Source organism: Sabethes cyaneus, chromosome 3 (assembly GCF_943734655.1).
Source record: "Sabethes cyaneus chromosome 3, idSabCyanKW18_F2, whole genome shotgun sequence".
NCBI lineage: Eukaryota > Metazoa > Arthropoda > Insecta > Diptera > Culicidae > Sabethes > Sabethes cyaneus.
The window spans coordinates 16,365,352-16,436,174 of NC_071355.1; the positions used below are offsets into that span (position 1 = coordinate 16,365,352).

General features: G+C 40.7%; 8 protein-coding genes across 11 annotated transcripts in view; 4 read left to right on the forward strand and 4 right to left on the reverse strand.

The window, feature by feature from the left end:
• The first annotated feature begins 4,640 nt into the window (after positions 1 to 4,640).
• LOC128742831 (zinc finger protein 853-like) lies at positions 4,641 to 27,696 on the forward strand. Its single transcript, XM_053839309.1, has 5 exons — positions 4,641 to 4,667; positions 4,915 to 5,025; positions 18,557 to 19,927; positions 26,092 to 26,412; positions 26,485 to 27,696. Exons 1-5 carry the CDS (start codon positions 4,641 to 4,643, stop codon positions 26,656 to 26,658), a joined length of 2,004 nt encoding a protein of 667 aa, XP_053695284.1. The 3' UTR covers positions 26,659 to 27,696.
• Positions 27,697 to 40,892: 13,196 nt separating this feature from the next.
• Positions 40,893 to 45,983, reverse strand: LOC128744641 (importin subunit alpha-3). Its single transcript, XM_053841796.1, has 5 exons — positions 45,559 to 45,983; positions 43,764 to 44,648; positions 43,374 to 43,700; positions 43,136 to 43,312; positions 40,893 to 43,073 (listed from the first exon to the last, which is right to left on the reverse strand). Exons 1-5 carry the CDS (start codon positions 45,625 to 45,627, stop codon positions 42,972 to 42,974), a joined length of 1,560 nt encoding a protein of 519 aa, XP_053697771.1. The 5' UTR covers positions 45,628 to 45,983; the 3' UTR covers positions 40,893 to 42,971.
• A 4,728-nt stretch (positions 45,984 to 50,711) lies between these two features.
• LOC128742282 (uncharacterized) lies at positions 50,712 to 51,339 on the forward strand. The gene has a single exon (XM_053838605.1). It carries the CDS (start codon positions 50,815 to 50,817, stop codon positions 51,262 to 51,264), a length of 450 nt encoding a protein of 149 aa, XP_053694580.1. The 5' UTR covers positions 50,712 to 50,814; the 3' UTR covers positions 51,265 to 51,339.
• Positions 51,340 to 51,433: 94 nt separating this feature from the next.
• LOC128744037 (uncharacterized) lies at positions 51,434 to 52,070 on the reverse strand. The gene is made up of 2 exons (XM_053840780.1): positions 51,802 to 52,070; positions 51,434 to 51,734 (listed from the first exon to the last, which is right to left on the reverse strand). The coding sequence occupies exons 1-2, from the start codon at positions 52,068 to 52,070 to the stop codon at positions 51,434 to 51,436; spliced, it is 570 nt and encodes a 189-aa protein (XP_053696755.1).
• Positions 52,071 to 52,509: 439 nt separating this feature from the next.
• LOC128743237 (probable asparagine--tRNA ligase, mitochondrial) lies at positions 52,510 to 54,039 on the reverse strand. Its single transcript, XM_053839780.1, has 2 exons — positions 53,864 to 54,039; positions 52,510 to 53,808 (listed from the first exon to the last, which is right to left on the reverse strand). Exons 1-2 carry the CDS (start codon positions 53,993 to 53,995, stop codon positions 52,510 to 52,512), a joined length of 1,431 nt encoding a protein of 476 aa, XP_053695755.1. The 5' UTR covers positions 53,996 to 54,039.
• Positions 54,040 to 54,215: 176 nt separating this feature from the next.
• Positions 54,216 to 54,818, forward strand: LOC128742690 (39S ribosomal protein L41, mitochondrial). Its single transcript, XM_053839129.1, has one exon. The coding sequence runs from the start codon at positions 54,291 to 54,293 to the stop codon at positions 54,765 to 54,767; it is 477 nt and encodes a 158-aa protein (XP_053695104.1). The 5' UTR covers positions 54,216 to 54,290; the 3' UTR covers positions 54,768 to 54,818.
• Positions 54,801 to 55,767, reverse strand: LOC128742689 (uncharacterized). The gene is made up of 2 exons (XM_053839128.1): positions 55,002 to 55,767; positions 54,801 to 54,928 (listed from the first exon to the last, which is right to left on the reverse strand). Exons 1-2 carry the CDS (start codon positions 55,698 to 55,700, stop codon positions 54,857 to 54,859), a joined length of 771 nt encoding a protein of 256 aa, XP_053695103.1. The 5' UTR covers positions 55,701 to 55,767; the 3' UTR covers positions 54,801 to 54,856.
• Positions 55,768 to 65,724: 9,957 nt separating this feature from the next.
• The window catches only part of LOC128744695 (uncharacterized), a 15,241-nt gene continuing 10,142 nt past the window's right edge, over positions 65,725 to 70,823 (forward strand). For all 4 annotated transcript variants that reach the window (XM_053841868.1, XM_053841870.1, XM_053841869.1 and 1 more), the window contains exons 1-2: positions 65,725 to 65,839; positions 66,472 to 66,883. In XM_053841868.1, the coding sequence (XP_053697843.1) occupies positions 66,695 to 66,883 (189 nt within the window). In that variant the 5' untranslated portion in view covers positions 65,725 to 65,839; positions 66,472 to 66,694. The remainder of the gene's footprint in view (positions 65,840 to 66,471; positions 66,884 to 70,823) is intronic.

A 70,823-nucleotide genomic window follows, 5' to 3' on the forward strand; every position in this document is an offset into this window, starting at 1 on the left:
TAAACTTTACTGTAAGTTTTACTGTATTTTGTCTCATACTGTTACAATAATTCTTATCTTCGATTTATGATAATTTTTTTCTGGGATGCTAGATATTATAAACGAAAGAGATAAATTAGATTATTTCATACCTGTCGCTCCTCCAGATAAATTATTTTCGGCTGAAAATCAATACTTGAGCATCTTTTGATTATTTTTGCATGAAAAATTATAATTAACTGTGCAACATTCAGGCATGTTTTAGAAAAACAGCTAAACTGCAACAAAATCAAAACAGCCGTTAATCAGTAGTTTAGTTATAGGTGGTTATAGTGTAACAGAGAAAATTATGCAACAACCTGAACATTATATTGAAAAAACAATAAGGGAAAAGCTAAGACAAAATATCCAATGTAAACAAAATTAGCAAAAGAATTAAGGCAAAATTGGGACACTATGAAAGGCAAATATAACGTTCAAGCAAAATTAATTCAAAAAACGTTTTGCAATAAATATGTCTGATCGTATTAAAATGGTTTTAAAACTAGAGCTGTCATGTTCTGTGTGCTCCAATTTTATATACAGAACTGTAGCATTTCAATCGAGTACTAAATGGGAATGTACCGGGAGTGCATCGTAAATACAAAATATAGATCAATACCTTTTTCACCAATATTGTAGATAATAATTTACTTTACAAGCGTTGAACTGTTGAAAACTTTGCTTAGCTGCAGCAGTACAGTCAATAAGTAATATCGGAGCACAAACAATACTGAAACGCCCCCGTTAACCCTAGGACGGGCGCGCTAGTGTAGTGAGTACACACGTTTTCGAAAAACGGGAAAAAATCATCGAAATTTTAATCAAATCACACCAGGTGTTGGTTGTATTCGAAGATCTACTCTTGCTCTTTCTAATACGCGACTTTCAACGAAGTTACTTATCTAGTTAAAACACATCTTGTGATATACAACAAAGTTCGGAACTGATTCGCTAGATGGCACTAATAATGAAGAAATCAAATTCATTTAGGGATATTTTAGAACCGTAATGAGCTACAAGGTTGCTATTTCCTACAAAGTTGTTTGTAAAGTCAAGACGCGTTTGGTCACGAACAGTGAAGTTTGGAACTAGTCCACTAGATGGAGCATACGGTGAAACTCGATTCATTTGGCGATATTTCCGAACCATGACGAGATAGAAGGTTGATGTTTTTGACAAAGTTGTTTATCAGGTCAAGATACTTCCGATGATGGTCAATAAAATTCGGAATTAAGTCAGTAGTTGGTGGAGATGACGAGAAAATCAAATCCTTTTCGGAATATTGCGGAACCATGATGCCATAGAACACTACTATCTACTACAAAGTGGTTTGTGTAGTCAAAACACGTTAGATAACGCATCCTTGTCATTTTCACCATTGATGGCGTTGTCAATTCCAGCCAATCAACAGCTATTTCTAGGGCTTTCTGACAGAAGCAATTGATACGTATTTCTTCAACTTTTATCAAAAGACGAGAAGAAGAGCACAGACTGATCAAAATTCTTTTGACGAAGCAATTTCGTCGTGTACATCGTCTAGCCAAAAGATCGCCAGAAAAAGATTCCTGGAAACCCATGCCGCGTTTCCATCACATTGTTCAAAAATATTTTAGAGCATCTTTGAGTCCCTATTCCTCCCTAGGTCGCTAATAGGTTTACTCGAAAATCTGGCAAACACGAATAAATGCCTGGCCAAAATCTGGCGATCAATTTGACCGATAGGGAGAACTTTTTCAGGAAACGTCTTGCCTGTTTTGTGCAACGCAGATACAAAATGTTGTCTGAAATTAGGAGTGATGACAGGACGGAGAAACAGAAATCTGGCAAAAATCTTGGACATTACCAAATATCTGGAAGATTTTGAGCTTTGTCGGACAGGCAATAAAAATCTGATTAATCCTAGATTTATCAGCAAAGCAAAATCATGGGTATAAACGTCCTTCAGAATTTGACCCTTTATCGATAGACTTCGCAGCCGTTTATTAGTTTAATTAGTTCAATATTAAACTATTTGTTTTGCTAACGCGACAACACGACTGAAGTGCACTGTCTTGATACTCATTTGTGTACAACTTGCTTTTTTCATTAGGCTCGAATACTTTACCCTTTCCTTGTATTACGTGTGTGTTATTTCCTGTATGTTATAAGTGACCGTAACAAGAATATTATAGGACTGCTAGGTATCATGTATCTCTAGGTGAGTGAATCTCAATGTATATTGTCTCTTAAATATGTGCACTATTCAGTTGTTGACAAACTCTGTTTTGGGAAAATCGCCAAGAGAATACTATTTGCAAACATTTTGGTGTTCTTTACCAGACCAGATAAGCCATTTTTTCACCTATTTGACATAAGCAGAGATATCGCAAAAAGAAATATGATTTTACCAACTGCGACATCTAACAGGACAGTTCCGAATTTAACCGATCATTTTCAAATTCGTCTTGTCTAGACACACAGCTTTGTCAAAAACCGCAACTTTTTATAGTATCATGGTCATGAGATATCATCATATGATTATAATTTGACCACTTGCGCGAGACAGTTTCAAACTTTGTTATGCATTACCAAAGGCGTCGTGTTCGAAGAAATAATTTTGTAGAACACAGTAACAGTCTATCTCGTCACAACTCTGAGATATTCCAAAAAAATTCAATATGCTCGTTATAAGCGCCATCTATCGTATCAGTTCCGAAATTTGTTGTCCGCAGCAGATTGATCTCGCCCAAATAAACAGCACAAGACAGCAACCTTCTATCTCTTCTCAGTTCCGGGATATTAGAGATTCTAGTATCGAGATTCTAGAATCATTTTATTTGGTCGCCATTTGCGCCATCTAGCGAACCAGTTCTCAAACTTTATTTTTCGTTTCTAGATGCGTCTTAACTAAATAAACAACTTTGTCGAAAACCGCAACCTTCTATCTCATGCCAGTCCTGAGATATAGACAGTATTATTCACCATGTACTCAGTACACGACGCGACCGCTTACGTAACTTTTTTTAGCACGACCGCTCTAGGATTAATTTTGAGATCCTATTGGGGGATCTGGCACGTGGGTCATCAAAGCCCCTAAAAACTAGGCTGGATAGTTGGGTCGATTTTAGTTTATAAAGTCCTCAAGACTGTATCGCATCGTACTGCCCGGAAATCCGCAAAAATATGATGTGATGGAATTTATTGGAGTGTGAAAATTTTATCTGTAGCCCGCATAAATCCCGGGCTGGTACTGCTCTGCGAAATATCTTGCTATCGCGGATAGACGACGTAACAGGATGCTGGAGAGCACCTCGTAGGTTGCGTTGATTAACTTAATGCCAAAAACATCCGATTCACACAAAGAATTACAAATTTGTTATGCAATAGAAACCAGTTAAACGAGCAGTTTAATTTAATCTAAATAATCTAAAAACAGCTTTGTTAAAAACGTGGATCAAAATATAGCATTACAAACATTTACATTGATGCAGAAAACTCCGAGCAAAGCGGTGTCAATCGCCTATAATACAAAATTGTATTTTATTATTGTATTCAGACTGCTGGATTTGCATTTTAAATTTTGAATGTCGGCTTTTACATAATATCCCAAGTAGCACACACTATCTTATTAAGTTACTGTAACCCATTTATCACCAATTTTAGTCATAAATACGTTGCAGAACCAAAATGTCACAAAAATGTGCTACTTGGGATGGAACTTTGAATTCTAGATTTTGAATTTCGAATTTTTAATTTCAGATTTTTAACTAATATAACCAATCTAAACAATAGAAAATTGGACTTCTGTACGAATATTGGATTAAACATATTCGAAGATATTTCTTAACTCATTAGGTGTTACATTTATACAACAAGTTAAAAATTATAACGTATTTTGCTTGGGAAATAACGAACAATTCAAACTATTCATTGTAATGAAAAACCGAATACAATAGTCATCGAACTATTTTTAAACTCCAATCTCCAAACTATTTTAAACTCCAATCACACCTGTTGCTGCATCTGCCAAGAAAGTCGTGCCCCATGCTTTGTAATAATTTAGTGAATAATAGGTAATTTAAAGGAAATTCACCGTCACCATTGTGCATGCAAACGACGAACCGTGATTCGAAGCAAGACAAATGAAACTAAACAAAAGTGATCACGATATGAAAGTTTTGGTCATGCGTTGAAAACGTTTTGAATCCCTAATTTGTTGGACTCTGTGCTAGTCAATCCCAGGTGTCGTGTCTCACTACCGAAAATGAAATTATCATTCAAAATGGGTTGATAAATTTACGTGATCAATTGCACGTGTGTGTCACTGGTTCACCTAGCAAACAGAAAACCGAGTGTTGGTTCCTCAACCAGTTATTGATTGTTGTTTGGTTCAATTGGTTTCGCCGAAGAACACAGAAGGAAGAAAGAAAAAAAAACAGTGCATAACGTCATGCATTAAAAGCATCATTATATTTACTCGCAACGACAGCCACGAAAGAGGAAGTTCTTTGGTGGCTGAAACAAGCTAATTTGAAACTAATACTCTACGAAGGATAGACAAATTAGAGACAGACAACAACTGCCGAGACGTCGGTTCAGCACGGCCGGTATAAGGAACAACAAACCGAACCGCCGCAAGAATGGACGACAATGAGAACTATTTGGAGGTAATTTGGCCGACATTAGACAGATGGTTGCACGTAGCATTAGGACCTACTTTGCGCGTCAAGTAGAATGGCGATTGTTTTTCGACTAGGTATTTGTTGCGCTCTGCAATGAATTTAAATTTGGCTTAAAAGTGACCCTAATCGTTTACGAAAGCTCTGGCGCGCGCGTCGCGTGAACTTGCAATGAAATGAAAACAATTGGACACGCTGGATGTTTCATGCTTTCTATATTTTACTTTCGTTTCAGTACTCCAAAATGAACTTCTCACAGTTCTCGTCACCGTTTGGCGGGGCACTAGCAGCGAATCAGTTTGCGGCAGCGAAATTTCCCCCGAATCTCGCCACAGCCAATGGGCAGGTAAATATAAAAGATTTTATTCAAAACTAAACTCAATGATCGATTTTATTGCACGCCACGATTGCATCTTTATAAAGCCTAACCGTAGATTTATTTAGCAGCATTCGAATACATTCATGAAGCATCATACAGCAGTTGCATGCCACCCGACATCTAGACAATCTGACTAGATTTGCGTGGCAGAACGAAACTAAGAGCACTAGCTAAGCATTGACTCGGGCGGGTAATTAACAAGTAACGAAAGAATGTATCTTTATCTCTTTCTGCCTTGTATTTATTTCTGATTCAGCATTGCACCTTGACTTGACTGGAAGTACAAGGTATCCCGAATGTAGGCCATGTATCAAAAAAAAACCTATCACACAGAGCTGTATGAGCTGAGGTGAAGGTCCACCACCAGCATCAAAACAACATCACAAACCAGCATTGCGCATCTCTTCAACTCTGGCTACGTCTGCTACCTGTAAATATATATACTAGTTTCAAGCTGCTTCTTAGTCTCGTTGCTCGCTTCGTGCATTGCTAATTGTGCATTAGAGCAACGATTTCACCGATCCCCAGTCGAAACTGTTCTTCAAAAGCCGATCAGCATCGCCGTTCAGTTAGACAGACAACCATCAGCTGAAAGTCGAGGTTGCAGTGTTCTTTGCATGCAGGTATAGTTATTGTTAGTTATTTGCTCGATTTTATCATCTCCGCTGGTGGATGGATGGATGCTGCAATGCACAATGAATGCACGTGTGCAACTTCTCCGATGAAGGCACAGGACAGAACTGGCACACATGTGTAACTTTAGGCGGCTTCCTGTTAACCAGCTTCAGTTCACACGGGCTGCGATTATAAGCTCGGCGAGGTTAGCTAATCCAACTGCGCCTGTGACTGATGAAACGAATTATTGTTCACGTCAGCTAGTACTTCATATTAACGAAGAGCTTGCTCTTGTCACTTTTGAATGGAATCGATAAATCATGCTGCAAAGTATGCTGAAAATAACATCTCAGTTCGATTGCAAATAAATCTATGTGGAAAACCTGACCAAATATTAATGAAACTCGTAATCATTGTACCTACATACAACATTCGAGTAAACATATATTATTTTCAATCAGTTATATTTTTAATCAAATAAAATCGGTAAAAGGAATCTTAGTGAAGCGGAGCAAAAAATTACAGTTGATTCAGAGAACACATCTTCTTCTTCTTCTTCTTCTTCTTCTTCTTCTTCAGCATAGAACCGGGATAGCTCGTGCTGTTACAAGCACTCGTCTCCATTCGCCTCGGTCTTGGGCCACTCGTCGCCAATTTCCTAGTCGTCTCAGAAGTCGCAAATCGCTTTCGACCTGGTCGAGCCATCGTGCACGTTGGGCCCCCCTATTCCTGCTGCCGGTGGGGTTGTTGAAGAGGACTATTTTCGTCACACTGTCGTCCGGCATCCTTACGACGTTTCCGGCCCACCGTAGCCTGCTAACTTTCGCTAGATGTACGAAGGGAGTCTCCCCAAGCAGTGCCTGTAGCTCGTGATTCATACGCCTCCAACACTCTCCGCTTTCAGTTTGTACGCCACCAAATATCGTACGCAGCAGTTTCCGCTCGAACACGGTAAGAGCGCGTATGTCCTCCGTGAGCAACGTCACGGCTTCAAATCCCTAAAGAACTACCGGTCTAATAAGGGTTTTGTACATTGTCAGCTTCGTGCGGCGATATACGCTTCCTGATCGTAGCGTTTTACAAAGGCCAAAGTAGGCCCGATTTCCTGCTTGGATGCGCCGCTGAATCTCCTTACTAGTGTTGTTGTCCGCGGTCACCAGCGATCCAATCTAGCTCTGATCAGTCGCGTCAGTTTGTCCGGAAAACCGTGTTCGTGCATTATCTGCCATAGCTTGTCTCGATCAACTGTATCGTATGCTGCTTTGAAATCAATAAAGATGTGATGCGTGGGCACGTTGTACTCCCGACATTTCTGCAAGAGCTGTCGGATAGTAAAAATTTGGTCCGTAGTTGCGCGAGCCCCCATGAAACCCGCCTGATAATTCCCTACGAAACCTTGTGCTATCGGTGACAACCGGCGTAACAGGATCTGGGAGAGTACCTTGTAGGCGGCGTTTACCAGCGTAATACCACGATAGTTGCAGCAGTCTAGCCGATCACCCTTTTTGTAGATGGGACAAACCACTCGTTCCATCCATTCCTCCGGTAGCTTTTCTGCCCATAAACGCATAACAGTCCCATATGACTTTTCACCATTTTTGAGATAAACCTGGCAATCGTCTTTAAATTACCTATTCTTTCAATATTTCGAACAAAAAAGCTATGTTTGTTCCCAAAATGTTGAAAAAAATATTAAACTATGTCAGTCCCATATTACAAATAAACGCATAACAGTCACAGTAGTGAAAATATATGAATAAGCATTTGATTTTGGAAATTCCTGAACCGATTTGACTGCAACAACTACCAAACGAAAGATTTTATGGCCTACAAGAACACTATTGAAGAAAATTTGGAGCGGATAGACGGTTCCGAAGCTATAGTCGGAACAAGTTCCGGAATATCTGGAACTTGAACCACCTTGAATCACAATAATTCCATTATACGACACCACTAAGTACTCGAATTTGCAAAACTAGACCATTGGTAGTTGTATAAAGTGTTCAAGATGTCATTGACCATATCTAACCACATATCCGGAAATGCTCCGGATACCCCTACGGGGATCAGTTTCTGAATAGAACTAAAATACAACATGTGACATCTCCAAGTACGCGAAAGTGCAAAACTAGTTCAGAATAGTTCATTTGTCATCATATAATATGCCCAGGATCACATTGGTCACACTCGGACACGTTCTTGGAGTGTTCCTGACACAGGAAAGCGACCAGTTTCTGAGTTGAACAAAACCCCTTATGCGACCCCACGATAACAAATTACAAATAAAGGCAGAAAATGCTAGGAACTGGAAGTTTATCTTCAGAGTTATCTTTACTCCCGTAAAATTTCAAATAGTTCAGTACAGACATTTGAAACAGATGAATTAGACGGGCACGTGAATTATCAAAATAACAAAGACACGTGGTCTTGAAAATACTCCACCGTCAGTCACCGGCTGACCGGCAACGCAAGGATCAAGGCATGCTGTGAGTGTGACTGTTATGCGTTTATTCTGGCTTATTCAAGCACAAATAAACGCATATCAGTAACTTCGGTAGTTTTTATAAGTTTTGGAACAAATTGTAGGTCACTTGTGAACAAATTGCTTGCAAAAGTATTCTATAATGTACATTCAAGTAATATTATGATGATTTGGACGATCTGTTTCCAAAATTTACTCAATATTAAAGAAAAAATGTAGCGGTTTCAAATGCGTTTTTCGCCGCTGCAAGTTTTTGCATATGTGACTGTCTTCCATTTATGGGCAGTTTTCCTCCTCCCAAATCCTCGAAATAACCCAGTGTAGAGCCTTTGCTAGCGTTTCTCTGTCATGTTTATGAAGCTCTGCCGGTAGGCGGTCCTTCCCAGCGGCTTTATTGGTCTTCAGCAGTCCGTTTCTCGTTTGACTTGGAGATCAGGTGCTAGGACATTACTATCTACCATGGGCGCTCCTAGGTTAATTTCCGTTCCGCCTCCTTCTATGACTTTGCCATTGAGGTGTTCATCGAAGAACTGCTTCCATCTGTCGACCACCTCGCGCTCGTTTGTGATTAGATTCCCTCCCTCGTCCCTACACATGTCAGATTTCGGTGTGTAGCCCTTGCGAGTTTGGTTCACCTTCTCGTAAAACTTGCGCATGTCATTAGCTCGGAATAGTTGTTCTAATTCTTCACGATCTCTGTCCTCCTTTAGGCGCTTTTTCCTCCTCAGGATTGTGGTCAACTGGTTCCTAGCTCGTCGGTATTTAGCCAGGTTCTCTCTCCGATGACCGAGCGTATTCTGCCCCAACCGCCTTAAAGGTTTGAAGCACCTAACTCCTCGGAAGAAGGCAGTGCCTCATTCAGTATACGCGCGTAGTTCTCGGCAGTTTGCGGGTTATCTATCTGCCTGATGTCCAACCGTGGAGGGCGGCTTTGACGTGTCCGGTATACGGTGGACAGCTTTGAGCGCACATGTACTGCTACTAGGTAAAGGTCAGAATCAATATCCGCACCCCGTCGGGAGGGTACGTTCGTGATGTTAGAAAAAAATCGGCCCTCTATGAGAACGTGGTCAATTTGGTTCATTGTACACTCAAATACTTTTGAGTGTTTTTTTTTTCGATTATAAAGTACAGGTTTGTTTTTTCACACACATACATACATACATTTGGGAGAGGCCCGACATTCATCACGTAGTTTGTAAATGGTCCCTCAGTTGTACCGTTCTTGAGTAATCGAAAAAAACAAACCGTGTAAAAAAAGACTTGAGTGTACGTTGGTCAGGTGATCTCCAGGTGGCTTTGTGGATGTCCTTGCGCGGGAAAAAGCTGCTTCGTATCACCAGGCCTCGGGAAGCTGCGAAGTTTATACATCGTTGGCCGTTATCGTTCATGTCGGTGTGCAGGCTATAGGGTCCTACCACCGGTCTATACATTGCTTCCCTACCGACCTTTGATATCCCGTGACGATCAGCTGTCGTACGTTGCCTCCAGCCTTGCGTAGAACGCTTCTTTCTCATTTCTCGGGTATACTTTCGTGCAGGCAGTGCACGTTAATGATGCTATAATTGAAGAAACGGTCCTTTATCCTCAATACACACATTCTCTCGTTGATCGCCTTCCAATCTATCACGCGATCCTGCATTCCGCCCAGCACTACAAAGCCCGTTCCCAGTTCGTTGGTAGTGCCACCGCTCTGGTAAAACTGGGCCTTTCTGCCACGGATCTTCCATCCCTTCTCTCCTTTGCGACAGATTTCCTGCAGTGCTACGATGTCGAGTTTGCGGAGCTCAAGCTGATCAATCAGCACCCGCTTACGACGTTCGGACTTATACTAATTTGATACCTGTGCTTGGGAAGTACGCCAGAAGAAATGATAAAGTTCTCTCGTCCGAACAAGTTTGGCTAGGAACGCTACACACCAGGTAGCGCTTTTTCTTCCGGTAGATTTGGTTTCGTTCCATTTTCTTCTGTTTTTTTCTTTCCGTGTTCCGACATCCGCCCTCCTACATTCATCGTAATACGATGAAATATCGCGCCTAGACCTCTTAAATCCCGAGATGTTCTCCGTCCCGTGTTTCATCATATCTTTTATGAAAACTACGAGCCGATACAAGCGATGAGTACAAGTTTGGCTAGAACTCTGTATGCCATTTGTTCGATTTTACGCTTTCCAACTCAAACAACGAATCCGCAACAGTGAAGTTTAAATTAAGTATTTGCGATACAGTACAGCGATAATCGGGAATGGAATATTTCGGCTTAGAAAGAGTTTCACACCGTGACTTAGAATAATTACTGCATTTAATTAAGTTCACGAATCGTAGCAATAGGACCGGCCCTTTCCGCTCTTACTCGAGAACTGCCTCTTCAAAGTTTAATTTAATTTCATTTAAGTTTAGAGAGACACAATATTAAAAAAGGGACGAGCGCAATGGATTAGTTCTACGGTTGATCAATCTTCACCCTGCGGCAGATCCTCCACGCATCACCTGTTCATTGATTTCAAAGCCACATATGATAGTGTAAACCGACAACAGCTATGAAAAAATCTCGCAAAGACTGCGTGCAGCGGGCTGAAATGTGCAGAGATAAAGATGGAGGCATTTTGAAGAAGACTGTGATAGTGGAGGAAGTGACTTCATCGTTGCAGCAAGCATCGAAGATGTGCCACCCCCATCGATAAGCGAGGTTAAACATTCCATCCAGCGGCTGAAGAACGACAAAGCATCAGGAAAGCATGGCATAGGAGCGGAAATTATAAAATGGACCCGGACAAGCTGAATTTGGGATACGAAACGAAAGACGGGGTTATTTCCTTATGTACAAGAAATGCGATAAGCTGGATTGCGAGAACTACCCACCGATCACTGTCCTGAATGCCGCCTACAAATTGCTTTCCCAAGTCATCATCTGTCGACTGTCGCTAACATCCAATGGATTCGTGGGAAGCTATCAGGTCAGCTTCATGGAGGGTCGGTCTACAACGGACCAAATTTTCGGATTTCAAATCCGTATATGATAGTGTAATCCGATGGAGCTATGGAAAATTCTGGACGAAAAAACAGCTTTTCAGCTAAGCTTATGAGACTTATCAGGGCTGCAATGGATGGGATCCAGTGCGGTGTGAAAATCTCGGGTGGATTGTGAAACCCATCCGAATCTCGCTACTTCGACAAGAAGGTGGTCTTTCCTGCCTGCTATTCATTATTGCACCGGAATATGTTATAAATAAGACGAGCGGCGATCGAAATACGGGCATGATTTTCAATCAATCCAGTAAATTTATTTGCTTTGCTGTGGATGTCGTCGGCAGAACATTTGCAGCAGTGGAAGGTCAGTACAGCTTAGCCTATCTTAGCTTAGGTAGACTGCTCGTAGTTGCACTCCTTGATTGGCCGAATCAGTAAGATTGCATGATTGTGAGGAACGTGCTGCTCGAGCCAAAGATGCTGAAGATTGCACAAAGAACCAACTGAATGGTGCTTGGGAGTAGCATGACATTCTCATTGTGCAACTTCTACTGAGTCAATACTTTGAAGATTGACCAATAACGACGCCGACCACGACCAAAAGGCTGTACTACATGGAAGGAAGGAATATTAGTCCGATACTTGCTATTGCTAGCGACCGCAGGTACCACTGCATCTCCACAAGTATCACAGGATAGGATTTGTGTTAGTAGAGGAAGGTAAAGATCAGGATTCATCTTGGTAGATGATATAATGCAACGAAACAACGCGCGCGTCAACGATTACATTTCATCCATTACAAAAACGAATCCGCGATCACCATTATCCCCTCTAAGGTCTACATCATTTTTAGCGCCGCAAAATTCACTAAAATGGCCATAACTTTTTTATTTTTCAATATTTTTTCACCAAATTCGGGAATTTTGCCGAAAATATTTTCTATTTTCATAATATCTATAGATAATGGCCATATGCCATATGGTCCCGGAGTTATTCCGGAGTTCCTTGGGGGACCGAGATATGGCTTTTTTAGATAAAGTTGCCAAATATCTAAAATTTGTTTGAAATCTGAAGATTTTTGAAAACATATCATCGACTGTGGACATATCAGTTACTTTGCCGCAGTTATGAACCATGGTGCGTGCCATCCGGATCCGGGGGGACGCTATAAATCCGAAACCGGTTCCCGTAACGGGGCATTTCAGCATCAGTAAAGCATGTCGTGTCGCATATCAAAAAACATCAGCATTCGATAAAATAGCGATTGGCGATCATCTCATGTCTTTCAGAGCCCATATGGCCGATTCCAGGTCCCGGACAAGTTCCTCCGAAATCCGTTCTGTGCTTGAATCAGAAAAGAAACCCTCCCCGGACCCGGAACCGGTCATACGGCCTCTGAGAGACATGAGATGATCACCAATCGCTATTTTGTCGAATGCTGATGTTTTTTGATATGCGACACGACTTGCTTTACTGACGCTGAAATGTCCCGTTACGGGAACCGGTTCCGGATTCATAGTGTCCCCCCGGATCCGGATGGCGCGCACCATGGCTCATAACTGCGGCAAAGAAGCTGATACGTCCACAGTTGATGATATATTTTCAAAAATCAACAGATTTCAAACAAATTTGAGATATTTGGCAACTTTATCTAAAAAAGCCATATCTCGGTCCCCCAAGGAACTTCGGAATAACTCCGGGACCATATAACATATGACCATTATCTATAGATATTATGAAAATAGAAAATATTTTCGGCAAAATTCCCAAATTTGGTGAAAAAATATTGAAAAATAAAAAAGTTATGGCCATTTTAGTGAATTTTGCGGCGCTAAAAATGATGTAGACCTTAGAGGGGTTATAGATTGTCGTTTAGAAAGCGCAAGCGGTGTATTTGTTCCTTAATTCGATTCGAAGATATGAATATTATGCTTGCAACATGTATTTCTGCAAGTAAAACAGACTAGTCCCACGCAAATCCACTGTATGGATGGAAAATATTATATCCGTCTTATTAGATGATGTTGACGATTTATTAAGAAAGTTTTGATTTGATTAAACATTTTCTAGCAAATTCAAGATAACGCTCTCGAAGAGGTCATCAAAATCACGCGAACCGTTACCGTTTCATTACAAAAATCATGCAAGTAACGACCAGGCAATCCTATATTCGGCTCTTCACCTATATCAAACTATTATTCAAAACTGCTGATTTAAATGTAAGCCAGCGTAATCGTTACGGCTTCAGAAAGATTTTGTTATCAAAGTTTTTTGCAACGAACCAGGCACGAAAGCAAGCGATGCTTGCCTTGCTATAAAATTGTACTCAGAACCTGAACACCTCACCACCTTTAACGAAAACTGAGAATAATATTTTTTTCATGAATGATTAGAACAAAATAAATTAAGAACATTGACGAACACAATGCGAAACTGTTTAAAATTCTTGACGATTTTCATGAAGATGTAGATAATCACACAATGCTAATTGATTCACCAAACCTGAGAGTAAAAATAAGGAACAGTGAAACCAATAAGGTATTTCTTGAAGCCAATAGTCCCTAAGTTGATAAGCATTTCCTCCTACCAACGCAAATATGTAGAGATATAGCTCCCTACACGCGTTCATTTTTTGTTGTTCCTGAGTTATGGCTGAAAAATTCGATTTTCCTGAATAGGTATTTTCTAATTCAAAAATACACATCTCCAGATGCATTACTGCCAGATCTAGAGGTAGTCCGTCTCCTGTTACTCTCCAGTAAAAGAAGCAAAAAAGAACAAATAATACAGAAAGAGAAAAAAACGGAAAAGAACACGAAGGAAAACGTGTCAAAAACTGGAAAAACAACTTAGAAAAAGATGAAAAACGCAAGCAGGAATGATTCTCTCTCAGAGTAAACAAAAAATGAGAAGGGGAACATTTGCACTCTGCTCAGTTTTAAATACGATACGTTGTTCTGTGCTTTGTTTTGTCTTCATTCGCTCTTAGTGCAGACGACTGATTGAGCAACCTTCACGTTGTTCAACCTGCTCAATCAGAAAAGTACTTTTCTTTGAGTTTGGATCCGTTTTGCTTATTATGATGAGGGTGAAAGTTGCGCTTTGTGCACAAAATTTATTTGCTTTGCTGTGGATGTTGCCAGCAGAACATTTGAAGCAGTGGAAGATCAGTACACAAGACTTAAAACGCGAAGCAGAGAAGATTGAGTTGAAGATAAATACAGTAAAACAGTACGATAAATATAGTACGTCTAAAAAGAAGTATATGCTGCCGACCAAGCGCGACAGGGCCCGCGTGGGCAGTATCGTGGTAATCGACAGGGATGAGTTTGAGATTTAACCGCTTAGTTGGTTTCGAGAAACGATGCTGGTCTAACAAGCCAGTCGTCGTATGTTCGAATCTCGGCGGTGCTGCTAGATAGAGTTAGTAGGATTGTTGCGCTAGCCCCGTAACTGTCCTGTACTCTAATAGCCGGTTGTGAAGTCTATCGATAAAGCAGGGTCAAGTCTTAGAAAGGCGTGTAGGCCCAAGGCTTTAGGAGTTTGAGGTAGTCGACGAATTCGTATACCTTGGCTCACTGGTAACAGAGGACAGCAATACCAACCGTGAGATAAAAAGACGTATTATCTGTGGTCTCCGTGCAAAAAGTCAAGTACACATTGTACAAAACGCTAATTAGACCGGTTGTCGTTTACGGGCATGAAACGTAGACACTGTTAGAAGAGGAGGACCTGCGAGCACTCGCAGTTTTCGAACAGCGGGTGCTAAGAACCCAAGAGAATGCACAGTGATCCAAAAGGGTGAAAAGCGGAACTTTTTTCCTAGTGTATTTTGCTTTCATTTTATCATTTATGGTCTTCAGCACTTTTATTAGTATGAATATCCCCCTTAATCTAAAACTGTCAAAAGTTCGTCATTGCTTACTATAATGAAAATAAAAAAACAACTTTTTTGTGTTAGGAAATATAGACACAGTTTCTTCAGCAAAGTTGTAAATATTGTAAAAACAAGTAACTTTGCTGAAGAAATCAAATTTCTATCTTTATCGAGTGCTGAACTATGGGACATATTCTTTAAAACTTCTTTAAAAATTGGTTTTTCATACTTAACTTTTGTTAGTTGCATTTTACAAGAACACAATGTTCTAGGCAATTACTGAAGCTCTCAAAATACACGTTTTTGCAGAAGACTGCAAATCTCTTGGACCTTTACTTGCTGAGTTATCGCGTATTCAAGCTTTAAATTTCCATAGCTTCACGAGCCAATGGGGTAAAATGGGGTAAGCGGATTTATGAAATCAGCACTTCATCTTAAAGCGTCCAGTACTATAAACTTGTACGAGTTCTGCTTGTCCCCAACCACCCAAATGAGAGTACGGCAAGCACATGTGTTATGTATTTCGCGTTCGTGAAAGGCTCGATACACGTCCATTTTTTTGTGTTCGTAGATACCCAAGTAACCAGTAAGCACTTAACACTAGTCCTTGGACAACATTATATAAGCATACAGAACTATGATTAAAAGCATATTTTTCTTTATATACTTCTGTAGAACTCACATAATGCTAAAAAGGCGAAATAGCGGGTTATTAAAATGCTACGCCACAAGCATCAAATAAACATTATCAGTGTTTGTTTGAGGCTTAATCGAAATGTCATTTTGTCTACATTATCGACGTATCGAAAAAGTATCGACGGCATATCGTTTGCTTGATATGGAAAATAAAAATAGATTCGGTCGGGATTTAAAAAACCGTTTCCTTGCACCTTTGCTATCTGAACCATAGCGGATGTGATTGAGTGAGTTGAAATTAGTCGTATTTAAATCTTGGTGATATTCCCTCTCATATCATAGTTACTTGTCCTGCATTACCAATAGGGTAGAAAAAGACGGCTTTCGTTGGGTGGAAGAGGACACGAATAGTGGCCGTAGAATAGCAAAATAAGAAGTCAAGTACAAGCCGTTTATCAACACTTACGGCTCATTTTAATGCAATTGACTAAATGCATTATATTGTTACGTTATATGCGCATATATTGCTTTCTTTAATGCTGATTTACGTTAATGCTTCTATGCATCAACAATGTTATTATAGGTTTTATAAGCATTAAGATTGCTAATATACAAAAGTTTGGCACTAGGGATGCGGAATTATTTTCAATATACGGTTTTAGATTAATGCTTTTGGCTCGTGAAGTTGAGGAAAAATAGAGGTTAAATAAGCGATAACTTTGTAAGGAGAGGTCCTAGAGATTTGCAACCTTCTGCAAAAACATGTGTTTTGAGTCTTTCAATAATCGCCCAGAACCATATACTCCTGTCAAATGCAGCCAACATACGCTAAATATAAAAAACTTATTTTTAAAGAATTTCCAAAGAAAATGCTCTACAGCTCTGCACTCGATAGAGATAGAAATGTCATTTGTTTAGCAAAATTGTTTATTTTTATATTTTTTCATAACTTTGCCGAAAAAATCATGTATCTATCTACGAACACAAAAAAATTGGAGGTGTATCGAGCCTTTCGCGAACGCGAAATACATAAAAAGTATGCTTGCCGTACTCTTATTTGGGTGGTTGGGGACAAGCGGAACGTGCTGATTTCATAAATCCGCTTGCCCTATTTTACCCCATGGGCTCGTGAAGCAATGGAAATTTAAAGCTTGAATATGCGATAACTCTGCAAGTACAGGTCCAAGAGATTTGCGGTCTTCTGCAAAAACGTGTGTTTTGAGAGCTTCAGTAATTGCCTAGAACATTGTATTCTTGTAAAATGCAGCTAAGAGGAGTTAAGTATGAAAAACCGATTTTTAAAGAAGTTTTAAAGAATATGTCCTATAGTTCAGCACTCGGTAAAGATAGAAATTTTATTTTTCTTCAGCAAAGTTGCTTGTTTTACAATATTTACAACTTTACCAAGTACCTACAAAAACATCGCAACGAATTTTTTGAAATAATTTTAAAAATGCTGTGTTATCCATTGTTTTTCTCGGTATTTGAAGTTAAAATAACTTCCAAGCTGGACGTTCAAAATAAAACAAAAAACAAGGGTTGGTAACAAATCTGAAATTATGTGCGATTTTCCAACAGTGTGAAAACATGTTTTTATGATGCTTTGAAGATATAGATATCATTCAACAGAAAGAAGTAAGCATTTTTGTTGAAACCAACTATCTCTATCGTCCGTATAGAAAGCATATACAACACTAGAGTAAATAACAACCATTGCAATGAGTTTTGATGTTGAATCAATATCTTTCCAAACTTGTTTGACCCGGAAAAGTGCGGCACAGAAAACAATATTTCATCATCTTCAGCAGCTTAGCACCATTTTTGCCATATTTACGCAGCAGATTAGCAACAAACCGCCGCGGCACACGGGCCAAAGTATCACGGAAATTCTATCAAGTTCGAATACCCATGCTAAACTAGTTATGGTCACAACAAGAAGCCGATTGAAGAAAATGAATGACCTTTCCTAGGCGGCTCGAACAGTTCAAATGCGTCACCACAACACGCCTCAAGCGTTCGGTTCGGTTCGATTCCGCACTCCAGCGCAGCGGCGACAGTACCGTCGCTTGCTTGCTTGCTTGCTTGCGCTTGGACAAGATATTTACACCTGGTGACGTTGCTCCGCGGTGATTCCTTTCGTTCACCTTCGACGACGCCATATAAAGTTTAAATAAGTTCAAGTAAAAGTGAAAGTTTTTGCTTCCACCGGCTCTCTACCGCAAATAACTTCGAACTACCACCGTTGTCGAATGTCCGCTATTACGATGCTTCTCTGCTCCTATCCGCCACCCGTTTTGCTATATTTGCTCTGTTGTAGCTATATTTATATTCCACATTGAAAACTGAGACAGTGGCAATATGTACCGACCGCGAGCAGCCGTTTAGTGCAGCCTACCCAATGCAATGTGGAATAAATGAAAATATGAGCGATCGTGATCGGTTTGCCAATAGGAAATGCGAGCAACGTGGTTGATTAGTGAGACACGATCGGGAGAAAACGACGTTCGTTCCTGATGCTTTGGTAACCATTTTATTTAACGGACACACCACGATGTACCTCTATGTATCGTGGTTTTCTGGGCTCGTACATGGCAGGCACTGCAGTAGGTTTTCCGCGGGCCGCTAGTCAAGCTAGCGTGAACAAGTTGGTCATGTTTTGATCGTATGGCTTTGGAATTTTTTTTTCTACTTACGAGTCCATCCGCGATGGTAACTAAACGATGAGGTAAGAGATGCGCATTCGTGGATGATGATTGCGCGTTGATTTAGCAACGGATCGTTACAATTCCTTGGCGTTTTGACTGTTGTTGCTAGTCTGCATGTTCAATTGAGTGAAAAATGCCTAATTTGATTGTTAACTTAAATGAATGCTGATGAAATTAACAGTAATACTTACCATCTTCAATGTCTCTTCTGCAGGTGCTCGGTTTGGTCTCGGGAGCCGATGGTGGCATGCAATTTCTTCGGCCAATGGACGGAAGTGCGATGGCGGCCGCGACTGCCTTCCAGCAGCAACAACAGGCCGCCGCAGCGGCAGCGGCCGCGGTTAACATGCAGCAAGCAACACCCGCCTACATCACGCTTCCCATAACGATGCCCGGTGCAAAACCAGGCGACGCACAACAAACGGTACAGATCCAGGTGCTAAATCCAAACCCGATGCCACAGCCGGCTCAGCAAGCTCCAAAGTTTCAAATGGGTCAGATGCAAATACCAATTCAAGGTTTCCAGCAGGGAACCACGGTTCTGACGGTAGCTTACGGACCACAGGACGAAGAGATGATGCACAACCATGGTCTTCCGGAGGGAATGACGATAGTGGCTGCATTACAACCCCAAGATCTGCAATTGCTAGCACAAGCTCAGAACGCTTCACTGCTCCAGCAGCAGCAGCAACAACAACAGCAGCACCATCAGCAGCAGCAACAAATTCAAAACAATGATCCACCCATTCATCCGAATATAAAAATAGAGAATGACCAACCTCCACCCATACGGCAGATCAAACAGGAAGCAGTATGGAATAGCATCCCCAATCTCACAGCAGCCCCAGCCTTCGGTGCCGACATTGCGGAGTTCCTGCAGCAGCGCGGTCAAAGCTTGAACCTGCAGCCGTTCCTTAAAATCAACAATAACAACAACAACGAGACGAATGTACCTTTAGCCCATGGCGACCATCTGATAGGAGGGTCCATACCGAACACGCCCGGTACCACTACCTTCATCAAGCGGGAAATCATCGAAGAAAATTCCAATGACAACACGCAATTCGGAGCGGACAGCAGTCAGGCGGACAGTAGCTTCAAAGATACCAGCAGCATATCGGGAGACACCACCAGCAGTACCCTGCAGGAAGCGACCTCAACACACACGACCGCCGCGGCAACCTCCACGACGGCACCCGGCGAGAATGGGACCCCCATAACGACGGCCAAGGCTCGGAAAAAACGGAAGTACAAATCTAAACCACCGAAGCCGAAGCGCCAGAAACCGGGACAAGTGCATATCACCACCGCCCTCGACGGGACGGTTCTGTTCTGCTGCCCCGAGTGCCACATGGCCTACCCGGAAAAGGAGTGCCTTGAGCAGCACCTGGCGGTGCACAAAATCGAGCGACGGTTCATCTGCGATATCTGCGGGGCGGGTCTCAAGCGGAAGGAACACCTCGAGCGGCACAAGCTCGGTCACAACCCGGAACGGCCGTACATCTGCAGCGTGTGCCTGAAGGGATTCAAGCGGAAGGAGCATTTGAATCTGCATTTCGTGATTCACAGCGGTGTGAAGACGGAGGTAAGCTTTGAATTTTCAACATCAATTCAACTATTGGTTTTCAATACCGGGGAAATTTATTAGGTAATAATACTTAGTAGTACTGCATGTGCTTCCTGATCAGTTCAATCCACGATTATTGCGGTGGGCACTAGTTTCCCCATTCTCCTTATAAGTTAGGGCAATAAATTGTTGGGACTGTGAATCTTTGCTTGGAATTTCCATAGAAAATTGACCGTTTACGGGAAACATGAATGGCACTAAGGCCAATAAATTTATTACATGTTTTAGAATTGAAGTATAGTATAACCTGCTAGAACTGGATGGAAAAGTTTAATTACATTATTAATGCAATTTACTCAAAGATTGACTAGGCCTAGCATTCCGTTGCTAGTCAAGTTTTAATGATGAACTTAGAAATGTTATATTTAAATCGATTACCTACCAATTGCAAAACCGGTTCAACGAATCCATTTTTAATTTGCATTACTTGAATAAATTGGCTATGCCGTAACAATTTATGGGGCACGAATACAAAAGGTTAGTTTGAATTACGGGTTTTAGTTTTTTATCTAACAAATGAAGGTTTCTTTTCTTCACACAAATTGAACCAGCTTTGAGTTTTTAAGCTTTAATAAGGAAAAAAATGAGCTTTCGTGAAGAAATTTATTTTCTACTCCAAATTTTATTTCAATTTTCGTTTTACAACAATCCAATTCAATAATTCCTCCAATCGCTCCTAGTACCCACTCTACAGACACCTCGTTGACAGCGCACATCCAACGGGTACGGATTCACTTAATTCCGTAAATCATTTTAAAGAAGGTTCTCTTATCATGTCCTTTGGCAGTTCTACCATCTTTTCACCAGTTCTAGCATATCGGTAGCTCTCCTGGCTGGGGCGTGGCTCACCAACAAGTAAGCTTTGATTTAAGTCTTCTCGAAAGTCACTCACTGGAAGTGGCTGTGGCTGTGGCTGTGGCAGTAGTACTAATACCGTTGTTTAGGTTATGCCCAACTCGTCCACTGCTCGTTCAGGTTCATCGATTCATTTGTTTTCCGTGAGTACTCTTCAAACCATCCGCGAGATCTTCACTCATATCGTTCTCGTTGGCTTCGATTTAAATTTAAATCGAATGGTTTTAAATCGACATTTATTCTACGGAAGAACCGCGCGTCTGCCACACCGCGCGAAAAGTGCAGACCATCAACCAGAATCTGGTCGACCTTCCACGCTGTTGTGTAAAATTCACAAGGGACCAACTTGCGCCTACCAGTACCTACTAAACTCTCTTGATTACTTTTCCTGAGCCGCTCCCGGAATTACCGTTAGGTTTTACTTCGGGAGGAAGGACGTGTCTAAACACTCCACCATTCGTAAATTGTGTAGATTCCACCAACACCCACCCTGTCATGCACTAACCGCCGCACACTTCACCAAGGCCCTATTTTCTGCCCCTAGCTAGGCTATGTCAAGCCCAGTCGTTGCACCTGCTCTAGCCGTTGCAACTCCGTCATCACGCGCTTCTCGGCTACAGTACAAACTGAACAGAATGGCGAGACAACTTGTCCGCGCAAATGCAACTACTTTTTAAAATATCCATGGCCTGGTAAAAATTGGTTGTGGTAAAAATTAACCTCGCCATGTTTTCTAACGATCCCAGACGAGATATTTTGGATCAACCTATGGATCCATCTACCGTGATCTGCATTGTCCCATTCCCTCTGGCATCTACTGACACAAACATAATCGACATGGCTGGTGAAGTTCAACCTATTGAAGTACCAACCTGGTACTTCACATTACGTTTAGAGACGATCGCTTGTCCCCCTACCGTAATTTTTGCCTCTAGGGTCGCCTTACGGTTGCTGAATATCACAGCTTCCGTCTTATGGTGTGCCAAGCTTAGATTGATACCCGCCATCCATCTCTCGATTAGGCCTATGGCTTCTGATACCAGCATTTTCACCTCTTCGAGAAACTCGCTACCATCATTAGGACGATGTCGTCGGTAAAGCCGATGATCACGACCCCATTGCACAGCCTGAGCCTCAGCATCTCATCGTACATGGCGTTCCAGAACCTGGGACCGAGAATCTAACCCCGAGGAACACCCGCGGCCACTTTATACTTCTTCAGACCGTCAGCCGTGTCGTACACTAGCATCCTGTTCTCGAAGTAGCTTTTGAGCACCATCTTCTTGTGCAGCGCTAGGGCGATTGCTCCCCAACTGGCGCTGTCAACGGCATTAACCAGGACTATGGTACAATTTAGGTATCTAGACAATTCCGTAGTGTCTCTCTAAACATTTTCAGTGCCTCGTTTGCTATCCCGTCAGGACCGGGAGCCTTTTTTGTCTTCTAACCCCTAGCAACCGCAATGAGCTTCTCATTCATGACAGGAGTGACCATACGAGGTCGGAGGCCACATCACTAGATCGTATCGTATTGGAAATAACCCGTCCACGTAGACCTTTAACTTGTGAGGGCAAGTGTCCTATGGAGCAGATGCACCTGTGAACTTTTTTTACCACCACCTGGTAAGTGCCGCCCCAAGGGGTTTGAATCCGCGTCTCGGCATAATTCCTGGTAACAGGCATTCTTGCTAACCTGCATTCTTGCTTCGCACGTCACACCTGTTTATTGAGCGCCCACCTGGCCGCTCTAAGTTCGACCCCGCGCGTTCGATGTCCACCTTCATTCGGGCCCTCTGCAAAAGCCTTATCGGCCTATGGCACCTGGATCGAAGGAAACCGATGACCTCAGTACACCGGGCAACGACTATTCGTTTGCCGAACGCTCTCCTAGGCATGATTGTATCACATGCTCTCGTCAGGGCGTTATTCTCAGCTCGGTTGCAGTCTGCAGTTGAAGTTGCGACTGAATCAGCATGTTTCTTCCACTTTGAACGCATTTCTTTAGCACTGTTAACGCTTCGCCAAAGTCGTTGTTTGATAATTGCCCAAAATTTTGCCAATTGCCCTCTGGACAATTTGGAGAGTTCATCTCTTTTGCCACGAAATCGACATCATTAGCTGCATACCACTCTAGCACCACTTTACAATAGTGACAACCAGCTAAATCAGGCCAGAATAAAAAGCAAAATCCGTTTCTTCAAACATTCTTCCATGTATAAACTTGATGTCATTTGCTGAAGAAGTGATGAAAGGCTGCCGGACACATCGCCATCGCCCAGTTGAAATTTAAAATCTTTGACCGGAAAGTTGCTTGAAATCCATTTTCACGTAGGTTTCGTCAATTTCATCAAAACTTGCTCGTACAAACGCCTAGCACGCTTCTTGGCTACCAAATTCTGCTTTATGCACCGATTCGAATGTTTACTGGCACTGTAAGACCTATCCAGCTTTCCACGAGCGATAATGGCGGCTATTGAGTTCAAGTGGGCACAATCTTTTGACATTCATTGCAGGAGCATCGAGTTCGCGCTGACGGAATTACTATGCAAACATCCTTGATTGTTTGTTGTTCGAGTGTAAAAAGGTAAACATTATTTAATTTTGCAGATCAGCTGGAGTGGAACATAACTGAACGGACTACGAAACTTTTGTAGTAGTTTGCGGCCATAATTTCTTTAAAGCACTGGCTCAGAATACTTTTTACAAACGTGCGAATTCGAGCACTCAGAGGCAAACCTTAACTTCATATTAGTCGAGTCGTTGCCAAGTTTGCTCTCGAACAGCGTCTCGACTTGATAAGAAACTTTTCGTTGCGTATTTGGACATCCTCCCTGAAGATTGCCACAATCCATAAAACTTCTTATCCGTTCGTTTATGTTCCTCTTCAGCTGATCTGCAAAATTAAACAATGTTTACATTTTTACACTCGAACAACAAACAATCATGGATGTTTCCATAGTAACTCCGTTAGGGCGAACTCGACGCTCCTGCAACGAATGTCAAAAGATTGTGCCCACTTGTGCTCAACAGCCGCCATTACCGCTCGTGGAAATGAAAAGCTGGATAGCCAGCGTCGTGAAGGATGTCCACGGTAAAATTGCAACACACTCAAATTGCTTGAACTTTTGAACCGTTGGGAAAAATCAACTAAAAATTTGCATTGAGGAAGTTCAAAGTGTATTGTTTATACTGTGTGAGTCTTTTTATCAGGTACGCAAGGATATGATAAATGCCGTCGAAAGAATAACTCGTTTGCGAAAAAGTTCTGCACAAGTACATCGAAAGCAGAATCTGTCACATCGTGCCATCGGTAAAAAGCTGGGAATTCCAAATTCTACCTACTGCAAAGGATAAGTTTGATGTTCCAGAGAACCTCCGAAAATAGAAATTTGTCGAACTTTGCCAAGAAATTCTTGATTTGGCAAGCAATTTACTCAAGTGGAAAGCGGAGTACACCTTTCGCAACCCCCGGTACTATAGACATAGACAGGTGTGTTTGAAAGAGTGTTTCCAAAAGCAATTTTTTCCTCTTCTGAAGTCTCCTAACTATTCTACGATCTTCTGGTAGGATTTGACTCCATATCACTGTGCAAAGGCCGTACTGGAGTGTCATAAGGCAAATAATGTCGATTTGGTGCCGAAAGATTATAACCCCTCAAATACACCGGTGTTGCGGCCAATCGAGAAATAGAGGGCTATTATGAAGCAAAGTCTTCTGAAACATCCTAAAGTAGTCAAAACAGTTGAAGAAATGAAGAAAGTATGGGTAAATATGCAAACCATGTCGATTTTGAGGTTGTGCAAGATCATCTCATGGATGGGGTTAAGGCAAAAGTACCGGCATTGGGATACAGAGGCGAATTATAATAAAATAAAAACGCCAGAATTAAGTTTAATTGTTTCATTTGATGCCCTGAAAGTTTGATGACAATCGGATAAAAACCAGAATTTTGTGTGTTGCAATTTTACCGTGGATACCCTTTACCTTCTAGCCATATCCCGGATTGAGATGCCGCACCTTTATATTTTCCCCCTCAGCTTTCGGTCACTAGTTCCGGTTTTCTTAAAAGTCCTTTGCCGCCTTTCCACACCTATGTACTTATTTATAATTTTTTAGAACATTACACACTGTTAATTTTGGCATTTTTAGCACTTTCGCCAACTTTGATCCAGACCACTCTGGATTTTCCAGGTATTTGTGCGAGATTTTTTACGTCGTTCTAATTTCATTCTGTACTGCTCCGCAACGTGGTGGAATATTTCAACGAAACTTGCACCAGTTGTTCTTCAGAAACATGTAAACAAAGCTATGTCAAATTGTTCCAGTTCCACAAGGGACGTACCGGTGACGCCCGTATCAAAATAAACAAAAAATCTCTAAAATTAAAATCTGAAATAAAAAGTAGTGATTTTTTCAATATTTTTAGTTAGCCAGGTCCTCTTAACTACTTTCATTTTCCGTGAGTGAATTTAGTGAGTGAATATTCAATAAATAATTTCTCCAATATAATTCAATATAATCACAAAAAATCAAAGGATAATCAGAGTTTAGTAACTCTTTTACAAATCGGTCTAACTGGGAATTACGATGAGAAAAAATCTGACCTCTGTTACATGGTAACCGCTTGCTTTGATCTTATCTTGATCTTATCCCAGATTAGCAATCTTATAATATAGATAGAGAGTCGCCTGTCGAAACTGAAACTTAATTTTGATAGCAAACTCTGCTCGTTTGGATTTTTTTTTCTCCAGGAACTGTTTGCCTGCTCTAGAATTCAAATAGGATTAAAGTATAAACTTGTTAAAAAAATGTTTACAAATGTTGTAAATGTTTACACGCTGTTTTGAAAAGTTAAACATAACTGTGTACAAAATATTCTGTTCCTATGGTGTGGTACAAGAAGTTTCACAGCGAATAAAATTGGCATGAATAAGGTGAATAAAGTGTTTTAAGCGAAGTACATTGAAAGAAATATTGTGTTATACTACAGCCTTACACCAATGGAATTTATTTATTCCGTAGGCCTACCATGGTGTCAAAGAAAATTAATTATGATAAACATGCGACCCCACCAGATATCATAGAAGTCTCCTTCAAAAGTTAACTGGTGGGGTCGCATGGTTATCAGAATTACTCATCGGTAGAAAAAACATCTTTTCACTTCAGTTGTAACCTAAATCATTCAGCATTTATCGATTAAAGAAAGTAACTTGCTTCGCACCTTTACAATCCACTAAAACATGCTTCGTTTTTCCCCCTTCAAACAGATTTGCGGCGACTGTGGGAAAGGTTTCTACCGAAAGGATCATCTCCGCAAGCACATAAAGTCGCACATGACGAAACGGTTGAAGGAGGAAATGTCCGGCAGCGGAAACAGCTCGGCAGGCCGCACCAACAGTAGCAATGGCAATAATAGCAATCCCGACACGACGTCGTCGGCTGCGACGCCGGTATCGCTCGCCTTACCGGCAGGCATACCACCCGGTCTGACAATAACCACTAGTACAAACTCGATGCAGAACCTCAACCCGCCTCAGCCTTCCCCTCTCACGCAGGGTATTTGCCTGCCCCAGGGTGTTACGATACACGTAAGTCTTATCTGCTAATTTGCTCAAGAAAAGCTCCAGTTCAACTACCCGTCACATTTTCACACCCAACAGGTTCCGACATCGGACAATCAAACGCTACCGGTGCAAATCTCACTTCCACAATTGGTCGCTCAACAGCAAACCGCTTCGGATGGTACGACGAGTACCGTCCTAGTGCCAGCATCCGAAGCCCTGCAACAACAGCAGCATCATTCGGATGGCAATCAACAGCAGCAGCAACAGTAGCATTAGCAGCAGCTGATGGTCGTAGTCGGATGCTAATCTTACGCGATCGTCAGCATAAACCAAAAACCATGCATGCTAACAAAAAAAGAACAAACAAAAAATCGGTACGCCTTCTCGGTCATAAGTAAAACAATGCATAGCAGCCGACACTCGGGAAAATCTCTCTCTCGGCTGGCTAAGGAATCGATTCGAATACTCATTTTATAAACTATTTAATTAGCTAGGACAATTATTTGCTCGGTCTCGTCGAAAAAGAAAAAAAAAACACATCACGAGACGCGAGCAGCATGCAGCAGCGAATCCCAAAAGTCGTACGATAGTTGGTCCGCTTTTACCGTTAGCATATTACCTACTGATAGAATGTACCTTACTGTTATTCTATGAGAAAAAAAACACTAAAACATAGGGAAAGCGAAAAAGACAAACGTGCATTTGTTGGAATCGTTTCTTGTGCAAGAGTTTTGTTCCGGTACCGTCGATGTCCGGTTTGTGGTCCCCATCCCCCAAAAGAAAAGCCACAAACGAGGTAACAGTAAAACTGTAATCATATACCATAAAGAATACGAATTGTTGTTTCTTTGTTTTAAAGTATATTTTTTCATAGTATTTAATTTTTTACCCTCCATTATTTATTAGGAAGCTGAATAAATCGGCGGTTAACATTAATCATCTCTGTTGTTATGTCTCCTCCACCAATCGCGCGATTTTTTAATCGTATATTTAAATTATTTATTGATTGTCCCATATCTTCGATTTTTAAACACATCACACACACGCACCCATCGCGCCCAAATTGTTGGATCTATTTCTTTTTCCTGGCAGCTAAACAATGCTGTGAATGAATAACCGTATAACTCACAGGACAAAATAGAAAGAAACACAACCAATCGAATCGAGTTTAACTAGTTTTAAGTCACCGGCTGTACGCGCGGAAAAAGTATTCTCAGATAGAACAGTAAGACGGCAGGAGTGCGAATCGCGTATACCCTACATATACCTACTACTTGTTTGTTGTTGGAACCGAAAATCAAACATATTTGGGTGAGGCAATTTCACACGCGCAAGCGACGGAATCCGTTTTTTTTTTTGTAATTGTAAATAGTTGATATTTTTCGATATTTTCCTGAAAAATGTTGAAATCAATAACACAAAAAAGTATAATATTAAAAATGGATTATATTTTTTGAAAACACATGCTAGCTTCACTTGTGCAGATGACATGTCCCTTTTTGAAGATGGAACGACTTTCTATCCACATCTTTGGTAAGTTTCTCCTTCCCCTCAATTCTGGAAATCATCAAATGCAGACGTTAGTCGTTACTAACAGTTCCTCATCATGTTGGTACAATTCTGCTGGGAGTCGGTCCTTTCCGGAGGCTATTACTTCTTACTTCCACTAGCAGAGATCCGGGGACCTTTCCACTGTCCTCAGTCCTGGACTACTCGTCGCCAATTCGTTGAGCGTCTCGACACACGCAAGTCGGCTTCAACCCGGTTGAGCCATCTAACACGTTGAGTCCCTCTATCCCTGGTGCAGGTGGAGGTCTTGAAGAGAACGGATTTCACTGCACAGTCGTCTGGCATCCTTGCGACATGGCCGACCCAGCGTAGTCTTCGGTGTAGCCTATACGGGAATAGGTTCACCTTCTCATAGAACATGGGTGAATCGTCAGCCCGGAATTGTTATCCGATTGCAACGCGATTTCTGTCTTCCTTCTGGCTTTTTTCTCTTCATCACTCGAGGACATTTCCCGTCAGACCAGTCATTTAGTGCATTTGGGATTTCTTCACCTAGCGTATCTAGCGTATGGTGGCCGAGCATATTCTGTTCGATGGTTAAAACTCCAAACTCCTCGGAAGAAGGCAGTATTTCATCTGATATTGGCGGAAAGTTTTCGGCGGTTTGCGAGTTGTTTCCCTGCCTAATGTCTAGCCGAGGAGGACGGCTGTGACGTGTCTGGTATACGGCTGACAAAAACTGCTACTAGGTGATGAAATTAAAGAAAACTTTTTTCACGATTGCATTCCAATATTAATTTTATTCACGACCGATACGTATTTCGCCTTGGTTACCTTGGAGTCCGGTAGCTGAATGTAGAACTGTGCGTAGAGTACTTGCTACTCATCGTAGGCTTCGGATGGGCGGTGCGATTTAACGAAGTTATAATTGAAGAAATGCCCTTTTATCCTCAACAAATACGTTGATTGCTTTCCAGTCCGTCACACAATTCACCATTGTGCTCAACACGATAAAACCCATTCCTAGCTTGCTGATAATCAGTTGAGGTCTTTCCGCACGGGTCTTTGATTTGGGCCTACAAGTTTCGGTCGAAAATTTCCAGAAGCTCATGAAATTTTGTACGCGTGGAAGTACTTGAGGAAGGTCGCTTTCCGGACATGTGGAAGACGCAGAGGTTAGTTTTATTACCGAAGCCGGGCAAGCCCGTTGAAGATCCAGCATCGTACAGACCAATCTGTCTACTGGATACACTTGGGAAACTTTTAGAAAGGATTATCGACAATAGGCTGACGAAATGTACGGAGAGCGCACACTGTCTGTCTAAGATGCAATTTGGTTTTCGAAAAGGCAGGTCAACGGTTGATGCCTACTGTAGGGGAAAATTCGGCCAAACAGAAACGAAGGGGCGGTCGATGCTGCGCTGTGATAACGATCGATATCAAAAATGCCTTCAATAGCACCAGCTGGGAGGCCATCGCCGCATCACTGCACAAAATGAGAAAACCTGACTACCTGTGCAAGATCCTGAAGAGCTACTTCCAAAACAGAGTACTAATGTACGAGACTGATAAGGGGCAGAGATCAGTGCACATTACAGCGGGAGTTCCTCAAGGTTCCATCCTCGGACCGACCATCTGGAACGGAATGTATAATGGGGTGTCAATGCTGAAGCTACCCAAAGGAACAATGATCGTTGGTTTTGCGGACGACATAGTACTGTCATGAGCAGGAGGGACACTGGAAGAGGTTGGTATTCTGGCAAGAAACTGGGACGATCGGAATGATAGAAAATAGGATGCAGGGAGTAAAGCTGCAGGTGGCGCATCACAAAACGGAAATCACGGAGGAAAAAAAGAGGAAGCTCCACCAAAAACAAGGCTTCACCTAAACCGACAGGGAAGCGAGCGAAGAAGGGCGACGCTCTTATCCTGAAAACCGACGGGTCGAAATACTCGGAGGTTCTGAAGGCCATGAGAGGAGATGCCCCACCCCGCGATCTAGACGCGGACTGGCGAAATGATCCTCGAGTTAAAGAAGGACACCGCCAAGAAGAGTTCCGCATTCAAGTCGATAGCGGAAGGAGTGCTCGGGAAGGGAGTGCAGGTACGTGCTCTCACACCAGAAATGACTCTCCAGCTTAAAAACCTAGATGAGAACACCGATGTGTGTGAGGTCGTACAGGCTCTCAAAGAGCAAAGTGGAGTGGTTCGCCTGCGTAAGGGTCCTATCGGGACCCAGGTAGCCACCATACAGCTTCCGCTGGCGGACGGAAACGAAGCCCTGAAAGCTGCTAAGCTAAAAGTGTGATGGTCGGTACGCCCACTAAGCGTGCTGAAGCAGTCGGAGGCTTGCTTCCGATGCTTCGAGCACGGGCATAAGGCCTGGAACTGCAAGGGGCCAAATAGGAGCCAATTGTGCAGGAGATGTGGCAGTGCTGGCCATCAAGCAAGGGACTGCACCGAGTCTCCCAAGTGCTTGATCTGTACCGGTAAACGGGACGCAAAGCACGTAACGGGAGGTCCAAGGTGCCCGGCTGGTGTGCCGGCGGCCAAGCCAGGTTCATAGTGTAAGTGACACAACTCAACCTGAACCACTGCAGCACGGCTCAGTAGCTGCTACACCAAGCAGTTTCTGAGTCGGCAAAGGACATTGCCTTCATCTCGGACCCATACCGCGTCCCTGCCGGAAACGGCAACTGGGTCTCGGATAGGTCCGGGACGACGGCTATATGGACGACAAGCAGGTTCCCGGTTCAAGAGGTTGTGTCAACTTCAGACGAGGGATTTGCGGTTGCCAAAGTGGGTGGAGTGTTCTACTGCAGCTGTTATGCTCCGCCGAGTTGGTCTATCGAGCAGTTCACGCGGATGGTAGACCGAGTATCAGTTTTGCTGACTGGTTTAAGGCCGGTGGTTGTGGCGGCGATTTTAACGCTTGGGCGGTAGAATGGGGAAGTCGTCGCACAAACCATAGGGATCGGATTCTGCTTGAGGCTCTGGCAAAGCTCAACGTAGATCTGGCCAACATCGGCACCACAAGTACCTTCAGTAGGAACGGTGCGGAGTCTATCATCGACGTGACTTTCAGCAGTCCTGGTCTGATAGGAGACTGGAGGGTAGACAATGGCTACACTCACAGTGACCATAAGCCGGTCCGCTATAGTGTTGGTCAGATAACGAGGCGGCAGGCGGTGAGTAGAGCCGACACTCCAACCACCCATGGATGGAAGACATCATACTTCGACCCCGAAGTATTTGTGGAAGCAATCCGAAGAGAATGCGGTGATCGCGATCCGAACGCTGATCGTTTGGTTGAGGTACTGTCGCGAGCGTGTGACGCTACCATGCCTAGGAAAGGTCGACCTAGGTATAGTAGGTCATCGGCTTACTGGTGGACAGATGAAATTGCAGAACTCCGTGGAGCGTGCTTTCGTGCGAGGAGAATTATGCAAAGAGCTCATTCGGACGAAGGCAGGTCTGAATGTCGAGTAGCACTTGTTGCTGCACGCGCAGCGTGGGATAAAAACTAGTAAACGAGCCGGCTTCGAAAGGCTATGTGCTAATGCCAATGCGTACCCCTGGGGTGACGCCTACAGAGTCGTAATGGCAAAGACCAAGGGCGTGATGGTGCCCGCAGAGCGATCACCAGAGATGCTGGAGCGGATCATCGAGGGCCTCTTTTCGCGCCACGAGCCAAGGCCCTGTCCCCAGGCCGCAGAGTCGTCCCACGGCCGTCCAGATAACACAAAATCGTAATAGAAAGTTCACATTAAATCGTTTTCATGTCAATTTCACACTGGAATTGTATAATGATTAGAGTATGTCAAATCGAAGTGAACAATAAGTTGTTTTGCAGTCGTGCGTGTCTTCATATACAATTCATGACTGTGAATTATAAAGCAGTATAGATAATTGCAATATTTGATTATATCTTAATCATATATTCAGGAGTATTTAGTTGCGTGTTATAAAAACTACGCAAAATAGAATTACAAATAGTTGTCAAAATTTTCGCACGTATATCGCCTCCACTTTGGTACATATATGTTCTTATATGGCGTGAAATATAACTTTTTCGTTCAGATATGATTTCGTATACCTCAATTGCAATCGAGATATACAAACCAAATGGTTTACTGGGCGACGTTCAAGTATCCTCGACGTGAGAAATGCGTTTAATAGCGCTAGTTGGGACTTCATAGCCGCTTCGGAACGTCCAAGCGCCGGGGTCGCTGTACAGGGTTCTGGAAAATTACTACTTAGAAACGTGTGCTATGCTACAACACGAAGGAGGGTCGGAAGTGTGTTTCAATCACCGCAGGGGTTCCGCACGGTTCCATACTGGGCCCGGTGTTGTGAAATGTCATGTATGACGAGGTGTAGAAGCTAAAGTTCCCAGTAGGGGTTGTGATTGTCGGCTTTACCGACGACATCACCTTGGAAGTTTACGGTGAATCTATCAGAGAGGGTGAGTTGACGGCCACCCACTTTATAAATATTGTTGAAGATTGGATGCGCTCCAGGAGACTGGAGCTAGCGCATCATAAAACGAAGGTTATCGTGGTGAACAACCGCAAGTCGGTGCAGCAAGCAAGAATCAGCGTCGGGGACTGCACTATTTCATCAACGCGGTCCTGGGAGTCATGGTCGACGACAAGCTAAAATTCGGGAGCCACGTCGACTATGCCTGCAAGAAGGCTTCCACAGCTATTTCGGCATTGTCTCGTATGATGTCTAATAGCTCTGCGATATATGGCAGCAAGCGACGGCTATTAGCCAACGTGGTCCAGTCCATACTTAGGTATGGCGGGCCGGCGTGGTCATCGGCATTAGAAACCAAAAGCTACCTAGGTAAGCTGTAAAGTACCTTTCGTCTCATGTGCTTAAGAGTGGCGAGTGCGTATCGCACAGTTTCACATGACGCAATCTGCGTCTTTGCGGGTATGAAGCCTATTGGTATCATCATCAGCGAGGACGTAAAGTGCTTCAACCAACGTGGAACAAGCGGCATACGGAGTACTACAAGATCGGCCTCGATGACCACATGGCAGCGGGCATGGTCTAATTTCACAAAAGGCCGGTAGATACATCGACTTATCCCATACGTATCCGGGTGGGTCGACAGGCGCCACGGTGAAGTCAACTTCCACCTGACACAGATTTTGTCAGGGCATGGTTGTTTTAGAGAGTATCTGTACAAGTTCGGGCATGCGGAGTCCCCCGCGTGTAGAAGAAACTGCAGAACATGTTTTCTTTATATGCCCTCGTTTCGGGGGCGCGAGAAGCTACATGCAGGCAGTGAGTGGACAGGACACTACTCCGGATAACTTAGTCCAAAGGATGTGTTCTAGCTCCGACGTCTGGGGAACGGTCAATGCGGCTGCTACGCAGATTGTACTTGAACTACAAACCGCTGGAGAGCCGATCAACGGCGAATAAACAGCCTAACTACCATTACCCTGAAATAATATATATCGATAAGGTGGTGCCAGAGGGGATTGAGGCTGGAGACCCGAGTAGGGGTTTAGTGGGTCGGGATCGTCACGCCCCATTAGGGGGGCCAGGATACCTAAACCCCACTCACTGAGTTATCTTTTCAGGTGTCTGATAGTACTGTATCTTCTAAGGTGCTCAGCAGATTTCCCTACTCGGAAAAAACGGAAATCCTGCTGGTCACTATCGATCGGCTGAACTTTAACAGCCAAACACATCAGTATCACTCTCGAGGAGGATAAGGAGTGCTACACGAGAAGGGAAACTAGAGGAGTTCGAAAACTAGTTCAAGTGGAGTTCTTGGTCTAATGGCAAGAGGAATGGGATGCGTCGTTAAACGGCAGATGGACGCACAGGCTCATACCGGTGCTGTCGACCTGGCTAAACAGGAAACATGGGGAAGTTAACTTTTACCTAACGCAGTTTCTGTCAGGGCACGGTTGCTTCAGGCAATAAACGGTTCGGACACGCAGCGACACCCGTCTGTCCAGAATGCGAAAAAGCAGAAGAAACTCCGGAGCATGTGGTTTTCGAATGTCCAAGATTTGCCGCTGTGCGGAGCCGTGGACCGCGGAGAACATTGTGAATGAAATGTGTCGGGAGGAGAGCATTTGGAACGCTGCCAGCAGCGTTTTAGCACAGATTATGGTGCAGCTGCAATGAATGTGGAGGGACAATCAGCGAACAAGCAACGCCAACTAGACGTACTGGAAGTGGAAGCGGAGCGGTCTGCAAGACAGAGCAATACTGAGCTTGATGATAAGCCCTGCGAGGGTGGTCGTGCCCCTGAGGGGATGGAAGTCAGGACAGTCGCCATCCCTGCATCAGTACACGTCTCGACAGGTGTACTTATAGCGTAGCAGCCGGCGCACAGTGGGACGGCGTCAAAAATAGGCGGACATCAGCTTTTGCGGAGAAACTATTAAGTTTTTCGTATTAGTGTCTTCGCAAAAGTTTCTTGGTTTTTAATTTATTTTTTTGTTAGATAAAAAAAATTTACATTAAGGGGGTGAATCAATAAATAAAAAAAATTAACTTTTTTATTTTAGGTCCAAAATAAACAGTGCCTAAGGAAAAGTGGGAGAGGACATTATTTCAAGAGTATTTGCTGAAGGAAGGAAGTTTCTATCCCTTAAGAGAAAAAAGATATTGAGCTACACAATAACAAACCCCCTTCATATCAGTTTTCCTAATTTTACTTGCTTATTTCCGTTTCTACATCGTTTTGATGTTCAGTAAAATTTAAGATATAGTAAAAATACGTCTTTTTGCTGAAGAGAGCGAGACTCTAACCTTATGGAATTTTAAGCTGTTACAGTTTTTAGACAATTTTCTAGTCAATTTTAAGATGATTTATTTCAAAAAGGCGCAAGTATGCGCAGCCAATCTCAGCGACTTTATGTGCTGCAATGTAGTGGCTTTCATTTTATGTATATGTCACGGTGGATCACGGTGGAACATTCGAGCAAACTGCGACTAAAAATATCACGTTTAACGCCTGAAAAATTACATAAAATAACATAATCGATCAATACAAATGGTATAAACCCATTTAAAATAAAAATAAATTTAATAATAAATGATTTAAAAATTCAATGATGTTATATTTCTAAATAACTGTTCATTTCTTCATCGTTAGCTTCGGAGGAGTCAATAGTACCTGTAGGGAACATGTCAGGCTAAATGAATTAGCGAGTTAATGAATCTGGATCGATTGTATCATTTGTTTCAGTGCAACTGAAATACATGCATGCATACGACATTCCGAAAGTTCGAAAGAACGAGAGAACGAACATACATTGTGTAATTCGAATCTCACTGGTTTCGTGAGACGAATAGTACGACAAAGAGGGAGATCGGAGATCGTCCGAGGTCCGAGACGAGACGCACGGATATCAGAGTATGAATATCGTTCCCGAAACGAGCGCGTCAGTTTTTGGACGAACGTAGATTTGGACGGACGTCTTTTGGTGCGTTGTGCGTATTTCGGAAATTTGGCGTAGAAAAACGACCAGACACTACATTGGCGCAAGTAACGCTCTCAAAGTGTGAGTATAGTTTTCTCGGCAAAATATTGTGTGCTAAATCGTTACTGAGCTGCAAATTAGAAGCGGCTTTGTGTTGTAAGCGATATAGCATGTGGTATTGAAAAATGAACGGATGCTTGTGCGCATATGGTGACTTTTTAGACTGTCTCTAGAAGGTTATGAAAATGCGCCTGTGTGCGCTGCTTGAATGCCTCCGAGATGGCTACGAATAATGCGCTTGTGTGCGCTGTTTGAATGCCTCTGGGAAGGCTATGAAAATGTGCTTGTGTGCGCTGCTTGAATGCCTCTGGGCAGGCTATGAAAATACGCTTGTTTGCGCTGCTTGAATGCCTCCGAGAGGGCTACGAATAATGCGCTTGTGTGCACTGTTTGAATGCCTCTGGGAAGGCTATGAAAACGCGCTTGTGTGCCTCTGAGAGGGTTACGAATAATGCGCTTGTGTGCGCCGTTTGAACGCTCTGGGCAAGCTATGAAAATGCGCTTGCGTGCGCTGTTGACGTTGATAATTTTAATGATGTTGACGATTTTGAAGATGATAATTTTGACGGTTTTAATTGCCAATATGCCAATATAATATAATAGGCGATATCAAAAAAGATGCTTGTGCGCGTCCGACTTTGTAAACTGCCCCTGTGACGTGAGGGCTACATCTTTAGCATTTCCAACTGCTTGCATGCATGATAGCATGTTGTGCAATTGCGGGAAGGCAGAATCCGTTGTTGAAATAAGCTAGTACGCGTTGTTTGAGCGCCTCTGGGAAGGCTTTGAAAATGCGTTTGTGTGCGAAAGGTGTGTCCTGAGAAGGACACCTAGTAACGCGCTTATATACCTCTGCGAAGGCTATTTGTCACAACCATTTGATTGTGCAGACATTAGGTAAATATCTATTAGTTATTTACAGAGGATGCCAAGCTTTGGTTTATGTATATCAGTGCTACGATTCGAGTATTTAGGAAGGATTGATTACATTGATTACGATGATAGCGATGACTTTGATAAGGTTGACGATTTTGATGACTGATGTTGGTCATTTTGATGATTTTGGTGGTGTTGAGAATATTGATGATGATGATTTTGGTTGAAGAAGTTAATAGGGTTAGTGATGTTGGATGATGCTGCCGTTGATGATTTTGAACGTTTTGAAGATATGAGGTTTGAGACGTATAATTTTGACGATTTTGTTGATGTGGATGGCATAGACGATTTTGATTGTTTTGAATAGGATTGTGATAATATTGATGATGATGATATAGATAATTTGATAATGTTAACGATTTTGATGTGTTGATGATTTTGGTATCGATAATGCTGATAATATTCATGATCTGCGTGGCATTAATCATGTTGATGGTGTTGCTAATCTAATACCGATTATTTTGATAATGTTGACGATTTAGATGATTATAATGATGTTGATCATTTTGGTGGTGTGGAGGATATTGATGATGATTTGGATGATTTTCAGGTGTTGATGATTATAATAACGATGTTTTTGATTATGTGGATGATATTGATTCATTGATATTTTGAATTTGTTGTTGCTCATGATGAGCACCAGAAAATGCTGAAAATTTTGATGTGTTCAAGATTTTTGTATTGTTGATGTTATTGATTTTGATGATGTGGATGGTGTTGATGATATTGATTATTTTGATAGTGTTGATCATTCTGATGATTTTGATGCAGTTGAGGATATTGATGACGATAATTTGGATGGTGATGATGTTCATAGTGTTTAAGATTTTGATAATGTGGATGGTATTGATCAATTGATGGTGATGAGTATTTTGATGAGTTGATGATTTTGATATCGATGATGTTGATGACTTTGACGACTTTGATGATATGGATGACGATGATTTTGAAACTGTTGATGATTTGCATGATATATGATGATTTTGATAGAGTGGTAAATTTTTATGGCGTTAATGATGATGATAAAAAATTCTAGATCGATGCCCATTAAGGTAAAATGAGTCGTTTTTTTTCATGACAATATATTTACTGTGTTCAGATTGACAAGAAGAATGCAGTGAATACATTTTTAGATACAAAACTCCTTTGTTGTGCTCGAAAACTTTTCGAAATTGGGCTTTCCGAAGAAAAGTTAAAGACTACTAATTTCCCGTTAAGGACACGTCGTTTCTGATGTTGGGCTCAGCGTGTTCGTTCGAAATTTCCTAATGAAATCTTTGCAGTGGCGTCGAGAATTTGCATGTAAATAATGCTTAAACGCCAGTGACATCCACCGGGCTTTAGAGCCGAGAGTCTAAACGAAAAATTTGGCTGATTTTATATCTGTCATCCAGGTGATCAAAAGGGTGATTAAAACCGGAAAGACTAAGGAAATTGATTTCGTGTCATATTTATCAATAGAGTAGGGGAAGGGGTGAATGTAGGGAACATGTCAGGCTAAATGAATTAGCGAGTTAATGAATCTGGATCGATTGTATCATTTGTTTCAGTGCAACTGAAATACATGCATGCATACGACATTCCGAAAGTTCGAAAGAACGAGAGAACGAACATACATTGTGTAATTCGAATCTCACTGGTTTCGTGAGACGAATAGTACGACAAAGAGGGAGATCGGAGATCGTCCGAGGTCCGAGACGAGACGCACGGATATCAGAGTATGAATATCGTTCCCGAAACGAGCGCGTCAGTTTTTGGACGAACGTAGATTTGGACGGACGTCTTTTGGTGCGTTGTGCGTATTTCGGAAATTTGGCGTAGAAAAACGACCAGACACTACAGTACCGTTTCCCGCAAAATCTGGTTCATTATACGGATGGTACAAAATGACAGCTAGTATGCACCGAATTCTTATCCATGGTGCAGATATTATCCAAGCATCAGTGCTCCCTATCGGTGCCTTGTCAGAAGAACCGCAAGAATGCCGGAATAAGGACGTCAAAATGTTCCGGGAATATCGAGCGCGAAAATGTTCAAGGTGCATATTAGTCATCATATATGTTGTGTTTTGTTCCTAATTGCATACGCTTATGTTCACAGAGTATCTACAAATCAAGATATATTTAACCGTTTAATGCTATCATCTGATCCGATAATTTCATCAGTGGCTAAGAACACAAAACGGAAGAAAATGCCATTCAGTGAAGCAGCACTGAAGTTATTGCGTGAACCAGATTTTGCGGGAAACGGTACTATTGACTCCTCCGAAGCTAACGATGAAGAAATGAACAGTTATTTAGAAATATAACATCAGTGAATTTTTAAATCATTTAGTATTAAATTTATTTTTATTTTAAATGGGTTTATACCATTTGTATTGATCGATTATGTTATTTTATGTAATTTTTCAGGCGTTAAACGTGATATTTTTAGTCGCAGTTTGCTCGAATGTTCCACCGTGATCCACCGTGACATATACATAAAATGAAAGCCACTACATTGCAGCACATAAAGTCGCTGAGATTGGCTGCGCATACTTGCGCCTTTTTGAAATAAATCATCTTAAAATTGACTAGAAAATTGTCTAAAAACTGTAACAGCTTAAAATTCCATATGGTTAGAGTCTCGCTCTCTTCAGCAAAAAGACGTATTTTTACTATATCTTAAATTTTACTGAACATCAAAACGATGTAGAAACGGAAATAAGCAAGTAAAATTAGGAAAACTGATATTAAGGGGGTTTGTTATTGTGTAGCTCAATATCTTTTTTCCCTTAAGGGATAGAAACTTTCTTCCTTCACCAAATACTCTTGAAATAATGTTCTCTCCCACTTTTCCTTAGGCACTGTTTATTTTGGACCTAAAATAAAAAAGTTAATTTTTCTATTTATTGATTCACCCCCTTAATGTAAATTTTTTTTATCTAACAAAAAAATAAATTAAAAACCAAGAAACTTTTGCGAAGACACTAATGCGAAAAACTTAATAGTTTCTCCGCAAAAGCTGATGTCCGCCTATTTTTGAAGCCGTCCCACTGTGCGGCGTGTCAAAAAAACCCTGCGAGGATGGCCGTACAGAACAATATCATCGGAGGCAGTATGCGTCATCGCTGGAATGATCCCCATTTTGGAATCATGCTTGTTGAAAATAACGAGTGTTACGGCGGACGAGAAGCACCAGAGGAGCTCGGAAATTAGTGAGCAACTGGGATACGGCCGAGAATGATAGATTGACGCACCGACTCATACCGGCTCCCGGTTCATATTGGTTGAACAGGAAACATGGGGAAGTCGGCTTTCATCTGACCCAGTTCCTGTCGGGTCATGGTCGCTTCAGGCAATACCTGCACCGGTTCGGATACGCCGCGACATCAGTCTGTCCGGAATGCAGAGAGACGGTAGAAACCCCCCAGCACGTGGCATTCGATATCCAAGATTTGCCGCGGTGCGAAGCGAGATGCCAACCCTAAGTGTGGTCAACGTAGTTATTGATATTCGTCGAGAGGAGAGCACCTGGAATGCCGTCGGTAGCGGGCACCTCATGGCACAATGCCTGTTCGCTTTTCTCTTTAGCGTACCGGGAAAACAAGGAGTTTTTGAGCGTAAGAGGAACACAACCGTGGAATCCGACTAGCCCTATTTTCATATTACAGTTACTGTAACAGCTTGAGTTAGTCGTGACATCTGTGGAGTTAGGATTTGAACCCGGAACATCGTCGTGAAAGGTGTGAATGCTAACCGTGAATTGACGAATAACTCGACTGAGTGACTCAACTGTCTGCAAATGACAAACGAGCTACTTTATTTTGGTCGTGCATAGAGCCGTAATAGGGCCCATGTCGCAGTCGACTCACCCAATGCTAAGTTTTCCTATAATGTTTATAGGTACACCTCGACTCTACATTTTGAACAACTCCCTTGTGTTGCTCAGAATCTCTATTCTGAATTTTTATTAAACCGTATGCTCTAACTTCATTGATTTCAAAAATGAAAAATCGATGTGAATCTTACCTTTAGTTCCTTCCTCTCCATCTGATTCCTACGTATATCAGATTATGAAACGGTGGAAACTCAGCACCACGTGTGTCTACGAGGGAAATCAACAAAACAGGTTGCTAAGGTTACGGTCGTATCGCTATGTTACTGAATAAGATTGCCTTTGATCAGAATGCAAAACTGACGTGACAATTGGTTGAAATGAAAAGGGAAAACTGAACAAAATGTTTACTAAAAATAGAAAAGCCTGACATGTTTCATAAGGATTGCTGATACGCAATGGTATTGGTGGTTTGTTGGCATCGGGAAACGATTTCGCTATAGAAAAAAAACATTCCCGCGTACACGTATACGTGGCAAAGTGTGCGTAAGATAAATGTTAACAATCTCTGTACCCATTTGACATTGCAATCCTCAGATATTCGGGTTAGCGTGTTGCTTACTGTAACCGGAAACGAAAAACTACAGGTATAGTGCAAAGAAAATTTGCAAGGGACAATTCGGATCATTCACTAAAAACACACACACGCAAAAACATAATGTTCCGCATTCATCGGCCTGTTGTTTTATTATCGTTCCAAATTTCCAGAAAGGACAAAAATAAGTCTAATTTAGTTTGTTTTCCTCTGCTGTTCAGTTGGTGTGTATGTGTCTGTGTTGTTTTTTCTGTTTCTTCTTCTGCTTCTGTTTCTTCTTCTTCGTTTATTCCAATTTTTGTTAGGCTTGAATACATAAAAAATGGTAATGTCGTTTCATTTTCCTACCCGATTTTCATCATCTCAGTTTCAAGTCCATAACTCGAAAATTTAATTTTCTAGTTTAAGTTCTTTGTCTCGGTGTTAAGTTTTTTGCTTTCTCTTTCGGTTTACGTTAAATAACTTTGTATTCTTGGTTGTTCTACCAAAAATAGTGCGTTCTGCTGAGAGCAACTTTCAATTGCCTATCGCAAGAACAAAATTTGTTTAAAATTCCTATAACACGCGCATATCACGTGGCGTGAGTTTCGTTTTCTCCCCCACAATTGATAATACATCCGCTGCTACCCGCGCAAGGGACTGGCAACCTAAGTTTGATTCGCTTGTTTGTTTGTTGCTTGTTTTTTTTGTTATGTGAATGTGAAAATAATTACAAAAATTCTGCGAGTGCGCTGCTGCTTAATTACATTAAGAGCTTATCTGTTCACTTGTCGCGTGTGCGATTTGTGGTTAAACATTCGAGAAGACGCGTTTTCAAACACTGTCGATTCTCATATCCGCACCCCTACCGTAACAGGGGCGGCTTGTTGTTTGCTTTATTTCTTACTGGTTCTCTACTATTAAAGCTTAAACTAAATCAAAAGGAGAGAAGCCTTGGGTGGCTCGGAAAAATGAGAAGTTTTTTTTTCGTAATAATTTACTTCTCTTTGGCGATAATCTTTACAATTTCTCTGCAATCTCGTTCCCGCTCGGAACCGTTGCGTTAACACAAATTGCTAAATTACAGTCCATTGGTTTATTTCGATCCGTTTAATGTTTATAATTATATAAAAAATATGCCTTTTTACATGGAAAAAATATGTTCTCCTTTCCAACGAATGGATCCTGATTTTTTTAAAAGCAACATTTCCCTAATGCTTTAATTCGACTATATTTCTCAACGCCTGTCTGCTCGTTTTGCTCAATTAAAAAAACAGCAAAATGCGCGTTTTTAACATCCTTTACATTAGCGATCGAGTTTCAAATCATGTTTGATTTTTCTTGAGAAAGTTTCTCTCGTTAGCACTCCTTCCCTTCTTCCTAAACAGCGGGAACAATGGATATAAGAACAAATGAACGTCTTCGGTTCGACTTCTCCCACAAGCATGACGCGTGACGTAGATGGGATTAAAGTGTTTCTAAAAATGAACACTAACAATCGGTTTCTAAAAAATAGACATAAAAATCTTCTTACAAGGAACGCCCTATTCTTTGATTAGAAGAAGGGAAGGAACTTTAAATCCGCCTACTTGCTTTACTTTTTTTTACAATAAAAAAAAAGTTCGAAATTCTTCCAACGGTCACGTGTTGTTTGTGTGTATGCATTATTGTGTGTATAAGCGTCTTCAAATGGGCTGTGTGTGTAGGTGAGTGTGTGTGTGTGTTTATTTGACTGATGATGGTATTGCTGTTTTGTCGTCAGTTAATACTAAACTGTCCTCTCAGCACTGAGTGTTTTTGTTGAAGATTTTCTGTCTGTGATTTTTTATAATAAATAGATATTATTAACTTGCTTCTTTCAATTAGATTTGAAGTGAATCCTAAGATAACTAGCTTACTTGCTTGCTCACCAACTGGCTTAGCGTTCCGTGTGTGTTTATGTCTGTTATGTTAATATATCTTCTGCTCTGCTTCGGTTTCTGATGCATATCTATTTGTCTGACTTCAAAAGCAACTGATCAGATTAACTGAGCTGTTTCGAATGGTGCAGTTTGAGAAAAAAGAACAAGAGCTGGTGACTTGGTGGCTTGTCAAGTTACAAAACCTAAGCAGGGTGTGCAGTATTTTAGAGGAAGATATAGAAGTCTAGTGTTTCGGTTGTTTTTTAGTTCTTTTTAGACCAATCAGCTGCTACCTGCGTTTGTCTCTGTCAGGCTGATACCGTATCTGTTTTAAAAGTTGAACCCATCCCTGGGTACGTTCGGATTCTGATTAAACTGGAACGCATTCTCATCGACTCCCGGTCTCAATTCGTCCAGAACAGCTTCCTCGGTCTGAGAATGAAGGAAGAGATTGTAAAACAAGCTAGATCGATCCCTAATTCCATCCAACTTACCTCATCTGAGAAGAACTGCTCGATAATATCATACGCCAGTTTGTAGATTTCAATGTTTTCGTGATTTTGCAGAATTTCAATTTTCGAGACGCCGTCACATTCCTCGATCATATTGGCAATTTCCTCCGTATGGGGACCGGCCAGCTTCAGCATGTTATTGATACCGTCCAAGATAACCTGTTAACATTAAAAATTTGAATTAACAAAGTTTCCACCCGCAATCTTCTACGTTACTTACGTTGATCACTTGAGTATCCTTGCAAATAAGCAGATTACAGAATGGTGGTATGGCACCGTCCTTGATCAACTGTGCTACTTGTTCCCGGTTTCCGCTTATCGTCAGATTACTAATCGCCCACGCGGCTTCCTTTTGTGTTTGGAATTCGCCCTTGCCGAGGTTTTCGATGATCTTCGGCAACAGACCGGCATCGATCACTGCTTGCACCTGTGTCTGATTGCCAGCCGTAATGTTGGACAAAAACCAAACTGCCTCCTTGCGAATCTTGTCCTTCGCATGGCTCAACAGTGCAGGGAAATGGGACAGAGCATCACAATTCAATACGACCTAAAACGATAGTAAGTATGAAAGTCAAATGTGCCACGAAACAAGTTAGAACTGCAGCAGTACCTGTGTCTGATCATCTGAACCGGTGACAATGTTGCCAACGGCCCGCAAAGCCGCCGTCTGTACTTTGACTTCAACATGCGATAAGAGAGGGATCAATTTCGGTACTACACCACTGTCTATTACGAGCTGGATTTGTTCGTTGCCTCCGTCGGTCAAATAGCTGAGGGCCCATACGGTATCCACGAGGATGTTGATGTCGGTATGATGAATTAGCATATTCAAAGCTGGCAAAATCTCGAGAATTGTGTCGACTGGCGGAGGGGGATCCTTATTACGACACAGATTAACAATGACCCAGGTGACATTTCGTAAAAACGGTATTGGGATCTCGGGCTTAATGAATGACAAGAGCGGTTGAACTACGCCTAAGTTGATAACGTAATCCCGTAGACAGGGGCCGTCACCGATGATGTTACCCAGTGCCCAGACAGCTTGCTCGCAAACATTAGGAGCAGGAGAACCAAGTAAACGCAGGAAAAGTGGTACGGCATTAGCGCGAACCACCTGGTTGGTCTGTGCCGATGTTCCTGATGCGATATTTGTCAAAGCCCAAGCGGCTTCGAACTGTAGCAGTTGATTATCATCCCGTTCGAGACAACCGACCAGGATGGGTAATATTCCACTCTGTATCAGTGCATCGATCGGCGGGTTTCGATCTGAGGACAGCAAACGACGAGCCGATTGCACTGCTGCCAGCTGTTCGTCCTTGTCGGCGCTATTGCCTGCCTTTTCGACCAGCTTCTTCAGGTTTGATGGCGATGTGTAATCATCCTCGTCTGTCGATTCGGTTGTTGTTTGTGGTACATTACGGCGCTTGAGGATCGTTTCTTCACGTTTATTTTTACGCAACTCGACTGTCACCTCATTCCGGCGACGTCGCATTTCCTGTGAAGCAGAAACGACAAATTGATAAGAGCTTCCAAGGTATATAAGATGTTTATTGTGGAAAAGTTGTCTTGCAATAAATTATTTAGAAAGTATCGTAGAGTTTCTAACCTGTAATCGTGCAACAACTTTTAGGAATCTTACCAACAATAGAATACATTCTATGTCATCATTCTATTAATTATGCAACCGTTTTTCTTGTTCTTTTAGATGATGGTCAACAATTTAATAAAATTACATTTCTTTAAAATGGTGAATGACCCTTTGGGTTAAAACCACTCTAAATAAAAAAAAATTCTTTAAAATACATTTTTATTGAAAACCACTTGCAGAATATCTTAATCGATAGATACATTTTTTTCAACAATTTCCATGGAAACGATATGATTTTAATATCATTTTGGGAATGTTGGTCAATATTCTGATTCGACTGAAAGGCTGAAACCAAAATTGCTTTCTATTGTGTTCGTTCCCTGTTTCATTGTTTTTGTTCTCAACCATCGGGCGCCACCTTCAACCCGAATTATTTTTCGTTTATTCTTTTGCTGCGCTCGGATCGACTCAGCTCAGCATCTGCTTTGCTCTTGGCTGGCTGTCGCTGTATAGGTGCGAGGAGGTGACGGCCATCAGTCGAAAGGTCAAAACCATCATTTTCGGCTGCGCCTGTTATGCACTCACGTTACCTGCCGGAAGCATATTCCACCTTCCCGTTCACATTGCACAAGCATATTGTTTTTCACCTAAATGTTTTCGTTCCGGAGAGTTCCAGCCCTTTCCACCCCGTTCTTTTGTGAAATACGTATTACGCATAAAAACTATTTTGCACATTCCAGGCTAGCAAACTGGTCAAAATATCCACATTCTTTACACCACACGAACCACAAATCGTTAAACTAGTCGAAACACTCACCTCTTGGTCTTTTCCTTTGTTTTTAAAACCTTGCATTCGGTTTTTCATTTGAGAATCTATCGACGCCATTTTTCCTCCAATTTACTCGAATGCTTCGCCTACTGAAATATGTTCTTGTGTGTTGGTGTATGTGCGTGATGGATGATTAACCACTCTTCACCACTGGTGGATGATGGTATAGTCAAGAACCACTTTTTCACTCCTACTTTGGGCCAGCCTTTTCAAACGCGTAATTAGTAAACTCGCATAGATAGCCACCCGTTTGTGCCGAAAACGATTGATTTACCACTCCGCGGGTGGTTTAACACTTGAGCTTTTCACTGAAAATTCACTTTTGCGCCGAAGATGGAAAGTTCTTTCCACGGTAGCACCGAATTTTTCTTCCTTTCACGTTGTTACCTACTGCCTGTGAGTGCTTTCGCTGCCTACTGGCTGACGGGTCACGAAGGTTAGCTGTCAACATCGCTGATGCAGCGCAGTTGTCAAGTTATAAAGTATGCGTTACGCCTATGCAGCAGCAATTGACGGAAACTTGCGAACGCAGTTTCACTAAACACTGAATCATTATTGGTCTAAAAAAATTTTAGGCTGTGAATCATATCTTTGGTTTTATCAAATTTTATTTAATACTTGATGGCTGAGCTTTTTTTTAATTTCGCACTTGACCTCGAGGTACGACCCTGGTCTACCAAGCCAAGTTTCGACCAATACGATCGTAGCAGTTAGCACAATGTTCTCAGCGATTTTCCCCTTGTATCCCGACACATTTCGGCTCGCAACACAAAGCCTTTGCGGGATCCATTCAGTTTCTGGTAGAACTTTCGCGTTTCCTGAGAACGATGCAGACCTATGCATATTCCTGCTCTTCCAAGTTGTAGCGCTTTTTCTCAGAAGATTTGGTTTCGCTGCATATTCTTCCGTTTATGTCTTTTCACGTTCTGACGTGGTGATACTGCGCATCTATATAATTCATATATTCATCTACTAGCTGACCCGACAAACTTCGTATTGCCACAAAATAAATTGTGTTGTACATAAATCGCGAATCTCGGATGACCTTTGTAACAATCTTGAGTTTTGCAAGTTTCTGAGGAGTTCATGGGTGTTTTAATATACAAATTTTCCTCACAGTAAAGTAGAAAACAACTCCCCCCATTGCTTAGCCTGATAAAATAAAGCGGATAACATTTAAATATTCGCCATCATTACAAACCATTTCGACGAATACCATTTTACGGAACACCAATTCTCGGTTGACCATAACGCGGAATAGAGTTTCGCAGAATACCGTTTCGCGAAAAACCTTACGCGGGATGTACCATTTCACGGAAAATCTTTTCGTAGAAAGTACCATTTCGCAGGGGTGACCCAACTGAAGGAAAGTAATAGAGATCAGTAGATCTAGGAAAATAAATAAACCTAGATAGAGGTGATCTCTACGGGGGGCTGCCCCCCGCAGTGGCCGGCGCTTCCGACGGCAGGTCGCCGGCAACACTCGCGACCTGTGGTCGTCTCGCGCTGAATTATCTAATGTTACTATTGATAGTTTTTGGTGGTCTTGTTATTGATTAATGTTTTATGAAAGAGTCTAAAATTTCTCGAGTTCGATTAGTTTTTGAGTTACGAAAATTTCTGTTTTATTTGCATGAGAGCCCTTATCCCCCTACCAGAGGGGTGAGGGGTCTCAAACCATCATTAAAAAATTCCTGCCTCCAAGACTCCCCACATGCCAAATTTGATTCCATTTGCTTGATTAGTTCTCGAGTTATGAAGAAATTTGTATTTCATTTGTATGGGAGCCCCCCTCCTAAAAAGGTAAGGGATCCTAATATCGTGTACCCCCGCTTGAATGACCTTCTTTAATCTGAACCCCGTTGGTATGAATGCATTCACATTAAAAACTGATCAAGCGTCATACTCAATTGGGTCCTAAAGCCCTATGTCGTTTTTAGCTTGTATCGATGAGGTTAGGGTTAGGAACACATATTTTGATATTCAATTTTATATTTTTAGGCTATTGCCATTAAAAACCTTTTTATTTTAATTTTGTGAAATTTTGAACAAAAAATAAACATTTAGGCAACCTTATATAGACAAACTATAGTTGTGCATGGTTGTGTCAAGCGGTGTCTAGACAAGACGAATTATAAAAAGAAACCATAGTATGTCTTGAAATGTCACGGAAAACTTTTTGTTTACCTTCACGCTCATGTGATAGTGTGTCAAAAAGTCAAAAGTTACAAAGTCAGGAAATGGCTTGGCAATCGCGACCTAAAACATTTTCTGAGTTTACAGCTCATTTTCCGGTTCCGGTCATCTCAGTTTAATTAAGGCCTTTGTCAAAATCAGCAATAAGCGTAGTGACTGCACTTGGTCACAGCGTGGATGGCTTCAGTTTTCGGATGCAACACCCGCCATCGAGATGCGACCGTGTTTGGTTCGAAACGCACAGAAATTTTTGGTCTACCGTTCGCCCTACTGCTGGTTCACATCGGAGTAGCAGAACATACCAACCTGATTGATAATACGGTGCCAGTTTCGGTTGGCGTTTTTTTTTCATACTGTTCTGCGGGGTCGATTGTACCGAGATTATACTTTTGGCCATCAGTTTGACATCGTTTAGTCATTCTTAGCGCAAACTAGGTTTGGACAAAGTCTAGCACCGTGAATCGATCCCAAGCAGCACCATTTGTTGCATGAAGGGTTACGCAACTATAATTGAAACATTCAAATATGGTAAAAGTTCGCATCAGTTACCTTTATCGAACTGTTATGTGATTGAAAAAGCGCAAGAGGTGGAGCCTATATGCAACCAATTGTTACACAGATGTTTTATGGAACATCAATGCGCGTTATCTATCCATTCGCGACTACGATACTAAAAGAGATTTTAAGCCTGTTCGCCCACGAAATCCTATGCCGCGTTGTCATAACTTGCGTGAAAATATAAACAAAAATACTTCCTTCTCTTTTTTTCTCGCACAAAAACCAATGCGCGTTATCTAAATACAAGCAGGTATTCGCGACTACGATACTAAAAGAGATTTTATGCCTGTTCGCACTCACACGAAATCCTATGTCGCGTTGTCAAAACTTGCGACTACGATACTAAAAGAGATTTTAAGCCTGTTCGCACTCCCACGAAATCCTATGCCGCGTTGTCAAAACTTGCGTGAAAACAAAAACAAAAATACTTTCTTCTCTTTTTTCCTCGCACAAAAACCAAACAATTATGAGCAACTTCATCACGAATTATGTTTAGCGGGAACCGGGATTTCCTCTCTGGGCTCCAAGACGAAAATTATTTACATTAATAAATATTCTTAATGCGACTTTAGTTTTTTGGGCCTATTATGAGCTAATCTCCATGCCATTCAAAATTTATCGTGCAAAATATAATTTTGCTTTGTATTATTTGATGCGCCTCGTGAAAGTTATTAATTTATTTATTTTCAAGTTTAAAGAATTAACCCAGCCAGATTAAGAATTCGTTTACGATGGAAAAATGCGGTGTAAAATCGAACTAGATACTGTAATCAAATAATATTTTAGTAAATGCCATGGATTCCTGATGAATGTTCGTGTAATTATTGTTAAAATAAAAACATTCCTTCGTTGAAAAATATTTTTTCATAAAAATATGGCGGAATATGATGTTACATTGGTTGTATTTGTTTGGTTACATTTTATTTAACAATATGCCGTAATCAACATGATGCAACATCATGTGACATTATTGTTTAGCAATGGCATTATAATAACACGATGTTGCGATGAAGTTTCATGTTACTAGATATTGACTAATATATTTGTGACAGCCAGTATAAGTATTGGATAACCTGAATCCAACATATTAATAACATGAAGTTGCTTATTTGTTGCGTGTTTCAATACTGTAACCGGTGAAGTTTTTTGCAATTTAAACAAGACTTAATAGCCACATGGAAGATGTTGCAAGTGCTGCTTGGGGATGGATTGGAATACATTGCCCGAATCAAAACTTTTATCCGATAACTAGTACAAATTTGATGTTCCACTTCCTCACGACCAGCAAAACGCAGACAAGCACAAGAGACAACTGCGAAGCTGTAACTGTCAAAACGATCAGCTGCTCTAATGTCAAACCAGAGTTGCCAGTGAGAAAAAGTTATCATTGTTGCCAGAAACGTGTTATTTTCGTTATGTCAAGGAAGATCTTTAATGTCAAGGGAGAATAAATTACAATATTTTTGTTTTTTAATTTTTTAGTGCTCTGCATCTTTTTAAAAAAGAAAAAACTATACTCTGGTAGTCATAATGGAAAGCTTTATCGTTCCTTCTAAAAAAATCATCTTTTTATCACAAATTTTAGGACCCAATTGACGGTTAAGTTGACCGGGCAAATTAAAAAAAACAAAAAATCTCAATACGTTTCCCCTTGCTCAGCAACTTCGGCATATGCAACTTATCTCTCTCCAGTACTCTAAATAGACCATTTTAGTTAAAACTGTCGAACCAGTTTTCTCTTCTACAATCTGGATGTTAAGAATTCGCCCATATTTGACATGTTTTCAAAACGATGGTTTTCGTCAAATCAAAACAACAAGTTCATAGGGTGCGCACCTTGCGCGTGTGTGAAAATGAATAGAGTTACCAAATATTCAGATTAAAATGAATTCGCTTGATCTGAATGAGGTGTTTTTCATATTAGCGGGGGTTGAGTGTGGTATAATCAATATATATAGCACAGACAAACAGACGAGACACTCGCGTTAATTCCATCGTCCAATCAAAAACCACCAAAATGAAACAATGTTAAATTTTTACACTCGAACAACAAACAATCATGAATGTATCCATAGTAACTCCGTCAGGGCGAACTCGATGCTCCTCCAATGCATGTCAAAAGATTGTGCCCACTTGTGCTCAATATCCGCTATTATCGCTCGTGGAAAGCTGGATAGGTTGAATCTAAGCAAAAACAAAAACACAAAAACGCTAAACACATATTGTTACAAAAGTGCTACACTGGTGAAGCTACTCCACAAAAACATTAACAACATTAAAATATCTCTCAGTGCATACTTTTGAAACGCATTCGCATTTTTCATTCTGCAGAATCCATCTTCCGTTGTCAAAAAACGCGTAAAACTACATCCGCAACAAAGCAAACGTCAAACTCTCTTTTCGTCCACATCTTTTGTGCGAGGACGTAGTGTCGCGAAGAAATTTCGATAAATTTCGATTTGAAGTGCCGTATATCGTAATTCCGTAACCATGGCGGACACCACCGATGCCGAGGGCGTTAAGAAGAAGCGCGCGTTCCGTAAATTCACCTACCGAGGTGTGGATCTGGACCAGCTTCTGGACATGAAGCACGATCTGCTGATGGAGCTCATGCATAGCCGTGCTAAGCGACGTTTCAAGCGCGGTCTGCGTCGTAAGCCGCTGGCTCTGATCAAGAAGCTCCGCAAGGCCAAGAAGAATGCTCCCCCGAATGAGAAGCCCGCAATCGTGAAAACCCATCTGCGCAACATGATCATCGTTCCGGAGATGGTCGGTTCCATCGTTGGTATTTACAACGGCAAAACATTCAACCAGGCGGAAATCAAACCGGAGATGATTGGTCACTACCTTGGAGAGTTTTCGCTTACATACAAGCCTGTTAAGCACGGTCGGCCCGGTATCGGTGCTACCCACAGCTCCCGTTTCATTCCACTGAAGTAAAGGGTAGCTACAAGTTTATCTTTAAGTAAAATTCGAGTGATGCGAATTTAAAATACATACTGATTACAAACAGAAGTGGAATTTACTAATTGTGACTTATTTAATTTACCAAAACACCTTTATTTTTTCGCCTTAGAAGTTTTATTGTTTACACAAAAATAGAGGAGATTTACTTGCAGCAGCAGAATCTACAACAGACGTGTGTTTCCAATTGTGCCTCGTTAATATGTTTTCGATTTGAAGTCTTCCGTTGTGGTGCCCACGGCATTCTTTCTTCCGGTACCACCTTGTTTGGTTTGTATGCTCGTCTTGTGCAAGCACTGCATCGTATTGGACGATTATTTGCAGATTCGGTTGAATCTCCTAAATCGTCCAATGATCTCGATGACAAAGATCGTCGGCGATTGTGGTCCAACTCGGCACCGGTTGTTTTCGGACGAATAGGGTAGATATACTCTCGGCTCAAAAAGCTACGTTTGAGTTAAATTCATGTGGTGACCATTTAATTAGTTGGTTGATGAATGGCAATGAACTTACTTTGGTCTGGCATGGGTCCATATATTATCCAACCGCTTCTTACTCATTATGGCTCCAAGTCGCTGCAGTAGACGAATGTTGTCCCGTTCAATTTTCTCCGTTCGCTCGCGTTCTTTTTGCAATTTTTTCAACTTTTGCGTGATGTGGGCTCGTTCTGCTGGAGGGTGAAAATCAATTGCCGGAGCAGCGGTTTCCACCTTAACGCGGTGATTGTAGTATCGTTGCATTTGCCACGGGCGGATTAACAATTTCTCCTTTTTGGTTAACATTTCTTTGCCTTGTTAATTAGTCCAAATCAATATATAAAAGAACAGTGTCACGGAAAGGCCAAGGTTTTCGCTTGAAATTAGAACCAGTAAATAATATTTGATAGTTTCCAAGGATACCCATACCGGATGTTGAAATGCGTAACCATGTAAAAGTACATTCACACAGGTAAACATTTTTACTATTGAATGTTGAGACTACGCCGCCGATTCCATTCCGCCTATTTGTTTAATTCTATCGAAAGACTTTTTCTTTTTAAGGATAAACCACGCAGATGCGACTGGATAGTTGATTTTCTATTTTCAGCTAACAACCAGGTGGATAGGGCATTTTAAATTTTTACCCTTGGCTTTGTGTCCCATACTGAAGTTCTTTCAAAAGGTTGAACATTAAATTAAAAAATATTTTTACTTCCCTTTATACATTTATTCCACAATAATCTTACATTGGACAATTATGTGCCCAGCGTGGAAAAGGTATTACATCTCTAACATTGTGCACGTGCAAAATCCAAGACAGATACCGTTCTAGGCCAAGTCCAAATCCACCCGTGGGGACAGAGCCGAATTTGCGCAGATCCAGGTACCATCCCAAGGCGTCATGGTCCGGTAGTTTCTCCTTTAGACGATTGTAATCGTTCTCACGAAGACTTCCGCCGACTAATTCACCCACATGAGGAACGAGAAAGTCTAAACCATCGACAAGGCTCGAATCGTTCGGGTATTCTCGCATGTAGAACGACTTAATCTCTTTTGGCCACCTCTCAACGAACACGGGACTTTGGTGGTAGTCAACCAGAAAAAGCTCTTGTTCTTTATTAATCCCGCTTTCTGCTTGCACAGCTCCTTTTAGTTTTCCTTGATTAGTCTTGAGGATATCAATTGCTTCTCTATAGGTTATGCGCGGGAAAGGTTTTTCCAACCATGCAAAATCTTTCTCAAGACTTGACTGGGTAGTTAATTTCCTTACGAGATCGATGTCTGGCGAAACAGAGTTCAATAGTGACCGTGTAACCGTTTTGACTAACGACTCGATTCTGTTCATCAGGGCTTCTGTCGTATCCATAAATGCCTCCTCTAGTTCCAACATATAGAACTCACTCAAGTGAATGGGAGATTTACAATTCTCTGCCCGGAATGTAGGACCAAAGCTGTAGACTTTGCTTAGTGCATGGCAAATTGCTTCCAAATGTAGCTGACCTGACACAGTTAAGAAAGCCGGGCCATTAAAATAGCTGTCCTCGAGCGGTGAATTGTTTTTAGATACTTGCCGCGTTAACTGCTCGCTAGCTGGTTTCACTTTGAAAGCTTCTCCAGCTCCCTCGCAGTCGTTGGAGGTAATGACCGGGGCGTGTACTTGAATGAAACCTTCCTGATCTAGAAACTGATTGATACAATGTATGGCACGGTGGCGCACACGTAGAGTGGAACTTATCGCAGCGGTTCGCGCTCGAAGGTGGAGATGATTTCTAATATATTCTGGAGGATAAGCTTTTTTCGGGTAGAAAGGATAACCGTCCGAAAGTGTACAGCCCCCTAGCTCTTGTAGAGTGTCCACATTCAGCTCTAACTGGTCCTTTGGCGTCTGTTTAAGTGTGCCTTTTACATCCACTGATGAACCATAAGCCGTCTCGCCTAGCTTAAGTTTACTAACGACTAACTGGAGATTGCTTGGACTCGTTCCGTCATTAACATCCAGAAAAACATTTTCTTTCGTTTTACGAACAGCTTTAACCCAGCCCTAAAAATATACACATAATTTATTCAATGTTTATTATAAAATGACCAGAACTTACTTGTATTTGGACTTTATCGCTTTCATTATATTTACCACTTTCTACATCCAGAATTCTCGCAACATGATAAACACTCCGCTTAGCAATAGTGTTCGATTTTGAATATAAGCTGCCATACAGATGCTTCAACATCTTATTATGTCTTTTTGTTACATAAAAACTAAACAATTATGCTTAAATGTTTCGCTATTATCGTCAGCAATATTTAAAGTTTTTTAGGGATAATGGCAATACTACGAACGATAATGAAGTAAACTTGAAAATAAGGAACACCTTCTTCGAAGTCAACATGCGTATTTGTCAAAATGACATCCGTCACATGCAAATTGCAAGAAAACAGAAAAAAACTAAAATCGCACGCCACAGGAATATTACAATATTAGTTTTCTTTGCATTTATTTAAGAAATTTGATCTAATTTACTTAAAATGTATCACATATTGAAGCGCAGCATCAGTACGACCGCAGCGAGTTTTGGTAAGCACAATTTTCGAAAATTCCTGCTCTACAACAAGCGCGGTACACGAATCTTCAAAAAGCTTCGTGCCGCTAATCCGGAGCTATACCCAGACATGCCGATCGACAAGCGAGGAGTTCGGGACACGGGCGTCACGCACGACGGCAAGTATGTTGAAATCGCGGAAAAGATCCCGGAGATCATTGTACCCAACTTGGAGGGGTGCAAGTTTAAGCCGTACGTGTCCTACCGGGCACCGGATGTGGTGCAGTCTGAATTCACCAGCCAAGATCTATTCAACGCTGTGTACGCACAAAAAGTGATCGACGATTTTAAAGAGAGCAAGCTGAATGAGGATGGCTCTCCCAAGGAACCATCCGAAGAAGAATTGTTAAATTCGGACGAGGCCTGGAACAGAGCGCGGAAGACGGGATCGGATATATTTTAGTTGCACAGTCACAATAAATTTGTAGTAGTACCATCGAATAAAACTTTATTAAAATATTGAAAAATGACGTATTGTTGAAACGGCACCTTTTATGCATTTTGTCGCATAGCTAGTAACTTACGCACCCATTGAGACATCCGTTCATCGTCGTTTCCAAAGAACTAGAAATAACAATCAAAAAGTTTTAAAGTCATTTACAATCACACTAATTGATTCACACACAAAAAAACTTACATTCGGATGAAACAATGGATCTGCTGCTTGCTCTTCCTCAGTTTTGGGTACCTTGATGGTTTGGGCAGCCAAATCAATTACAATGTTTCCTCCCACCTGACCGGCGTTTGGCTTCTTGGATGACACGAAGGCTTGCGGAACGAACTCGTCTGCGTCCAGTTTCTCCAGGATTGATGCCTTATCCGGTTCGATGTCACGAACTTCCGCCAACGATTTAAATACGAACTCTTCATCGGGCTTGTCCGTAGACTTTTTCGATCCCGAAGTGCTTGTGTTGCTGGATGAATTAGAGCTGCTACTATTGCTACTGCTACTGCTGCTGCTGGAACTACTCGAACTGGTCCGTTTACGAGAGTACTTCTCTCGTGTGTCTGTATGCTTCCTATCCTCGTCACGCCTTTCGCGGTTGCGGTCCTTGGAACGACTTCTACGTCGATAGTCAGATCCAGAGCTGGTATACTTTTTCTTTTGATCTCTATGATGGTGATGGCGAGAAGATGGCTGAGCACTGCTTCTAGCTGAGGATGCTGATGAAGTACCCACAGAGCGTGATTTTGAAGACCGTTCCTCAGAGCGGCGGTAACGGGAATTGTAATCGTTTCGGCCAGAATACTTATCCCGATCGCGGGATTTGGAACGGGACCTTCGGCGTGAATGCTTTTGCGAACGCATTGGAGAACGGGAATAAGCGCGAGGCATGCTCGTTTATAATTACTTTACTTGTGAATAACTACAAATACAGAAACTAAAGCAGTTTTACTAAAACAATTTGCTATTTTGGTTTGTTTTTTTTTTGTTTTTTACACCAACCACGGTTGACTAATGTATAGTTAAGGTGGTCGTGGTCAAAAGATGCCATAATTTGTACACTTTACCAGCAAAGTACCCAACGCCAGCATAAAAATCACGTAAAAATCTACACTGAGGCTGTGAACCGAGACTGAAGCCTCATTCCATCGTCAATGAAAACCATCATTTCTATAATTTTTGCTTAAGCCAAGACTCAAACAACAGTCGCTGCGCGAGAACGCCGCTCGCCTGCTCTGGCGCTGTTGTCAGATAATACAATAGTCAGATAATTTATAGCATTGCTAAATTTATAGCAACCTTCTCTGCGTATCCAGCTTTTTACGCGCTATCCAGTTTTTTACGCGCTATAATGGCGGACGCTATAAATTGTGTTCGTAATATTCGAACAATCTTTTTGACAACTCTGCATCTAGAGTGACTATATACAGAGTGGCGCCAAGTCATCCCAAATGTATGCAATGCGGTTTATCCTAGGTTTTTCTTTCTCTTTCCTGCATACGCGTTGGATAGGTTGTCTGCTCGATTGGAATGACACTGACAGATAATTGGGTCCTAAAATTTGTGATAAAAAGATGATTTTTTTAGAAGGAACGATAAAGCTTCCCATTATGACTACCAGAGTATAGTTTTTTCTTTTTTAAAAAGATGCAGAGCACTAAAAAATTAAAAAACAAAAATATTGTAATTTATTCTCCCTTGACATTAGATCTTCCTTGACATAACGAAAATAACACGTTTCTGGCAACAATGATAACTTTTTCTCACTGGCAACTCTGGTTTGACATTAGAGCAGCTGATCGTTTTGACAGTTACAGCTTCGCAGTTGTCTCTTGTGCTTGTCTGCGTTTTGCTGGTCGTGAGGAAGTGGGACATCAAATTTGTACTAGTTATCGGATAAAAGTTTTGATTCGGGCGATGTATTCCAATCCATCGATTCACGGTGCTAGACTTTGTTCAAATCTAGTTTGCGCTAAGAATGACTAAACGATGTCAAACTGATGGCCAACAGTATAATCTCGGTACAATCGACCCCGCAGAACAGTATGAAAAAAAAACGCCAACCGAAACTGGCACCGTATTATCAATCAGATTGGTATGTTCTGCTACTCCGATGTGAATCAGCAGTAGGGCGAACGGCAGACCAAAAATTTCTGTGCGTTTCTAACCAAACACGGTCGCATCTCGATGGCGGGTGTTGCATCCGAAAACTGAAGCCATCCACGCTGTGACCAAGTGCAGTCACTACGCTTATTGCTGATTTTGACAAAGGCCCTAATTAAACTGAGATGCTATAACCAATAGTTCAAACGTTGTTCATGTCATCTCTTGGCTTTATCAGATTATGCTATCTACCGAACGTCTTTCTCAATATCCGGAACCGGAAAATGAGTTGAAAACTCAGAAAATGTTTTAGGTCGCGATTGCCAAGCCATTTCCTGACTTTGCAACTTTTGACTTTCTGACACACTGTCACATGAACGTGAAGGTAAACAAAAAGTCTTCCGTAACATTTCAAGACACACTATGGTTTCTTTTTATAATTCGTGTTGTCTAGACACCGCTTGACACAACCATGCACAACTATAGTTTGTCTACATAAGGTTGCCCAAATGTTTATTTTTTGTTCAAAATTTCACAAAATTAAAAAAAAAGGTTTTTAACGGCAATAGCTTAAAAATATAAAATTGAATATCAAAATATGTGTTCCTAACCCTAACCTCATCGATTCAAGCTAAAAACGACATAGGGCTTTAGGACCCAATTATCATTCCAATTTTGACATTGTCGCCACTCTGTATATAGTCACTCTATCTGCATCCATCAAAACTGGGCACTCTTCTCCTGTACGGCAGTGTTGCTCTTTCTTTCGTTTACGCAAAAGAAGGAGAACAATAGTTTTGTTTACATTTCGCACATTTTTGCTCTCCTTCTTTGGCGTAAACGAAAGAAAGAGCACGGTAGTGTTGCAAGAGAAAAGTGCCAGATTTGATGTATGCAGAGTTGTCAAAAAGATTGGTCGCATATTACGAACACAATTTATAGCGGCCATCATTATAGCGCGTAAAAAGCTGGATAATGGCGGACGCTATAACTTGTGTTCGTAATATGCGACCAATCTTTTTGACAACTCTGCATACATCAAATCTGGCACTCTTCTCTTGCAACACTACCATGCTCTTTCTTTCGTTTACGCCAAAGAGGGAAAGCAAAAATGTGCGAAATGTAAACAAAACTATTGCTCTCCTTCTTTTGCGTAAACGAAAGAAAGAGTAACACTGCCGTACAGGAGAAGTGTGCCCAGTTTTGATGGATGCAGAGTTGTCAAAAAGATTGCTCGCATATTACGAACACAATTTATAGCGTCCGCCATTGTAGCGCGTAAAAAGCTGGATAGCGCGAATACTGCACCAGGCGATGCTAATCCAGCTTTTTACGAGCCATAATGGCGGACGTGTTCGTAATATTTGAAGAGCATTTTTGACATTTCCCTAATACAGCCTGAATTCGCACTACTGTACATCGCACGTTTTCTTTCCGCGCGTTCACGGTAAAACTAAAGGTATGTACGGAAAGAAAACGTGAGATGTACTAGGAAAATGTCAAAAATGCTGTTTAAATATTACGAACATGTCCGCCATTATGGCTCGTAAAAAGCTGGATAGAAATACTCATAGTAAGAGATACGCGGAAACTAAAGCCAACGATTTGGCATCAGTGTACAAAAACTACCAGCTCCTGCTGCGGAGCACAAATACTGTAGCAGCGTGACTTGATTGTTTTAACATGATCCGCTTCAGTTTTATTTACATCAATTTTGCACAATAGAGCGATATATCTTTCAACTTAATCAGTGTAAAATGCATTACAAAGCTTTATACACACTTTGTCCAAGTATAATGTTCACGGTGCGTGACAATAGCTTTAGTAGATTTCATGACTATTTCAATACTTTTTAATCAAACATTTAAGCAAACAGTATGCATGTTCGATTGACTCCCTTTTGGCAATTCTCGCTGCTCGATTGGCTCCCAAGATGGCTGCTTCCGCGTATCTCTCACCTCTGAGTATTTCTAGCATTGACTACCTAATCATATCTAGGTACACGACATCTGTGTGCCATGCAGAGATGCCAATTTTGAAGACATTTTTGTTACAAAAAAGTGAAATGTCTTCACTTAAAGACATGTGTAGACATGTTTAAATAGACGGAAAGCTGAAGGAAGACAAATGTAGACATTTTTCTAACATTTTTCCTTGATTCGTGAAGACTTTTCAAAAAATCAACTGGCATCCCTGGTGCCGTGACTGATTCTCCTTACCCAACCCTGGTAACCAAGGGGTTTCCAGTAAGGCGTATAAGTGCGCAGTAATCAGAGATTACTTTTGTAATCATTTGCGAATTAATTAGGTAATCAATGGTAATCAGTAAAGTAATCAATGATAATCTTAAGTAATCATTGGTAATCATGATTAATTTATAGTAATCACAAGAGACTGATTGCTGGTAATCAGAGGTAATCAGCAAAGTAATCAAAAGGAACTTTTTTCAAAGGCGCGTAGTAATCATTGCTGTTGGAAACACCTTGCTGGTAACGCTCAAACATGCCTATAGGCAGGGTTGCCACATGCACAGATTATTCTGTGTTTAACAGATATTTGAAAGAAATCGCCTGTACAGAATCTGTATGCATAGAATATGGATATTCGCCAAATTACACACAGGGTGTCGATTATCCAGCGAAAATAAAATTCCCTGACTTTTCCAGGTTTTTCCAGGTGTATTTAGAAAAATTCCAGACGCAAAATATCTCCTTAATTTCACTTATCAAAGTGTTTATTTGACTTAATTGGTTGTTTACTCTTGAATTATCATTTCCTAATGAATTTAATTTTCCTTTTTAAATCAAACTCATCTTTTTATGCAAAATTTCTATGTGCAAAATTAAAATTAATTCGAACTTAATTAACGCACAACGAAATTAAAGGATCAAGCTATATAAAAATTGCAAGATGTCTTTTCGGAAAAAAAAGAAAATAGCCTGCTGGTTTATCTGGTTGCCAAAGGGTTGTGGAACGAGCCGTTTTGCCTATTAGATCACATGTAATGAATGGGTATAAATTCGCTTCGAACATTTGAGTATGCAAAACGATAAATATAAAAATTGGTCTTTAGTTTAGAACATAATTTGAAGATATCTTATAACACAAATTCCGATTTGTTTGAGCAGCTATTTCGAATTGTTATCAAAATTTAAGGAAATAATTGTTCCTCAGGAGTATAAAAGTTTTTGAGGCCAAATGACTCAACGAGCATCGCAGCATCGTTGTATTATTTGGAACCTGAACTTCTGTTTTTATTCAACCTACTTGTAGCCACTTTTGATATTCAGCAAAACTTCAGGTTTGCGACTATATCGATCCTCTGCTCGCAGTCAAATTTCGAAGATATGATTGATTTGTTAGACTAAATCAGAATTTTGAAGCTGAGATGCTCTTTCATTCGAATATGCATTAAGCATAGGTTTTCACTAGTAATCGACATGAGAAAAATTGTAGTCCGAGCTCTGGCCCGTACAGGTTGAACATAATGACACATTCCAGCGTTACGGGACACTATCCCAACTATGCAGATCGATTCTTGTTTAATCAAATCCCTGGCATTCTACTGAAAAATGAAGTACTCTTTAAACAACCAATTTATAAGCCAAAAAAATGGTGAAATAGGTGGCGATTCACACAATAACAATGGGTGCTAATTGTGTCCCATAACGCTGGAATGTGTCAATGATCGTTTAGGTTGTAAGCACTTCCCTTTGAAACCAGAATCGATCAAATCGCTTCAACCGTTGTTGATGTTTAAAGCAGGTCAATCGCACATTCATGAAAATCGAAATTTCGAAACTCGGAAATTTGTACACTGCAGATTGGTTGCACAGGAGTAAAAATAACGTCTCATATTCTATTTGATTTAGGCATACGTGAAGGCCTTGAATGAAAAAGTGTCAGATATTTGAAGTAAATGTTATTCTTGCGAACTCCAAGCCTTAAACTTTCTGGTATATTTTCTTCCCATGTCAAAAATACCTGACTTCAAATGAAATTCCCTGACATACCCTGACTTTTCCAGGTTGAAACGAATTTCCCTGACATTTCCAGGTTTTCCCTGATTTTCCAGGTAATCGACACCCTGTACACAGATTAAACAGATTTTTGAACTTTTACATGAGAGTGAAAGAAACGGAAATAGTCAGCAAAATGACCCTCTGTCTCTTTCACTCTCATTGTTTTGCATTGGACAGATTTTTGCACAGATATTTTTCCTCGCCGTACAGATTGTCAGATTTTTTCAACAAAAAACACAGAATTATATATGGCATCCCTGCCTATAGGTAAATTAGCTACGGTTCATTTAGTATCATTGCTCCTGGATCGGGAAGTCAGTTTCAGACTTACAATCGTTGTGGACGGTCGATTCGTCAATTATACTAGACACCAGTGATAATCGAGTATCTGTAAAGTATTTTTAAATATATACAGTTTGGTTTTTTCTAATTGAACGTTATTCAGAGCAAGGTTAGTCAAGAGAGGTTTCCTGATGTTCAAATTTGTTTTTCACCCCCGCTGGGTTACCCTTGACGATCACCGAAATTTTCAAAGCGGAAACCGTTGAATGTATAAACAACGTCGATGGTTGCTAACCAATCGTCCCGCGCACTGTTCTACAAACTGTGAAAACTAGATCACCTATTTTAACTCACCTTGATTCAGAGTATACTTACCCAAGTAACCACGAAGCTTTATATCAATTCAATTGTAATGCTTTATAGTGCGCTACAAAGCATATCATATAATGTATTATTTTCTTACATGTACAATAAATGCAGTAATAAAGTGGAAAAGGGCCCCACTATTGTCAAATTAAAGCTGCATTATAATAGCAATTGCTAAAGCACCATTACGGCATGAATTAAACATCACTTCGCCTGCATTATCGACATATCGTTATTTTTAGCCTGTTTGCGAAAAAAATATAAAAACATCAATTCGGCCGGCGTGTCAAAAGACAAAAATAAATATATTTCATATTTATTTTTTAAGTCCGCTGGTTCTAGCAGCTTCTCAAGCTATGCGTTACTTCATTATTTACGACGAATGGATTTTTTTTTGCATTTCAAATGTTACCTTTAATGAGACTTGAACCTGATGGGTGCGTGTATCCCTGCATGGTTCATTTGCTGGCGCCTTTGATATCTTAACCACAGCTGTTATAGATGAGTGGGTTGTAATTAGTCGTACTTAAATCGTCGTTCGTAGTTGATTTTAGAATTCAATTGGTTGAAAAAAGACAGCAGCAGTTAGGTGAAACAGAGTATGAGTAGTGGCCGTAAATAAGCAAAAACGAAGTCAGGTATAAGCATTTTATTAACATTTACGGTACGTTTTAAAGATTTGTCCTAAAGCTTGTAAGCAACATATTGTAACATTATATACGCAAATAGTGTTTTTAATAATGCTAATTTACGATAATGCTTAAACGCATTAGCAATGTTTATACAAAAGTTTTAACCATGCGAATTGCTGATATACCGCTGTCTGGTATTAGCGATGCCGAGCTACAGCCAATATGGGGTTATGCATTAATGCTTGTGGTTACTTGGGTAGTAAGTAGCAAGTATGCTATACTTAATACAAATACATCATACAAAAAACTAGTAATTTTATAAGATTAAATCATATCTGGCATCGAATCTATTACAACCTCGATTACAACTAACTATCGAAGCTATTGCATACTCAGTCGGAAATTTCAAATATACAAAAACATCAGATTTTATTGGGAAACCATCCAGTATTTTACAAATCATCTATTGAACAGAATTTGTTAAACCTCTGTTTGCTTGTTAACGTTCAACGACGCGTTATAGGGTAAATGTCAACAACTTCAGTAAACTTTTCTAAGCTATTGGGTACCTTTTGAACGACACTCGGTTCATAATGGGATTTCTATTTAGTACACCAAGTGACAACAACAAAATCTTACTTTTTTTATTTGAAAAAATAAAATGATTCCCGCCTAGCTGGAGTACGTCCGGCATTCCAGCTTTTCACGATCCATAATAGCAGATGGTGTAATCCGTTTGTAATATTTGAACACATTTTCTTTGCGTACTTTCGGTTTTATCGTGAACGTGCGATGTATTATTCGTTTAAAAATTTATTTCAATTATTGATAGCGGCCGCTTTTTTATTATTGAACGGCAGCTGCCAATGTCCGGAACCACATCACAGAGAACAGACTACCAGGTAATTGACAAAAAGTGTGTAAAAGGTTTTTATATAATCTACGAGTAATCCTTCAATAGAGCACCCCTCAAGCAGTAAGTGGCAAACTAAATCTTGATGTCGCTGCCATCGCTGCTATGTAACTCCAGCACAAAGAAATATTGATAAAGGTACATGAATATTTTTTAATGCGTTTGGCAAACTATTTCTGGAGGGCGCTACCGAAAGATTTTACACACAAAAAATCGATTACTTCCTTCGAGCCTGTTAATCTGTTCTCTGTGACCACATCACATGACGATTTTTCATCTTTTGACGTTTTTTTGGCCCTCGGTGAAACGAATTATTGTAAAAAGGTGTTTGATATTACTGATATCGGCACTTCATGAAACACCGTTCTGTTCGTTAATTTGTTTTGACAATTTCAACTTGGTATTCAATATTAATGAATGGCATGGGACATTCACCCCATCGGCAGGCAACCATGTTTTCGCCGCCAACATCTCGTGTGTGCGAAAATGAAATAGCATTTCACCACTGCGCTTCACTCAACTGCCCGCAGTCTGATTTGGGCCCGCTGTCAAATTTTGAGCCCGGGACATCCTCCCGCTGTCACTCATTGCAGCTCGATATAGAGATGCCATTAGGGTGGGAAAATTGTATCGCGATATTTTCTCACTGAACAAAATCTTTTGCGTAAATTCGTATTAATAAAGCATATTGTGCATTGCAAGAAATCTTTTCATTCTCGGAAAGTTCATAGCAAGCTGTCAAAATAATTCTGTATTGAGCGAAGCTGACGAATTTTCGTTAATTGAATATCGATATTTTTCACATATCGATACGTATACTCAGCTGAAAGCATAATCAGCAAAATTGCTCGCATCATGTGACGATCTGCATTTTACATTTATTTTTAACACTCCGTATAACGTGTTAACATTTACAAAGCTGTTATATGCATGCCGAAATTAACTATTTCGAAAAAAAACTATATCGAGATTTCGTCCTCGAATATCGATACCAGTTATATCGATACATTATCGCCCAATGCTGACCTCGCAAAATATTGAAGGATGTGCTTTTGTCCAGAGCTGCCATACAAATAGATTAATTTCTATTGTTTAGATATTTGCAACCCCTTTCCGTACTTCTTAAATTGTGTTACTATTTACACATATTTTTATACTTATGATATTCAATGGATTTATATAATACATATTTTTGAATGTAAAAGGTTAAAAGACGTTTTTTTTATGTATTTTTAGTTGCTAAAGCATCAGTAACAATTGCACATTTAAACCAAAAAATATTTGGCCACCTTTCCTTGTTCTCTTTGCGGTGATTGACGATGCGGGTTACCGCCGCAACAGGATGAAAATTTATGTAAATAACCGCAATAAAATAAATAAAAATAATTCTTCGAAAATAAAAATCAAAATAAATATCAACCCGGTAACAATGTGACAGCTCCCATACTAATCAAACGTACCTAAAACTGCTGGTTCATGGTTCACGGCAGATGTCTGAAAGCGGCGTAAATAACGAAGAAAGAGTTTATCATCATTTGTTTTGGCAAAAAATCCCTTGTGCATATGAGATCTGAATTGGTTTATTATTTCAATAGAGTATTTTACGAACTGACAATATTATGTCAAGTACCAAAACGTTTCCGTGGTAATGACAATAGCAGCATAACTGGTTCTTCTGTCATAATAACATGCTCTATTTGGTTCTGTCATATAACAGTGTGTTTTTTGTACAACTGCAACGATCTCTATTGCTTGGATTTGCTCTTGAATTTTGCTTAACTTGTTCTGTTAACGACAAAATCGATCCAGCAATCATGAAAGAGCATTTCATTTTGAATTGCGCAGCGGATAACTTTTAATGAAACACGCAATATTCAAATGCTTTAGAGCAGACAACTCGTACACAAGAATGACAATCTTGTAATAAATACCGCTTTTTATCTTGTAAACAAATCAATCAAACAACCCACCAAGAATTCAAACAGTTTTACCGAAAACATGAAATAATGCTGAAATAATCAATACGCACTTTTCAAATCGTTGTCCAGACAGCTTTTTGCGTTCACATTTAACGTAACAAAAATTAACATTTCCTTTGGAAATCGAAGGTGCGTCAATTTTGACTGGCACGTAAAAACGATCGTCGCGACATTTTTGACACTGGCGGGTGTTATGGCAAACTGTTAATAACTGTCACTTTGTTACGGGGTAGATAAATATTAAATTTTCTTAATAACTTTAAAAACATACACCGAAATGGCAACCCTGCCAACGTATAAAATTTTCCGTTCTTACCAGGGATGCCAGGTGATTTTTTGAAAAGTCTTCACGAATCAAAGAAAAATGTCTTCATTTGTCTTCTTTCGGCTTTCCGCTCATTTAAATTGCATGGTGAAGACATGTCTTCACATGTCTTCAAGCGAAGACATTTCACTTTTTGGTAACCAAAATGTCTTCAAAATGAAGACATGTCTTCACTTCTGGCATCTCTGGTTCTTACCCAAGTTGTTACCTGCGCATTTTCTGTCTACCGCCAAGCAGAAGCTATAATAAATCGACATTGATTCTACAAAATCGACATACCGTAAAAAATTTTCTTCCGTGAACAACGTTGTACAAGCAAGTTTTCTCATTCCGTGAAAAATAGTCAAAGTTGCGTTAAAAATGTGCTGGAAGTGAACGGAACTGGGTGATATTCAAGCCGAAGAAAAGGTTAGTTGTTTTTCCGTTGAAATAAACCCGGTTGTGCCGGGTTACTAGGGGGAAAAAGCGAATTTTGTAAACCGTCGGACGTGTGACTCACCTTCCATTATGTCTGGCTGGCAAAGATGGCGGAGCGCTAGTTTCGAGAGTGCTTCGATGTTCATATGTTGTGTCGTAAGCGTAAATTTTTTTTTTCGTAATAAAGCTGTGTGCATTCATGTGTTTTGTGGATAAATTGTTACGGTGTGTTGTATAGACGGAGTGATTTACGGGAATATCAGATAAATAATTGAAGAAAAGCTGATATTCTTAAAATAAATTGAAAATTAATATTTTCGCGTAGTAAAGTGTGTGTCACTGCAAGAACTGGTTCGCACTGGTCTCATTTAATTTTATATTTTATATAAAACATAGTTTTTAAAGGCTTCAATCAACTTATGCTAATCCAAGTTATAAAATTTATAAATGTAAATTCGATGAAAAAAATTCCTAATCTAAATTGAGTTTGAGTATTTGCCTGCTTCGATCTCGCAGTGAAACAGGTTAATTTCCATACTGACAAGTATTCGATTACCTATAGCTTTGAATTTTTCAAGCTAGTTGACTGTTACGATAATCGTTCATTTTCTCTCCATTTACAGCACCAACGTTGCGATTTAAGGAATATTTTATTGGTCGATTGAGATTGCCAATCCGAAGCAGTATAGTGAAGAAGATTAACGAAAAGTTTATCAATTTGTGCGTGATCGCGATTGGTGCGGGGGTATTCCCCTTCTGCAGTTAAGTCGCGAACGCGAAGTGGTATTTTTCCTGCTAGTATTACATCAACAAGTGTGTATCAGTGATCAAAACGCAAGTGCAATCATGGCGGCAACAATTACTCCGATGACTGTGGACAAACGGGCCAAGGAGATCGAAAGCGAGTATCTGTCCAGTCTGGCGGATTTGAACGTCAACAGTAAGCCGCTGATCAACATGCTGACGCTGCTGGCCGATGACAACCTGAACTACGCCCAGATCATCGTCGGTACCATCGAGAAACATCTAGCCAAGGTTCATAGTCCTAACATACTAACCATATTACAAACTAAGATAAATGATACGTTTCAACCAGACGGTGGTTGATTCGAATGAGAAACAAAACGGGCACTGAAAACTCATAAATGATTATCACACATTGCTTGATCTGATTGCAATGATCTCAATTCAAAGTCACCGAAACGTTAAACACGACACATCCCAATTCGAATGGTGATGTGCTTTGAGCACGCATTGTTTGTTCAAGTATTTAGCTATTTGGGGCAGTTGACACGTTTTCTCTTCTAACGTCACATGTGCAGAGCAAGGTCGTTTGTTTGGCCGTGTTATTTAACATGTTTTGTGTATGTGGCACAATCTATTACCAGTTTTCTTGTCGCTGCATTGTGAGATGCAACGAGTTGTTTTGTCGAATGAACTTTTTTTGGTTATTTCTTCGCTGGTAAAGGACCTTTTTATCAGTCTTATCAACCCAGTGCTTTTCAATTAACTTTCATTTAACGCGAAGGTTAAATAAAATTGGGGAAAAACTCATACTTCGCCGTTTTCTATATTGTTCAAGGCTCGTTTCACTAAATAAATAATTTTAATATCGTATAATTAATGAAGTTCGAATAAGTATTTTGAGCAGCATTTTAATTTTCAGTCGTTTTGATAAACACACATAAGTAAATAAAAGTTAAAATGATGACAGTCCGAGTACGGTGTCAAGTATGAGTTCAAAGCCAAAGTTTAGCAATCACCATTCGAAAAGTCCGATAGAAAGATAGATCGCACAAAGTTCAATCAACCGAAAACATACGTAATCGTATCTGCAAACAAGACATTTCCAAATCAAAACTAAATCATATAAACTAGTCATAAGCAAACGTTCAAACCCAAGGCCTTAACATAACTTTCAATTGGCATTTCATCGGCCTGGTTAATTTAAAACAAAAGTAGGGCACCTTGAGGGAATTTAAATGCACACCAAAGCAAGTAATAAACCATTTGTTAACCGAAACTTCTTTCAATTGATCCCAAGTACATTGTTTTCAAAAGTAATTTTATTTTTTCCTTTTTTGTTTTGTTTTTGACAATCACAAATTTGCTAATGTGCAGCGTAATTTAAACTTTTGCGTCATTCCGCGGAAAAGATAGTGAACGAGAATATGTTTTCAAACGATTATTTAACGAGTAATACATCTTTTCTACTGTTGGTCATGTAAAAGCAAAAGAAAAACCTGTTCTCTTCTGTAAATGGTGTTTTGTTTCTTTAATATTTGGTTGGGAATATTGCAGTTTTTTGTGAAATCATATTGTGACTTACAATAAATCCTTCGCGCGTTGTGTGCATCCGATTGTACACACTTGTGTTACTTGTTTCAAAACTAGATATTGTTTTCATTCGGTATTGTTATCTATAATTGATTGCTATCATGTTGAGTAGTTGATTAATTCTATTGCCACATGAAATATGGATTTGCAAACAAAAGAACAAGTATGTTCATGTTTTCATTTTTCAATAAAAAGGCTCTAGTATTAATTATACAATTTTTAAGTGTCACTCTTAAAATCTTTTAAAATCATTCGAATGCTGAAAAACAATTATTTAAGTTAACTAAACAATACGTAAAATGGCTATCATTTCAATGGATACAATACCGAATGTAGCAATATCTCTAGTTCAGGGTAAACTTTAATATTTTAACGATTTCAAAACTGATTAACTCACCTTGTAATGACTAGCAAAAGTAAAATTCCAAAATTCAAAGTCTTTCGGACGGTCAAAACAGTGTTTTGCCGAAAAATACGTGAGCTTAAGACGCCGTCCCGAAACACGTCACTAGACTGTAGACAGATTTCATCTCAAAACCGTATTTTCAAATTAAATTTGAAATCGTTAAAATATGAGTGAGCCTGTAAATGTAATTTATTTAACCCTCAATTGATCAGCCGGGCTTTCCGTGTATCCATTTTCTCATAAAAATCCGATCTCGGTAGGTTGCTTCTTAAAAATAAAGTTCGAAATCGTCAGTTTTCCATTTTTTGGATGAATTTATGTAAAACTAGCTGACCCGACAAACTTCGTATTGCCACAAATTAACCTGTGTTGTACATAAATCATGAATCTCGGATGATCTTTGTTACAATCTCGAGTTTTGCAAGCCCCCCAGTGGGCGGCGCTTCCGACGGCGGGTCACTGGCAACACTCGCGACCGTCTCGTCCTGAAAGAATGATCTAGTGTTACTATAGATAGTTTTTGTGGTCTTGTATTGACTAATGTTTTATGGAAGAGTCTCGAATTTCTCGAGTTCGATTAGTTTTTGAGTTTCGCAAAAATTTCTGTTTTATTTGTATGAGAGTCCATGTCCCCCTACCACAGGGGTGAGAGGTCTCTAACTATCGTAAAATAAATTCAAGACTCAAAAATCTCCCACATGCCATATTTGGTTCCATTTGCTTGATTAGTTCTCAAATTATAAGGAAATTTGAATTTCATTTGTATGGGAGTTCCCCTCTTAAAAGGGGAAGGGGTCGTAATTCACCATAGAAAAAATTTCTGCCATCTAAAACTTCCACATGCCAAATTTGGTTCCATTTGATTGATTAGTTCTCGAGATAAGAGGAAATTTGCATTTCATTTGTATGGAAGCCCACCCTCTTGAAGGGGAGATGGGCCATAACTCGCTTTCTAAAGAAGAGAGGGGTCTCAATTCACCATAGAAAAAAATCTTGCGTCCAAAACCACTTACATGTCAAATTTGGTTCCATTTGCTTGATTAGTTCTCGAGTTATGAGGAAATTTGTTTTTCATTTGTATAGGAGCCCCCCCCCCCCTCTTAAAGTAGGGAAATCCATAGAAAATATACCATAGAAAATATTCTTGCCTACAAAAAAACCCACATGATAAATTTGGTTCCATTTGCTTGATTAGTTCTCGAGTTATGAGGAAATTTGTATTTCGTTTGTATAGGAGCCCCCCCTCTTAAAGTTGGGAGGGGTCCTAATTCACCATAGAAAATATTCTTGCCCTCGAAAACTTTCACATGCCAAATTTGGTTTCATTTGCTTGATTAGTTCTCGAGTTATGAGGAAATTTGTATTTCATTTGTATATGAGCCCCCCCTCCTAGAGTGAGGAGGGGTCCCAGTTCATCATAGAAAAAATTTTTGTCTCCGAAAACACCCACGTGTCAAATTTGGTTCCATTTGCTTGATTAGTTCTCGAGTTATGAGGAAATTTGTATTTAGTTTGTATAGCAGCCCCCCTCTTAAAGTGGGGAGGGGTCCTTATTCACCATAGAAAATATTCTTGCCCTCGAAAACTTTCACATGCCAAATTTTGTTCCATTTGCTGGATTAGTTCTTCAGTTATGAGGAAATTTGTATTTCATGTGTATAGGATCCCCCCCTCCTAAAACGGGGAGGGGTCCCAATTCATCATAGAAAAAAAATTTGTCTCCAAAAACACCCACATGCCAAATTTGGTTCCATGTGCTTAATTACTTCTCGAGTTATGAGGAAAATTGTGTTTCTTTGGTACAGGAGCCCCCCCCTCTTAAAGTGGGGAGGGGTCCTAATTTACTATAGAAAATATTCTTGCCCTCGAAAACCTTCACATGCCAAATTTGGTTCCATTTGCTTGATTAGTTCTCGAGTTATGAGGAAATTTGTATGGAAGCCCCCCCTTTTAAAGAGGAGAGGAGTTATAATTCCCCTTATAAAGAGGGGAGGGGTCTCAATTTACCATAGAATAAATTCTTGTCACCGAAAACACTCACATGACAAATTTTGTTCTATTTGCTTGATTAGTTGTCGAGTTATGCAGAAATTTGTGTTTCATTTGTATGGGAGCCCCCCCTCTTAGTGGGGGGAGGAGTTTCTAACCATCACTAAAACCTTTCCTGGCCCCAAAAAACCTCTACATGCATATTTTCATGCCGATTGGTTTAGTAGTTTTCGATTCTATAAG

Bases quoted from the DNA above. Each gene is read 5' to 3' on its own strand.
- LOC128742831 (XM_053839309.1), top strand. From the start codon at position 4,641: ATGGACGACAATGAGAACTATTTGGAG. The intron at 4,668-4,914 runs GTAATTTGGCCG...CTTTCGTTTCAG, and splicing joins ACAATGAGAACTATTTGGAG to TACTCCAAAATGAACTTCTC. The intron at 19,928-26,091 runs GTAAGCTTTGAA...CCCTTCAAACAG, and splicing joins ACAGCGGTGTGAAGACGGAG to ATTTGCGGCGACTGTGGGAA.
- LOC128744641 (XM_053841796.1), bottom strand. From the start codon at position 45,627: ATGGCGTCGATAGATTCTCAAATGAAAAACCGAATGCAAGGTTTTAAA. The intron at 43,701-43,763 runs GTACTGCTGCAG...CTATCGTTTTAG, and splicing joins GTTCAGATGATCAGACACAG to GTCGTATTGAATTGTGATGC. The intron at 43,313-43,373 runs GTAAGTAACGTA...TAATGTTAACAG, and splicing joins AGGATACTCAAGTGATCAAC to GTTATCTTGGACGGTATCAA.
- LOC128742282 (XM_053838605.1), top strand. From the start codon at position 50,815: ATGGCGGACACCACCGATGCCGAGGGCGTTAAGAAGAAGCGCGCGTTC.
- LOC128744037 (XM_053840780.1), bottom strand. From the start codon at position 52,070: ATGTTAACCAAAAAGGAGAAATTGTTAATCCGCCCGTGGCAAATGCAA. The intron at 51,735-51,801 runs GTAAGTTCATTG...ACTCAAACGTAG, and splicing joins TGGACCCATGCCAGACCAAA to CTTTTTGAGCCGAGAGTATA.
- LOC128743237 (XM_053839780.1), bottom strand. From the start codon at position 53,995: ATGTTGAAGCATCTGTATGGCAGCTTATATTCAAAATCGAACACTATT. The intron at 53,809-53,863 runs GTAAGTTCTGGT...GTATATTTTTAG, and splicing joins GCGATAAAGTCCAAATACAA to GGCTGGGTTAAAGCTGTTCG.
- LOC128742690 (XM_053839129.1), top strand. From the start codon at position 54,291: ATGTATCACATATTGAAGCGCAGCATCAGTACGACCGCAGCGAGTTTT.
- LOC128742689 (XM_053839128.1), bottom strand. From the start codon at position 55,700: ATGCCTCGCGCTTATTCCCGTTCTCCAATGCGTTCGCAAAAGCATTCA. The intron at 54,929-55,001 runs GTAAGTTTTTTT...TGTTATTTCTAG, and splicing joins ATCCATTGTTTCATCCGAAT to TTCTTTGGAAACGACGATGA.